The 71,020-nt window shown below is 50.1% G+C and overlaps 2 protein-coding genes across 3 annotated transcripts in view; one reads left to right on the plus strand and one right to left on the minus strand.

Moving 5' to 3' along the window:
* The window catches only part of Slc45a4 (solute carrier family 45 member 4), a 69,718-nt gene extending 69,194 nt beyond the window's left edge, over positions 1-524 (plus strand). Inside the window, exon 8 of the mRNA XM_055626551.1 lies at positions 1-524. This exon is cut by the window's left edge and continues 4,066 nt beyond it. The gene's annotated coding sequence lies outside the window, so the exon portion shown is untranslated.
* Positions 525-5,790: 5,266 nt separating this feature from the next.
* On the minus strand, positions 5,791-59,030 carry Dennd3 (DENN domain containing 3). Of its 2 annotated transcripts, XM_055626712.1 has the most exons (23): positions 58,741-59,030; positions 51,916-52,192; positions 50,963-51,078; positions 50,214-50,347; positions 47,102-47,213; positions 40,779-40,898; positions 40,226-40,444; positions 36,946-37,067; positions 32,449-32,604; positions 30,832-30,928; positions 28,935-29,038; positions 28,517-28,716; positions 26,567-27,088; positions 20,929-21,188; positions 19,556-19,726; positions 18,379-18,508; positions 14,619-14,726; positions 12,743-12,882; positions 12,060-12,217; positions 10,157-10,290; positions 8,704-8,819; positions 8,460-8,597; positions 5,791-7,158 (listed from the first exon to the last, which is right to left on the minus strand). In XM_055626712.1, exons 1-23 carry the CDS (start codon positions 58,891-58,893, stop codon positions 6,958-6,960), a joined length of 3,888 nt encoding a protein of 1,295 aa, XP_055482687.1. In that variant the 5' UTR covers positions 58,894-59,030; the 3' UTR covers positions 5,791-6,957. The 2 variants fall into 2 exon arrangements, with proteins under 2 accessions (XP_055482687.1, XP_055482688.1); XM_055626713.1 differs by lacking the exons at positions 5,791-7,158; positions 8,460-8,597 and having other exon boundaries at positions 8,742-9,259.
* Positions 59,031-71,020: the final 11,990 nt, after the last annotated feature.

Genomic DNA, 71,020 nt, shown 5'->3' on the forward strand with positions numbered 1-71,020 from the left:
GCGAGCCGAGCAACCTCTGGGAGCCCCAGCTGCCTTCCCTGGGACCTGCTGAAGGTCCTGTGCCGGGATGTGTAGCAGGAAGACAATTGTTCGCTAGGCCTCGGCACAGTGGCACTCCCCAGGCACCTCGGAACAAGACTATTTAGTTCCTTTGTGAACTGGAAACAGGACAACTGTTATCAACTTATTAAGTTGGAGCACTGTAAAAGCTCTTGCTGATTTTAGCAATGGTTAAGTGTGTGTTAAACACATGTTACATTTTATGAGGAAACAGATTATAAAAAGAGTACTATCAACACATGGCTTTGTTTTCTGTTTTGTTTTGTTTTTTAATTAGGTGGATGTTCATGTCTGCTTCTGTCCAGAGCCCTTGGGCTTTGTCCTTTGTCACATGCTGGGCCGCTGGTCCCTGTGCATAGTTTGGTGTGTATGGCCTGACTTCTCCCTGCCAGGCTAGTGCCTCCCCTGCCTCTATTGCTCTGTTACGCTGTGGTTGACTCAATAAACGTTAGCATTGCAGGTGATTGCGGTGTGGACCTGTCATTTTCGAGCGGCTGCCCTCCTGGAGCCTGTTTAGTACAGGGGGAGGCAGAATGCTCTTCCTGGCTGCAGCCAATGCCTGCAGGCACAGCCAGTTCCCCAGAGCTCCCCCAGGGCCCACAAAATGGGCTCCTGCAGCTTCCGTGCAGCCCGGCCTCCCAGAGTCACTCCTGCCCAGAGGTGAGGAAGTCGAGTCTGTTTCTGTTGGTGGGATAGGGGCCTCTCTGCTGCAGGAAAACGTGTGTCTCCTAATGAGCAATGAGAGAGTGGAGTCTGGTGGGGGCTGGCCAACCCAGACAGTGAGTGACTTCTGACCCTTGTGTGTGCATACAGCTTGGGGTGCTAGAGGTGGGTGCCCCAGGCCTTCCTGGGACAGAACATGTTTTGAATCTCCTGGTGACCTGCTAATAAGGTTTGTAACAGACACAGCCCTTGACAGGGTTCTCAGCCTGCGTCACTCCCTGAACATGGGACTGGAGTCATCTACACACCCATGGACAGCTGCTAACTGCTGCTGCTATTAGCTGCCAACTCCTCCTGCTGAGCCCTAAAGGACCCTGAGGCAGTCACCTACTGCATCTGAGCTGAAGGACGGGGGTTTCTGACGTGTAGGAAGTGCTGGTAGTGACCCAGCACCCTGAGGTCCTACCCTCATTAAACGTTGAAGTTGGACCCCCACTCCCGGACTGGAAAGAGCCAGGTATGGCACCCCTACTCTCTAGCAGCTCCACGTGCCTGAGATCTCCAGTGTCTCAACGGCGGTGACTAGGAAGGAATTTCTGCAAAAGGGCACCCCATTGCCTGCTGCAGGACCAGAATCGGCATCTTCCAGGCCCCTTCAGCAGCTGTGGCACAGTGAAGGGCATGTGGCCCAAACACCCACACCACCTAAGTAACCTCAGCTAGGAGGCAACAGTCCTGAGCAGGGACCCTCTCCTAGCTCCTTAAAGGACAGTCTAAAGCCATACGTGTGCAGTGACTACTGAGAAACGAGCCCCAAGTCTCCTATCACTCCCATAGGCTTCACACCTGTGTGTCAGCCCGCCAGAATGACAGGTATGCACAAGGCCTTTCACTGCTGTGCTAATGATGGAACTGCTGAGTCACACACTCAGCCGTCAGATGATACTGCAGCGTGATTTAAGTTTTCAGTTTGCTGAAAACTATGTTAAGGCATGATTTTTTTCTTATTTATGAGTGTTTTGCCTGCATGTTTACATATTCACCATGTATGTGCAGGTACTTGCAAAGGCCAGAAGAGGGCACCAGATCCCATGGAGCTGGAGTTACAGACCCGGTGAGCCACCACATGTATGCTGGGAACCAAACTCAGGACCTCTGCAATGGAGGCAAGTGCCTTTGAACAAAGAGCCACCTCTGTAGCCTCATTAAGCAGCTTTTTTTAAGTGGCTATCTACATAGCTTCATTGGTAAGGTACCTTTTACTCAGTTTTCAGCTGGGCTTTTCCTCTTATTAATTTGTAGATGTTCTTTACATATTGAGGATTTAACTTAAAAAAAAAAAACTTTTGTCAAATCTAGTGTTTCCCCCAGTTATGGGTTTTTTTTTTCTCTTTTATTTATTCATTTATATTATGGATTTTGAAACACGGTTTTGCTCCATAGCTCAGGCTAGCCTCAGACCCACCGTGATCTTTCCTGCCTCAGCCTGAGAACAGCTAGAATCACAGACATACGCCACTGTGCCTGGCTTTTTTTTTTTTTAATTCTGTGTTTTGATGGAGTCTAATCAGTCGATCTTCTTTCATATGTAGCCTTTTTCACTAAGTCTTTTTCACGTGTTCTTGAAAGCAGCCTTGCAGTCCTTTCCCACACTCGTCTTCAGAGTATCCAGCTGCACATTAGGTCAGGGGAGTACCCTAACAGCCACCTCATGTAGCAACGGCTGCAAGCCCTCCCCACAGCCATGCTCAGCAGGTGCTTTCCTGTTTCTGCAGTCACCAGACCTGCGTTGTTGTCCTTCTGACCTGCTTACCTGTCATGACAATGGCACCACTGCTTTCTCAATCACTGCCAGGATGCTTGAAAATCACGTCCTGTGGGACTTGTCTCTCTGATCTCCTTTTAAAACATTTTTTCTCAACATTTCTTCATGTGGTGTAATCCTTAGCTCTACCGGAATCCGTGAGTCCCTCACATAGGAGAGAACATCATTACAATGCTAAACTTTGCGGTTTATGAACAATGTATCTTTTGAGACTTTTAAACTTTCCATCCAGGGTGTCTCAGCTTTCAGGATATTGGCCTTCTGGCCTTCCATTTCTTCCATTGGTTGTCATTCCACCTCAGGCTGCTCTGCACTGTCAGTACAGCTTAAATGTCCCCAGTTTTCTGCTGCAGTATTGTGTCCTGATGTCACATCCATTACCAAGTTGAGTTCTATATTCCTCGGCTCTGTACGCACAGTGATGTCTGCAGACAGCCATGCTCCTTGAAGACTAGCCCTTCTTAGCTATTTTACAACTTGTTATTTTATGTGGATGGGTATGTTTTCTCTGCTTGAATCTCTGTGCACCACATGCCTGCCCCATGCCCAAAGAGGCCAGAAGAGGTCATCAAAGTCCCTAAAACTGGAGTTACAGCCAGTTATGAGCTGCCACATGGGTGCTGGGCACTGAACCTGCGTCCTCTAGAAGAGCAGCCATTGCTTTTAACCACTCAGCCATCTCTTCAGCCCTGGTTTTTTTTTTTTTTTTTTTTTGCTTTTTTTTTTGTTGTTGTTGTTGAATGCTCATATTATAGATTCAAGCTGCCCTCCAGCTCCAGGCAACACTTTTGCCTCAGCCTTCCAAATGCCAGGATTATTAAGCATGAGCCACCATACCTAACCAGTCCGGTCTTCATATGTTTTCTGTTCTTGCCCAGTGCAATAGCTGAGCCTCTGTACAGTATTGCCTAGAGGTGAGAGCTGTCCCCATCTTGGGAAGAGCAGTGAGTGTCCACTATTCCAGGTCATGTGTGCATCCAGCAGGTGCCCTAGCTAAGAGGTTTCTTTGTAAGCTTGCAAACACTTTAAAACACCATGAGTAGGACTGAAGAGGTAGCCCAGTTGCTATAGGTCTTTACTGCCACGAACAAAACCCTGGGCTCGAACTCCAGTACCTCAGGGAGTTCAGAGAGCACGTTCTATAGGATCAGAACCTGGCTGACCTGGAACTCCCTCTGTAGACCAGGCTGGCCTCAAACTCAGCCATCTGCCTGCCTCTGCCTCCAGAGTGGGGTTACAACCTTTCTTACCTCTGTGTGATCAGACAGCATGTTCCTGTTCTACGGGATACGAACCATTCCTAACCCTTGTACAGCATGTGCTGCTGCTCTCTGAGCTTTCCCCCTGCACTGCTGCTGTTGGGTATTCTACAGCCTTAGAATTTGCACCAATCACTGAAAGAAAGATGCCATAGTCTCCATGTGTAGTCTGGGGGTTGTCCATTTTCTGTCCTCTTTGTTTCATGTCTCTATTAACATAACCTAATTTTGGTGGGGGTGCTGCTCTCAAACTTGCTACATGGCTATGGGTAACCTTGAACTCCTGACCCCTGCCTTCACTTCCTGAGTCCTGGGATGGACTCCACTTTCTAAGTTGGCAGTTAGTCACTGTTTCCTGAAGTTGGTTGTGTCTGACAGGAGCACGGCCACATGAGTGTTGTGTGTGTGGCATTTGTATATCATTCTTTGCCCTTTTATCTCAGCCACGGTTTTACAAACCGCATCTCTGGTAGACAACATAGGATGACATTCAGGAAGGAGGCCTCCTCCCACCGTGTAGGTCCCAGGAAGTGAACTCCAGCCTGGTAGCAAACTTTATCCACTGAGCCATCTCACCAGCCCAGTTGTGTCATTTTCATGTAGTCAGGCAGTCCCTCTCTTAGAGAATGTAATCCGTGCACACTTAAGATTCAAGTGGCACCACCCTCAAGGGTTAGGGGCCCAGCTCAGCACCAGCATCCACCTGTCTGTGTTCTCTGCCTGTGGATAAATGTGACCAGTGGTCACCCTCTCCTGCCACCACCTTCCCTACTAGAACAGACTGTACCCTCAAACTGTGGGCTAAACAAACCCTTAGGTTGTTTTTGGCAGGTGTCCTGTCACAGCAACAGGAAATGTGACTAATACAGACGGCTGAGCTGTAACTGCAGCCCCTTTCCACCTCTCTCCCAGCCGAGTTATCCAGGCTAGCTCTGAAGCCAGGCTACCATGGCACTTAATGATCCTCCAGCCTCGGGATCTTAGAGTGCTGGAATTACAGGCATGCCCTGCTGTGCCTGGTAGATTTAATTTTCCCCAAAGACAGGGTTTCTCTCTGTAGCCCTGGCTGTCCTGGAGCTGGCTCAGTAGACCAGACTGGCCTCGAACTCACAGAGATCCTTTTGCTTCCGCCTCCCGAGTGCTGAGATTAAAGGTGTGTGCTACCACTTCCTGGCCCGGTAGGTCACTTGGTAAGCACTTCGTTTTGTAACCATTCCCATGGAGATGCCAGGGATGCACAGCTGGCCACACCACCGCCTTGCCCGTGGCTGACCACTATCAAACCCTGCAGAGCCGACAGCAGGCACACAGTCACAGAACACAGCTTCTTACCCGCAAGAGGATAACTAGAGCCAAGGAGACATGCTCTTTGCCATCATCAAGATGAGTTTACACGCACACCCCTTACTGGTTGTGCCCCAGACTCAGAAGAAACCAAAAGCATCCAAGTACACTTTTTCATCTCAATAATCTCTCATAGGCTCTTATGGAGCCATGTGCTCACTCCAGCCCATTTGATGCCAGAGCCCACCACTGTTCACTCCTCCTCCAATTTAAATGACTGCTCCGCAAAGGCTGTGGCTCTTTGTTCCAGTTCCATATGAGATCTTAGAAATTATCACCACAAATGAGAGATGAAGTCTGCTTTGGAACAGCTTGATTGGCTCTTAAAATGAACAGAGAAATTAAGAAGTCTCCCATGTGCGCTAAGTGCATGCCTATCACCCCAGCACTTGCTCGACTGAGGCAGGAGCTGGAGGTTGAAGCCATCCTGGGCTACACAGTTAGACCTTGTCTCAAAAGTGAAAATAATTAACTTCAAGAGATCTCCAAGGTGGAGGAGAGTGTGGTTCAGTGCTAGACCCCTTGTTTATCAAGAAGAGACCCTAGTTCCTTCTCCAGCACTGTAAAGAAAAAAGACTTCCAGTCTTAAGATGTCTCTACCCATTCACAACAGCCTACTCAAGCATTTATTAACAAAAAGGGTTTATTATCCACAAGCTATATGTAAACACCTGGTCATACATGGCCTGGCATTAAATAACTTAGAATGTATTTATGATTGACTCTTACAAAGACAGTTTGAGCCAGTGCCCCTGGCTGCTGGCCGCATTGTCCTTCTGGACATCTGGAACACCCAGGCTCTAGGGAGGCGTAAGGCTCTGAGATCTTCTGCACTGCGTTCAAGGGAGCCACACCTCAAGGGAACCAGCAATCAGTGGCACAGACCCTTCAAGCCTGGACCCACATCTTCCCATGCATGTGTTCAAGTACCTCTGGGTCGCTGGCCTGGTCTGAGAGACAGGCCTGGACCATTGGCACCCCCTTAGTGACTGGCTCTACCATGGCGCACAAGTCTCCACTATCTTCCCTGTGCCTGGCATCCACACCGAAAAACACCTCACAGAACACTTCCAGAATGGAGTTGGAGATGTATGGTAAACACATGTGTAAGTCCCTGCGGCCGATAGCTCTCCCCAGCTCGATAGAGAGGTGTCGTGCATACACATGAGGGAAGCACCAAGTACAGACAAGTCATGATCCAGTGAGGCAGTTACTCATGTGTGTGCTTCTGGGATGAACTTCCTGTCAGCAATCGTTGGTTTCTTCATCATTAAAACCTGAATGCCAAGACAGAGCCACTCAGCTGCCCAGTTTCTGCACAGACAGACATGATCAGTACTGGCCCCTCTCTGAGGCAGGCCTTGGTCACCATCCCTGAAGTGGGATAGCCTGGCCAGGGCCAGCCAGTTCTGTCAGAGTTTATCCTCAAATGCTCAGAAGCCTCTCTGAAAGCAGGAAGTCCATGGAAACCTGAAAGGCTCTTTGGCTGATGGTTACATACCAGCCATTGCCTAAGTGTTTGCAGAGTAAACAAATGAAGAGTCAATGAAGAGGAGAGGCCAGTCACGAGGACTCCAGGTCGCATGCGATTCAGCTAAGTTGGCAGCTGGCTCCAAGTTGTGGATTCTGAAGGTTTCTAGGTAACGTGAGGTAACTTCACAGTGGAGGCTATCAGCATTAAGATGTAGCTGCACACCCAAGGTGAAGAAGACCTTTGGGAGCAGACAACAGGCCCCACCTGGCCACTGACAAAACTGTGTGATGGGGGCGTCCTCTTGCAGGGCACACCGGCTCAGCACATAGCTTTCACTCAACTTTCCAGATGGCGATCTTGCCCTCCTCCTGGCCTGCTCCGCTCAGTACGTAGCGGTCCTCGGCAGAGCACAGGGTCCTCACATTGTCCAAGTGTGCCACCAGCTCCTTTTCTACCGTCATCTTCTCCACGTCCATCACGTAGATTTTCCCTCTGGTTTTTCCCTGAGACAGCCCCCTGCCACCCACCCAGATCTGTAGGGAAGAAACAGGGATACCCCTTGAAGCTGAGTGCTCCGTGATAAATGCACCTCCCCAAACTCATGTCCTTTCCTGCTAGCCAAGAGGCTGTGCTACCTGGTGGGGCTAGGACATACGTCAGGCCATAGAGGGTTAGTCTTGGGCCTGGAAGCCCAAGAGACAATGTGGCCATAGCTAACACTGTCTCCTGGACTTGAGTTCAACCTCAGTTGTAATTGGGAGAGGATGGATGCAGAGGCCTGAGCAGTGAGCATGTGACTATCTCACATCAAGTTCACAGCTGACTCACCAGTTATGATTCCACAAAGTGGGGCCATGCCCCGGTGGAATTTCCTTGCCACATGTTAGGCAGGGCTGGGACCTCCTTTTTTTTTTTTTTTTTTTTTTTCCTTTCATTCTAACTTTTCGCTTTGGGGATGGGACTTGTCTGGCCTTAGCCTGTTCCACTACTGCATTTTACACAGGAGGGGCCCTCGGGATGGACCAAACTCAGAGCCTTATTGCTACAGTTGACATGAGTATTCTCTAATACCCCGGCTTGGCTCTCCTGGAGTATGTTGAACCCTGCAGGAGGTTCAGCTCTGTGGGAGGTTTGAGGTCAGTGAAGGTACCTCAGAGGGGACTGTGGGACCCTAGTCCCTTCCTGCTGCTTGCTTCCTGGCCAGGACCTGAGCAGTCTTCTACCTTGGACACTCATCCACACTGTGTCTCAGCCCAAGCAAGCTTCAGAGCTGTGGGTCTGCTGGCCATGGACCACAGACACCTTTCCCCTTCTCAGCTCTGTGCTGCAGTGGTGGGAGGCTGACCAGCCCCTGCGTCGAGCAGCTCTCCTCGGATAAGGTCAGTGAAGTGGCAAAGTGGGCAGGAACTCTGGGCTTGGGGTTGGGTGGTGTGGCTGTACTTTGTATGTGGGAGCACTGTAGACTGGGCAGGCTACCATGCTGAATAACATCTCCCAGAAAGTCATGACCTTTCGGAATGGAAAATGATTTGGAAAGACTCCTAGGTGAGATGTGGCTGGCTGCAGTGGCCTGGGCCCTTAAGAGACACAGAGAGGTGCCACGTGAGGACCAGAGATGGCAAAGGCATAGCCACAAGCCAAGATGGTCAAGCATGGCCTCAGCGGGCACCAGAAGCTATGTGGAAGGCAGGTCTCCACTGAGAAGCAGCCAACCTGCCCACACCTGGGCTTGGCACTGACTCGGCCTCCAGATGAGGGGAAGCGAGGCTGTCATTCCCCAGATGGAGCACTATGAAACCTGAGGGACGCTGGTGGCTAGACGCCTTCACCTCACCTGCCCCTTCACACGAATCATGCAGCTGACCTCTGTGCAGTCTTGCAAGTGGGTCTTCTGAGGAGGCTGGCCCAGGTCCTTCAGGCTCCAGATATACAGCTCACTGCCCCCCGTGCAGGCCACCCACAGCTGCTCCTTCTGGGATAAAAATCACCGTGAGACAATGAATGGCCTTGTGACCAAAATAGTCCAAGCCTGGACTTGAGCACACAAGCGTGGACTTGAGCACACAAGCCTGGAGTACCTCAGGCAGAAGCTGGAAAGCCAGGAAGGAGACAAGTGCCTCGTTAGAGTTATCAATCCTCAGCTCTCGACGAACGAAACCCTGCGGCGTCACCACCATGATGCTGCGGCCTGTACCTGTGGGAGGAAGAACCAAGAGGAAGGATGGGCAGAGCATGCTCAAGACAGGAGGGGAAAAGCTGGAAGGCCAGGAAGGAGGCAAGTGCCTCATTAGAGTTCTCAATCCACAGCTGAAAGGTACTGTCTGCCCAGCTGGGGTCTCTTTCTATGACCGCCATAAAGCTCTTTTCACAGTTCCCATGAGATGTTCTAACACACACAGGTACTCCCCATTCTCTGTCACTTCATGGTGATCAGGAGCCCAAGCCCAAGCTTGGGAGATGCTTAGCATCCCAGCGAAGCAAAGCAGGGGAAAACCTTGGTGGCAGGACTCACCCTGCATCCTGGCAAAATAAGGTCTCTTAATTTCCTTGAAGGACTGTTGACTGCCCAGTGAGGTGAGGCCACGCAGTACCACCCTTAAGAGCACCCACACAAAAGGGAAGCAGAAAGGGAAGCTGCAAAGAGAGCAGAGAGGAGGGAACTGGGTTAAAACAGCGAGGGCAGCAGCAGGCAGCTACGGAGGGACCAGAAGGCAGGCCAACAGTCTGAGTTTCGGCGGTGGGAGGCTAGCAAACACCTGAGAATCATTAGCTCTCCTCAGGTAAGGCCCAGTGACAGAGTGAGGACAGTGGAGGCAGGAAGATCACAAGTTTAAGATGAGCCATAGCTAGCCAGTGAATCTGAGGCCAATGTGGTCTACACAGGACCTTGGAAAACAGACAAAGGAGGAAGAGAGACAGTCAGAGCAAGGAAGCACATGCAGAAATGGCACACTTAGGCCTAAGCACTTTGCTGGACAGCATTCAAATGGCCTCATATTTGCTTCAGAGAGGCCTCACGGTACAGGCGACTCCTGTACTCCAGGATGTTCTGAAACATGCTGGAACATAAGCCACCAGCCTAGAGCCTGCCCCTGCCCTCAGCACTTGGCAAACTGTCTGACTCGGCTCTAGCCACTGGGGTCCTGGGGATGGGCCAGGAATGATACAAGTGACAATAGCTAGGCTGGCCAGGCTGGCCTTCAGAGGCAGGTGTGGCACCCTCTGAAGAGGTTGCAGGAGACAAGCCAGGTCACTGGGTCAGGCTCACCCCCAGAGCAGCATACAAAAAAAAAAAAAAAAAAAAGAGCTAGAGAGTGGCAAACAAGTAGCAGATGGCAGCCATCCACCAGCCTGTCAAGGAACGGAGAGGAAGCCTGAAGAGGAGCAAGCCAAGCTACTGGGGCAATGTGGTTGCCAGCAGAGGAGGAACCATTTAAATTCAAAGCTGAAAACATACAATGAAGGGAAAGGGGCTCCACCCAGAACAGCATCAGGGCACCCTGCTCACTAGCTGATGACCTGAAAACTTACAGCACCACAGGCGGTCACTGTGCAGGCTGATGGACATGAGGTCACCATACGGCAGCTGGAATCGGCTGGTCACTCGAAGTGTGCTAACGTTCCACGCCAGGACCGTCCCATCCAGACTACAGGAGTAGACCTCGCTGAGGGATCAAACACACGCGCATGCATTCAACAGGCCACGTGGCGCCCTGCAGCTAACCCTGGGGCAAGGAAGCCACCATTGACAGTACGGATGGTGATAAGTAGGTGTGTCACACCAGGGACAGAACAGGATCTTGGGTGTCCAGTTCCCCTCTCTAGCCCCTGTGAGATCGGTGGGGTATCAGAGCCCTGGTACCGCCATTCACTGCAGCAAGTCTTGAGCAGGGCTGTCCAGCTCAGAGGACCCAGGAAGGGCAGGCTCACCAGCACCTAGAAATGGGCCATGGGCAGTACTGTTTGTGATTCTTGTACCTTCCCAGTTCCGTCAGGCCTGACCGTGCTGCAGGGCACGGTGGGTGAAACAGCTCACTTGGAAGCTGGTATTCTTAAGGTAAGTGAAGACAGTGTGATGTGACACAGGCCGACATCACAGATTGCACTGTGTCCCTGAGAAATGGTACAGTGAAACCCTTGCATTCAGCATCTCAGAATATGGCCTGACTTAGAAAGAGGGTCTCTGCATATGGTCAGGTTGACATACCGTCTTTACAGTAGGCCCTGACCCATTAGCCCTGCTGTCTTTAGACATGGGAAGCCTGAGCCCAGAGACAGCCACACACTGTGGGAGTGTGTGGGAAGATGAAGTTGAAGTAATATAGCTACGAGCCAGGAGACGCCAAGGTAGTCATCCTACACAGTGTGGGAGTGTGTGGTAAGATGAAGTTGAAATAATATATCTACGAGCCAGGAGACACCAAGGCAGCCATCCTACCTGGGGAGGCCAGAGGGAGCCCTCCCACCCTGGTGACTTGTTTGTCTAAGCTACTGCTCTGGCTTTCCATCAAGGTAGCTTTGGGAGACCATTACACAGGGAGGCTGTCCATCAGCATATACATGAACAGGTGATCCCAGAAGCAGGTGGCCGTGAGGCGGGCAGCCTCCATGGCATCCCCAAACCCGCTTCCATGTGCTGGCCCCACTAGAGGATGAGTAGATGGGTGAAGCCTCCACCTGAGGGCTACCCCCCCCCAAGCACCCAGCTGTGCCCTGGGTAGCATCCTATATACCTCCCTCCTCTACCCTCACACTGGCCAGGATAATTTGAGAGTTTTATAAGTCAAAGCTCTCCCAAGAAGGCTTGGCCATAGACTTGGGGTTGTAGAGGCAGGAACACATGGGTGAAATGGGGTTCACGTGTAATGGGGTGACTCTTATCTATTTGCCAGCATCTAGAGCTGCCTGCCTTGCACACCTTTGGGAGGAAGGGTGGAGGCCCCTGAAGCAAGGTGGAAGGGTTTAAAAATGAAGGCAACCAGGGTGCCAGGCCCACCTCAGGACACTTACAACACTAGCTTACAGATTCAGGAGGGGAAGTGCCCTCATCCGCCTGCAGACAGCTGGCCTTTGGTGAATCTTGGGGGCTTGGGGAGGAATGTCCACAATGGCATTTTAGAGAGAGTCAACACCAAGAACTGAGATGCTCTCTCATACAAAGCCAGATTTTTGATGTCTGGAAAAATGAGAAATCCATCCACAACCAGCATTTCCTGGAGGGTGCGCCCTCTCCAGTTTGCCAAAAGCACTGGCTATAAGGCAGAGAGCCAATGCTGCTTTAGTCATCTCAAAAGACTCCTTTCTCTTTAGCCACACGTAGAACCAGGCCACACGTGTCTTCTACCTACTCTCCTTCCAGACGCTTTTTGCCTGGCCAGGAAGGCCAAAACTCCTTACCATCCAAGCCCTTTCCTACTCTACAGGGCCCTGGTACCTGGGCTTCTTTCCATTCTGCACGGCCAAGCCGGTGACCGCAGCGCGGTGATCCGTCAGCTGTTTGTTGCAGGACATGCTGTGGACGTTGATGATGTAGATGACGGAGTCCTCAGAGCCGACCCACACCTGGCTGTGCTCTGCCAACACCATACAGTTCTGACAGGAGCCGAGATGGAAGGGTAAGATGTACAAACCAGCTTCACCAGTTGCCGCCAGCCCCTGAATCAGCGAACGTGAGCTTGACCCTGTAGGGTCTCCTCTAAGTCACATTTAAAGATACCTCACTGATGAGGACACAGTATAAACCATGGCAGAAAACACACTGGGGAAAGGACTGTGGTCCACGGTGTGAGCTACGAGGCACACCATTGCTGCTCGGCCTCAGCAGGGACACACACTGGGGCACTGACACTCCCACTGTGCACACCATGTCTAGATCACCCCAGAGGTGCCGTGGGCATCGATTTGGGGGTAAGGGCAGGTTTTAGTAGGTAACCGAATTTGCAGTAATGAAGATAGATTATAGGAATGGCCAACCAAGCCATCAGGGCCTCTTCAGATGGCATGTTCTTAGGGACTCTGGCTTTTCAGACTCCGGCTTCAACACCCGGGGGATGCTAGACGACTGGCTGGCTGTTGACTCACCCTGAATATCCACCGGGTTAAAGGCACCGGACTCACCACTTTGGAGGCCCCCACTTTAAAGCAGTGCTGATGAATGGTCCAGGAGGAAGCATCAAACACGACCACTTTGCCTTCACTCAGTGCACACCACAACTTGGGGTGTGCATCTTCAACTTTCTCTGCAGGGTCAAGGCGCCCTGAAGGGGAAGGTAGCCCCAAAGCCTTTAAGTGACTGTCAGATCAATGGTGGGGGAGGGGATGCCTCCTACCCTCAGGATACCCACAGAACCCCAGTGCACTGCAAAGCGCAGGGGTGTGGAGATGACAGAACGCCACCCTCCCCCGGGAGCCTAGAGTCTTGTGAGCTCCTGAAAGGGACAGACACAACTACATGGAATATGGGTATGCACCAGGGCCCACAGGTCAGCAGGAGGTATGAAGATGGCTGGCGATCGCTGGGCATGAGGGGAAAGAGGGTGAGCTGGAGAAACCAAGATACAGTGTACCCACCAATTTTCACACCCACCCAGAGCTTAGGTAGCAGAGTTTGCTTCAGGTCGTCACCATCATTTAGTGGTTGGGGGTCAACTAATCTGTTTAGGGCTTTTGAGATGGAGTTTTACCTAGCTCATATTGGTCTTGAGCTTGTGATAATCCTCCTGCCTCAGCCTCCTGAATACTGAGATTATAGGTATGCACCATCACATCTAGCTTGGCATAAATTTTAAAAAGTTTGAGAACTCTAAGGGATATATATATACACACATATATACATATTATATATCTATACATATATCCATAGTATGTATATATGTATATATACATATATATACATATATATGTATATATACACATATATGTGTGTGTGTATGTATATAAATGTATACATATATGTCTGTGCATATATATAAATTGGGATGAGATCATGCTATGTTCCCCAGGCTGGTGCTGTCTTGTCTCACCTTCTTGTGCACTGAGGACTGTAGGCCAGTGTCACCATGTCCAGCTCGACTCTAGTTTAGAGCTTGGATCTACTGGCATTGCCCTGAAAGGTCATGAGGCCATTAGTGTCCCCACTGGGGTGGCCTCTTTTGTGAGGTATGTGTCTCAGGGAGTTATACTTCAAATGGCTGGGTGGGAGCCCCTCATGATGCCATCATGCCAGGGTCACACTTGCCAGCCAAGCCCCTGAGCTGCCACTCTCCTGATTGTACCTTCTTAAATCCATTATTATTCACATTTATTTGTGTGTGTGTGTGTGTGTGTGTGTGTGTGTGTGTGTGTGTGTGTGTACATAAGTGGAAGTTAGATGACAATTTTGGGGAATCAGTCCTCTCCTTCCACTACGTGGGTTCCAGGGATGAGACTCAGGTTGTCAGGGTTGGCATGCAAGCACCCTTATCTGCTGAGCCACCTCACCAGCCCAGGTACCATTAATGTAGTCAGATCCACGGAGTCCTTCAGTACTTAGGAACTTGGGGTTGACCTGGTCATGGCTGTGCTATTGGTGTGATGGTCTGGGAGTCACTGCACTTACTTGTAAGTGCTTTCTCATCTAGATTCCAGTCCACTTGGAACTGGCATGGTGACTAAGGTGAGTAGGGTTCCAGCTTCCCAGATAGAGACAGGCTATCCCACTACCCCATGGTAATACAACCATTTGCCAACAGCGACCTCCTCAACCAGGTGAGAGTTGACACACAACTCCTGAAATGTCACATGCTGCAGGGGGCAGGGAATAAGGATTCTGCATTCCCACTAAGCATAGAGAACCACACGGTCGAGTGGATAGGGTGGCCATGTTTTACCCTTGTGGCTCAGGGTTCCGTCCTATAGACAGAAAACACCCTCCCTGTTTCTAGCATGGGGCTTTCCGCTCACTGCTACCAGGCTGACCTCCAACCCAAATCTAAGTTCATCACACCCTAGATACCTGGAGTATACAGCAAGACATCAACAGCTTGGGGAGCAGTCTCTCCAGCCGAAGGGTTAATCTTGTGTTTTAGGGTCTCCGCGGTTGTCTTTGGGACTGCCATGGGCACTGAAACACAGATACATGAGTTAGATTACCAGACCCAAGGACAGCAGGACAGCAGTGGCATCCGACTCAGGAAACTCTCCCGTTAGGAGTTTGTGGTAAAACCATGTGTGGCCTGAAGAGGGCACTCTGGGAACCAGTGTTGGGACAGTACCATCCCAGATGCCCTCTGGCCTCATCTCCGATGGAGAGCAGGGGCAAGAAGGCAGCACTGCATATGTTTGCCAGGTTGAGCAGTACGTGTCACACTTCCTTTCACTGTTTTTTAGCAGATCAGAGGACTACTAACGGGAGCCAGTTCTCTCCTTTAACCATGTGAATGTCAGGGATTGAGCTCGGGTCATGAGGCCTGGCAGCAAGTGCCTTTACCTAGTGAGCCATCTTGCCCTCTGTCAGGTTTCTGTTACCCATCCATCTGTTAACAGGCACCTAGTCTGGTTACATGACGAAGACCCAGGAAACAGCCGGTGCATGGTTGGCACTTGAATCTCTTTCCGTGCAATTCAGCATGTTTCCAGGCAGTGCTAAACACCGCCTTCCCTGAGGGTTTCTGGGACCACCTGCCAAGCTGAGGAACTCCCCCAGCTCCCCTCTCCCACCAGGCTGTCCCCATCACCTTGGGATCATCTGCACTTGGTGGCTGTGCCTTAGAGACTCGCTGAAGGCCTCTCCTCCATCCCTCTTTCATTAAGCCTCACATGTGATGTGATTGCTGTTGCCCTCATTTCTCAAAAGAAACAGAGCTCCATAACTTTCTTGCAAAAGCGCAAGCAGTTTGAAGGTCACTGGGCTCCCCAGATGGGTCCTGGGCGCCAACAATGGAGGAAGTAATGGTGGGACCCTCTGCCACTGCCTCTCCTCCTGCTGCCTCAGTGGACTGGCTCGGGTTCCCCCTTTCATTCTGTGTATTTTTAGACCTTCTACCACAAATGGACTCCACGCATTCTGAATTAAGCTTGGGATCTCATGTCATGAGTCTCCGCTTAACAAAAGCCACGCACTAGAAGGTATTTCTGGATTTGCTAAACCAGGCTCAGGATCTGAGCGTGCTGTGACCTGAGCTCAGATGGCTCCTCCTATGCCACGAGAGCAAGGTGAAGATGGTAGAGTGTAGGCTGGGCGTCGCCACGGCAACTCTGTAAACTGTTTACACAGGAGCTGGAAAGCTGTTCCATAAACTGCTGGCAACAGTAAGGCGTGCATTCGGAGTTATATAAACAGCTGAAGAGCAGGGTTTATTTGATTTTATTCCCATCTGAGGAAAAGAGCAGTTCTGTTGAGACCAAGGACTGTCAGATAGAGGTCCTGTGAGGGCTCGGTGGGTCTCCAGGCAATGTGAGGCCCCTGAGCCTCCTGACTGCTGAGCTGAGGCAGGAGCAGGTTCTATGACCAGAAAGCATTAGGGTAACAGAGCCAGTGACAGACATTACAAAGGGCAAGATGAGTAAAAGCTATGCCAAGGTGAGTAAGCAGCCAGCCTGGTGTGCTTTCTAATTCTTGGACAGCTGTTTTTAAAACCTGACTACGCACCCAGGAGAGATTAAATGAACCTTTACAGACATTCACAGAAGGCTTCATGAGGCAGAAGGCATCCAACTTAGATGTCCACAGAGGAAGGGGTACAGAAAATGTACTATAGCCAAACAACACAGAATTATAGCCATAAAGGAAATGAAGGACCACGTGGTGGCTCAGTGAGCTGTATCCATGCTGTATGAGAATGAGGACCCATGGAAAGCCAGGAGCAAGTCTGTTCCTATAACCCCAGCAATCCCTGTTCCTATGGCCAGACAGAGGACGGAGACAGGAGACACCCCAGAAGCCTGTGGATATTCCCAGCAGCCAGCAACAAAAATGAGATGACCCCACCTGAAGGAAGGTGGAAGGTGAGGAGTGACACCGGAGGTTGTCCTCTGACCTGCATGCACACACACCATGGCACGCACACACCCACGCTCACACAGAAAGCGCACCACACACATCATACAAAATACTTTAAAGGCATCAAGTGCCAGCTCATGAGGGCACTGAGGAAACACTGTACTGAGTGAAAGGCTGGAGTCAGGAAGGCTCCCAGGTACAGGAGACAACCAGGACAGATGAGATCACAGCACCAGTGAACAAACGGGCCACCGGGAGCACGGAAGGTGACGCTAAGCAGGTGTGGGAATTCCTCTTACAGAGTGTGTATTGGAGCCACCACTCTTCAGAACACCCTTAACCTCGGAAGGCACAGACTAGAGGGGTCCAGCTCAGTATCAACAGGACCTGGGAAGTCTTGCAGGCATCCCTACCTCATCACCCTGTGCTCTGAAGTGAACTGGCTATTGTTTAACTTTACATACCCTCTGTGGCCTCTGTAGGTTTCCTATCTTTCGCATGCAGGTCTCAAAGCAGGAGGCCATTTAAAATGGAAACAAAGCAGAAGCCGAGAAGGCTCAAGACATCTTTCTTACCACACTGGTCCTAGACTTGAAATACTGACCTCTGGATAGCTTCAGAGTGTGAGAGCCAAACAGAAATGAGCAGGAAGGAGACCGGAGATTTCTGTCCCAGGAAACTAGCCAAGTTAAAGGTAAAAAGACACTGGGCATGGCCACTCACACCTGTAATGCCAGCACTTAGGAGGTAGAGGCAGAGGATTAGGAATTTCAGGCCATCTTCAGCCAAAGAGAAAATTTAGGACCAGCCTGGGCTACGCAAGAGTGTCTCAAAAAAAGAAAGGGAAGAAGAAAAAAAAACCAAGACATTAGTATTCAGAGCCACTTTTGACTGTCTACTGCATTAGGTCCATCAGTCAACAGGCTAACCAGGTGCAGAGAGGCCATGGTTCTGACCACATCCCCACCATTGACCAGGGTGGCTGTTAGTCACAGTCTTCCAGACATTCCTAGTATGCTGAGCCAGACAGGAAATTCTTCAGTAGGGGATCAGGACATGTAGTTTACAATGTCTAATGGAACAGCAGAAAAAAACAAGCCAAGATTCTAAAAAATCAACAAGATTCTAAAGATCAAGGAGTCGCAAGGTCCCAAGATTAAATGAAGAAAGGGAAGACAAAAGCCAACATGATATTTTTTAAAAAATTCCTAAAAATGCTTATAATCCTAACACTCACTGGGGCAGGAAGATTGAGAGTTCAAGGCCAGCCTGGGCTATATCCTGAGTTCCAGGGTCGCCTATGCTAGAACAATTCCCTGTCTCAAACAATCTATATATATTAAAATAAAAAAAAAATTCAAACAAAGAACAACAGTGATAATTGTTCTTGATAATCTGAGTTCAATCCTGAGGCCACACTGTGGAAGGAGAGAATTGACTCCAGCAAGGCATCCTCTGACCTCCACAGACGTGACATGGTATATGTGCCTCACACCACACACACACACACACACACACACACACACACAAATAGTGACCAAAGATTAGCTGGGTGTGTAATCCCAGCATTCGGGAGACTGAGGCTTGAGGAGCATGAGTTTGAGTCCAGGTGGGCTACACAGCAAGACCCTACTCTACCCGCCCCTAAAAAAAAAAAAAAAAAGTTAGAAGAGAAAGCAAGAAAGTCCGGGTGTGTTCTAACTGATAACTGCCAACCGGGAGAAATGCTAGAGACAGCTGCTTGCGACAGAAGCATGGCCAGCACAGAACTTACTTTCATTCTTCATCTTGTCGAAGTAGGCCAGCTTGGAGGCAGCGTAAATGGCACCAGGTGACTGCAGCGTGCCAACCACGGCATCCATAAGCAAGACATTGGTCAGTGCTTGCTGGACATACTGTGGGTCCTAGGACAGAAGCAGGTGTGCATCAGCCCAGTCTGAATCCTGAAAGCCTCTTGGTTTTGCCTCACTGAAGAAAGCGGCATTCCTCAAAGTGCGTTTGTCAAGGCAACAGAGAGAGTCTGAATGGATGAGGAGCTTGGGGTCTGTGTCACGTAATCTTTTCCTCTGAGTTCCTGAAAGCTCTGGTGGTTGACTCCTGGAGCCAGGGCATTTTCTTCTCTAAATTGCCCCAACCACACTAAGACAGCCAGGGGCGTTTCCTAAAGCAAGAGCTGTGACTACACCCAGTGACAGGTGAGGGAATAGGCCCACCACGGCCTTTTGCCATTGTATAGCTAATCTGCATATCACAGTGGGTTCGGAACTGAACAGGGCTCACCAACACAGAACCTTAGGTCTGAATCCACTCCTGAACCATGACGGAATAACCTGTCTCAAGGGGCTGACCACCTCTGCGGACAACAGACAGCCTGTTCATTCTATGATGTGCCACAAGGTAAGCACCATCGTCACCCACATTTCTCCGGTGCCTGGTGAGGCTACAAATCCCTACGTACCCTTAGGAGCAGTTCCTCTGTGTGAGCTCTCTGATCGTGGCCTTGGTCTGTTTGGTTTGGTTTGGTTATGCGACATGGTCATGCTCTATAGCCCGGGCCATCTTCAAACTCCAGACCCTCCCAGCTTAGCCTCCTGAGTCCTGGGATAACAGGTACATGCCACCACAGCTGGCTGGCTTGACACATGGTTTCCCTGCCATTCAGGCAATATGAACACCTCCCCCGGCCCTACCCCCAACTCCCTGGGCTATCACCAGAACTGAGTGTACACAGAGGGAAACTGACTAAGCCTCGGCTGCAGCCTTCATGTCCTCCTCACACCCCAAAGGCTACGTGGTCTCGGGTGGGGTCACAGAGCCACAGCAGCCTCTGTGTCCCTGCAGACGGCATAGCTCTCCTGCCCAGGGGTGCTAGGCCTGTGCTGCAAGCTTTGGATGCCCCCTTCAGGACCGGATGCCACCCGTGCCCACAGGACCACCCCCCCACCTCAGACCTTGTGGTCGTCTGCCAGCTTCTTCCCAGCCCACATCTCCTTCACCATCAGGTGCCAGAGGTCACACTCAGACTTGAGGTTGGCCTCGAAGGTTTCCTTCTTGGCTACCGTCTTGATCTTTAAGGTGGGTATCCTCAGGAGGAGAAATGCTGCTGTGGTGTTTTTGACTTCCTGCAGGACAAGGACAACATGAGGCCGCAGGGAGGACACATGGGTTGATGGCAGGAGGGAAGAAGTGGCTTGAAGGTGCCACAAAGGAGGGCAAGTCTGGCCAAAGCATTGGGCACATGTGCCCCTTACAGCCTTTTACTGTTCTCTGAGGACTTCTGGAGCCAGCCAGCAAAGCAGGCAGGATCTACAGCTGCAGGCCTTGTGGACATCCCAGTGGCCACTGGTCTTGGTCCTTTTCCTGCTGTGACCTCTCAGAAGTTGAGAACACTTGACACCCCTAACTTGCCTCCCCTAGGCCTCGAGCTTGGAACAGTAATTGCAACCATAAGGCACAAAATAAAAACATCAGGGTCCCAATTCACTGCCTTTTTTTGTTTGTTTTGTTTTGTTTTTGTTTTTGTTTTTTTTAGACAGGCTCCATGTTACCCACACCAGCTTCAAATCTGTGGAACAATCCTCCTGCCTCTGACTCATGAGTGCTAGGATTACAGACACACATTGACACACCTAACCCAGACCTTTTCCTTTGGAGTGATGTAATGTGGCCGAGAATCCCAGGAATCCCTGAGGCAGAAGCAGGCAGAGCTCTTCTCAGCTCTACACAGTTCCAGGACAGCCAGGGTAACATAGACAGACCTTGTCTCCAAAAACCAAAAACGAAATAAAATAAGATGTGGCCAAGATACTTGGCAGCAAATGCCTGTAACCACAACATTTAAGAGGCAGGAAAAGACTGCAAGCTCAAAGCCAGCCTGGGCTACATAGAAATTCTTGATCTATATATATATATATATATATATATATATATATATATATATATAGTCTATAATATATTAATATATTGTCTACTATATAGTATATATTTTATATATAACATATGGCTAATATATTGTATGGATATATCATATATGCATTATATGATATACAATAATATATTACATATGAATATATATTGTATATATGCTGTACCCATCTCTCAGAGATGAAGTCATTCCTAGCCATCCATCTCTGGTTAGAAAGTGAGAACCAGCCTTACCGTGTACCTCCAGACATGGTCACTACAGTGGCGTCGGGTGAAGAATGCTGTCCTCCTGCTCCCCCCCCCCAATCCTGCGCCAGGGGTGGGTGCCACAGCACCCTTACTTGAGAGCTGAGCAAGCTGGGGCACAGGAAGGCACACAGTACTGAAGGTGCAGCCTCACCTCTATATTCCTGAAGGTGGCGATCTCCACATAGCCCGGCCGCCCCTCGGGGAGCAGGAACAGGCGTTTCTGGGTCATGGCAATCTTGCCAACGCCACGGTTGGTCTTCACGGAGCTCGACAGCTTGTACACGCACTCGTTCTTATCCAGATGTTCCATCAGCAGTGCAGGCAGGCTGACCTCCTGTGCCTCTGCTTCTGTCTCCTTCCAGCACGTGTAGAAATCTCTGAAGGTTTCAGGGTCAATCTGTTTCTCGTGTCCTGGGTTTAAGGGGAGAGATTTCGTTGGGACTGGAGCACGAGGGCTCACTACCCAACCCAGGCAGCAGGTGGCACCAGTGCCTGGGACTCTCTGGATGGACAGTTTCGCTGAAGGCCTTTGCCGGCCCCATTTGTGGGACAGAAGATTTAGGCAGAGGCCATCTGTCCCTTCTAGCCCACAGGGGGATGGCCATCTGACCCACCACACAGAGACATGGTAACTGCAACAAAGACACTTTTTTTTTTTTTTTTTTTTTGAGACAAAGTTGTACTGTCTGGCCTGAAACCCACCGAGCACAAATTCTCTGATCCTGCCATCTGAGATTACAGGCATGTTCCACCGTGCCTGGCATACAGCCTCCCTCTCTCCTTAAGCTGCTTTCCTTTGGGATAGAGCCTTCACCTGCACTCAAGACCTGCCAACGCCTCACTTTCCACGTGTACCTTAGCCTGGTCCTACCTGGCTCATGTGACCTGAGCCTGTCTGTTGCTCTGTGTCTTCTCCCAGGCCCTCCATCCTACACAGGCCACCCCCTGCTCGGCTGCTTTTTCTCAGCCTCCACAATTGATCCTCTAAAGCACGAGTGAGCCTTCCTGCTCCTCATTCAAACCTTTCTGGACTGTCCAACCACACCAGACCTCAAGTTCCCCCAGACTGTCCCCCCTCCCCTTTCACACTTCATACTCCAGCCATACCAAGCACTACCCCCAAACAGGCCATGTTGTTCTGTGCCACTGTACAGGCTCATCCTAGCCATCATGCCAAGAAAACCCTCCTCCTCCCTCAACAACCACGAGAACAGCACCGTACACAGCCTTCCCTGACAACGCAGGTCATTCTGGCAGCGCACCCACCAACTGCACACGTACTTCCCTCGGGACGCCCACGGATTCAACAACACCCACCCTCCGTGGAGCACAGAGAATGCCAACTCATCCTCATAGCCATCACCTATGGCAGCCACACTCATCAGGCTTGTGTATAAACTAGGAAACAAAAGCCAGAAGAACAAACCTGCCCTCTGACGCCTGGTCCCTGTTTATTCAGAACCTGTGTCTCACTGTGGCCCGGCTCACTGTGCCCAGCCTTCAGGGGCCCAGGCCTGGGCTAGACATGGACATATGCAAGGGGACAGCCATGTGCATTCAGGCTGTGGAGGATGTGAAAGGTTCCAGGGGAAATTTCCAAACACAAGGGCAGCTGAAGCCACAGGAGGCAGGCCCAACAGGAAGGAAGGGCTGCCCTCAAGCCTAAGGTAGCACCAGACTGTGCGCATGGGAACCTCCACCAGGTGGCGCCATCTCTAATTCTTTCGCTTTCAGCGTTATCATCCAAGGTAGTTGAATAATGTGTATTTTAAGTTACTTTTCTGTTCTTTTGCAGAGATTGGGGTTGAACCCAGGGCCTTGCCCATGCTAGGCAAGTGTTCTTCCACTGGGCTACCCTCCAAGCACCATGTAAGCTTTGAAGTCACTGGATCCAGTGAGAAGCTAATGTCACCTGGGGTGGGGGTGTGGCACCCATCTGTAGGATGTTTAACACACAGTAAGTGAAGAAGACAGTAAGTGAAGAGAGAATGGGATCATCCCATGCATGGTACAAGCCGCTGCATTCTCCTTCACCGGATAAGGAGCTCAGTGAGGTGGCTCACAGCTTCACAGACACCTCCTGCTGGATGTCTCTCCGCCGCTTGACAAACACTGCGTTCTGCAGCCTGGGTGCAGACTGACTGAACTTGAATCATAAGCACATGTTTCTCCCATTAGGAATCACAGAAGACAGGCTTTGAAGTTCCATGGGGTGCAGGAAGAGGCCAGGAAACAGAACGGGGGCGGCGGGTAAGGGCGATCCACACCATCGCTTGAAGGAGTGAAAAGGCCAGGGATCCTTCATGCACATCCCCCAGGACCGGCCCTCTGGGCACCCACGCCACAGCCGTCAACAGAGCTGCACGCAGTAAGGCCTTTGCAACCAGCACCCAGAATGTCCTCTTACAGACGAGTGGGGTGCCCTTGGAGCTAAGGGGCTCACGTGCTCTGAACATGCAGAGCAGAACAGCAAGACTGTATCCACTGTATTCTTTTTGGGGGGAATGGGACACTGGATGCTGAACCCAGGGTCTTGCCCCCACGAGGCAAGCGTGTACGCTTGCGTCTCACAAGTTTGCTCTAAGATGGGAACGTTCACCTTTGCCAAGTTTTACTTTCAGCACAGCCACTTGACTAAAACCCATGTGCACTCGCAGCAGTGACAAGGGCCACTCACAGGTCAGCAGCAGAGAGAGAGCTATCCCCAGCACAGAACACAGGCAGAGCCTGGCATTATGGCTCACAGAAGGAAGCCAGCATGGGAGCGGAGGGCTGAGGACAGCAGCTGGCCAGTGCCAGCTCATGTAAGACAGGAAGACTACTGTGGCAGTGAGGCAGTGGGCAGCAGAAGCCTCACAGGTGGGGCAGCACACGGTCAGGTGTTGACACTCGGCTCAACCGAGCTTCTGGCCCTAAGCTGAGGGACAGCTGTCAGGACCCCCCTGTCAGTGTCTGGAAAGACAAAAATCACAGGACACCTTCCGGTCACAGGTGATAGGTAAGCTGTTTCCTTCACATGGCCAGCAGACAGCGAAGGTGCAGGGAACATGGGTCAGTGAGAAACAGAGTAGGACTAAAAACTTCCACAGATGGCAGGACGCGGTCCGTGAGTGTAAAACGTTGCCTGCCTGCTGCTGGGAGATACCTCGTCATTGGAGATTTTTAAGCGGAACAGAAAGCAAAGCCGAGTTGGGAACAGTGCTTCACTGGGGACACAGAGCAAAGCCAAACCCAAGAAGCCAGGGCCTTGGGGTAATGGGAGTACCAAGGCCCTCTTCCTCAGGCATCAGGCGCTTCTGTGTGTGCGTGAACACTTCGGCTGGACCACAGCTGTGTGGCCGATGCACAGTCCCTGGGTCAGATGCACCTACAGAGACAGCCAGCCTCACCCAGAACTCAGCCTACTGCACCGTGCAACTTCACCTGCAGACTGGGCCGGAACGTGTGTGCACTTTGAGCTGTGCGTAACATCCTGCCACATAATGCCAGCAAAAGCTGCCTAAAACACTGACTGGGACTGGAAGCAACTGGGCCTCGTGAGTGATCATGTCTTCAACATACGAAGTTTTCTGCTCGTACAGACACGTGCTGGTTTAATTATAGAAGAGGCAGCCCTCTAATATCTTCTTACTGTCATTACTCAACATGTAAACAGCAAATCAGTATATCTTTGCATTGCGTTGTCTTAGAATATTTTACCTTAAAATGGCTTTTTTTAAGCTTGAGCTCCTGGCTTAAACCTGAGAGGCTGATTTAAAGAAAATCATTAAGTGAATCCTGGCTTGGAATTAGAATGGAATTTCAAATAATTCCTGAAAGTAACCTAAACATACCTCTACCATTTTTACTAAGTATTTATGCCCAGTGGGATTCTAGACATTGATGATTGCAAAATCAAAATATCAACTTTGAAAAACACGAAAGGCTATGCCCTGAAGAATAGAATATTCAACTAAGATTTTACAACATTTTTTTTTCTTTTAAGACAGGGTCTCATTCTGTAGCCCATGCTGACTCAGAACTCACTATGTTGTCTAGGCTGGCCTTGAACTCACAGTTCCTCCAACCTCAGTTGTCCCAGTGCCAAGACTGCAGACAGGAGCCTCTGTTGTGGTTGGTTCTGAAGCCACTATTTATTCAAATGTTGATCGCTTGTCCCAGAGATCTTTACTGTTCTACAAGCAAATGCTCACATATGCTAAGTGATGCTTTGCAACCTTGCCTCCCAAATTATCCTTGATTGCCAATAAAATTGCCCATACCTAGGCTGGGCAGAACAGAGGTAGGTGGAGCTAAGGTTCAGGGGCTGGGAGGGCAGAAGGAGGGAGAAGAGGACAGAAGGAGAAAGGAAAAGGTCATCATGGGTCAGCACATGGCCAGGAGGAACTTGCTCTGAGAACGGACATGATAGTTAGAAGCAGCCCAAATTGAGCCTGTGCAGGTATTTCTAGCAATACTGGACAGGATGTGTGGCTGGGCAGTAACAAGGTGGCTGAGGGGTTAAGATCTGCCCAGCTTATTATTATTTAAGGCTTATTAAACATCTAACAGGTTTCTATGTCATTTATTTCTGTGATATCAGGTTAAATAATAACGGCTGCATTTAATAATCATATGAATCAATATCAAATAATCATAAGTTTTCAACAAGCCACAATGCCCATCTTCAGGATGTAATTCTTGGCCAGGCAAAATGGATCACACCTTTAATCCCAGGACTTAGGAGGCAGGAGCAGGATGATCTTTGTGAGTTTGAGGCCAGCCTGGGCTACATAGTGAGTTCCAGGACAGCCAGAGGTATGCCGAGCTAGAGAGATATGGCTCAGTGGTTAAGAGCACTGACTGTTCTTCCAGAGGACCTAGGTTCATTTCCCAGCACCCACATGGCAGCTCACAACTGTCTGTAACTCCAGTTCCAGGGGGTCTGACACCCTCACACAAACATACATGTATGCAAAACACCAGTGCACACAAGATAAGACTATATAAATTAAATTTAAAGATTTAACTTTTTATGTAAAAATAAGCAAGCACATTCATTCTCAGTACTTGGGAGATTTACTTTCATCATTTTTTTAAATATAGATTTTTAAGATAGTTTCCCGGGGGGGGGGGATTCTCAACCTTGTTATGTAACCGAGAATAACTCTGACCGTCTGATCCTCCCACCTCTTCCTCTTAGAACTGGATTACAGTTGTGGGCCACCATGCCTGGTTTACTATAGATGCTGGGGTTGGACCCAGGGCTTCAAGCATGAGAGGCAGGCACTCTGCCAACTGAGCTCCATCCAAGCCCTGCTTTTCTCTCTAATCAATGTCAATATTATACTGTACACAACATAATTAAAAAACATCCTTCTTTAGGACTTATTATCAGCACATGTTTTGCACTTATTTGCACTTATTCTTATTTACCTAAAAGAGTCTTGAGTGAAAGTGGTCATGAGTGCAAGTTTAAGAAGCCCTGGCTTGGGACTAGAGAGATGGCTCAGCAGTTAGGAGCACCGAGTTCAATTCCCAGCAACCAGAATGAGATCTGAAGCCCTCTTCTGGTGAGCATCAAAACAGAGCACTCATATACATAAAATAAATAAACAAATCCTAAAAAAAAAAAATCCCTGGCTTGGGGAAGAGTGACAAGAAAACAAAACAAAACAAAAAACCCTCCCCATGTTAGGTGAGGACACAGCTCTTTTTAACACTTAGAATCTTTAGGGGGCTGAACTGTAGCTGTAGACCTGCAGACCCAGAGGACATCAGTTCCCAGGGGTGCTGTAGGGCCCTCTTACCCACAGTCAGTGCGTCAAACAGGCGGTGGATGATGACGGCGTCCTTCACGATCCCTGACTCCTGGACCCGCTTCACGAAGTCATTCAGTTGCATGTGCTTTTTGGGCAGTTCAAAGTTCTTCACGGCATCATCCGCCTTGGGGGCCTCGCCGGGCTTATCCAGGACCTCTGTGATGAGCCGCCTAAGCTCAGGTGTCCGCTCGGCCTGGGCGCGCTCGGAGGCTGACATGGACGCCACCACGCTCTTAACAAGGTCAGCTGGGAAGATGCCTATGTCAGTCTTATACAGGTTCTGGAAATCCAAGAGGGCGCTCAGCAGTTGACCCTGCATCAGATGGATAAGGCCACGCAGGTAGAAGTACCTCGCTAGGAGCAGAGAGTCACCAGGGCCCAGCAAGCTCATGGCCTTGCTCAGGAGAGTGACGAGGTCCGTGTAGTACGCCTGAACACACTGGGTCACCAGCGGGAAGTGGATCTCGGGGATCTTGAATGTATATGTCAACTTAGGGGTCACTTTGAGAACTGAAAACAATCAAGGATGCATGCAATTAGCGTGGTCCTGGAGAAGGCAGAGGGGCACCCATCGTGTCACTGTTGAGGGCAGCATTGTGTGCCTTGGACAAGAAGCCACGTGCCCCTTCCAGGGCATTCCCCATACCCCAGGGGTAAAAGAAGAGACCGTTTTGTTCCCAGAGTAACAATAACTACTCTCCATATTTTTTAAACTATGAATACTAAGTGAAAACGCTGGGCCTGGGTCTCTGAAGATTAAGCTAATAACCTAAGCCAAGATATAGCTGCCAAGTAGGGCTCAGTCTTCGGAAGCATTTGTCAACTTAACGGTGGCTCTGGTCAGTGGCAGCATGGCACTCACACTGCATGGATTCAAAAGGCAAGGACTGAAGAGACCAGGGCTCCTAGGTACCACGGGCCTTCCAAAGCACGATCTGAAGCCTCCTAGGGACTAAACACTGACCAGGAGTTGAAGTCCCTCTCCTCCCAGGAGTGTCCTTGGGACAGGGGACCAGAGGCAGCAGCCAGGCCATCCACCCCAATGCCAGAGGTGGCATCTTGGCTATGGAGGCCAGAGGACGGTGGTGCCTGCAATGGTGGAGGAGCTCCAGAAGACGACAGAAAAGGCAGGCTGTGTCCCCCAGAGCGGGTGTGCACGCATCTGCCAAGGCCACAAAGGAACCAGTCTGCTAGGGGTCGCACAGCTGAGAAGTGGCTGCAGAGGGGCTCAGGCTTCCTAATGCTCTGAGCTCTGAAACTTCCTCATTTGCATACTGTCTCTCCAGACAGAAAGCTCTCTGGGGGCTCAGAGCTTCCTGGAGACGCCTACAGCCTGAGCCAGAGGCCGCAGCCATCAAGGGTCCTTGGTCCCACCAAGGACTCAGCAGGGCTCACGGTACAAGTCAATGATGTAACACAGAGCAGAGCGAGCCTTGGGAAGTTTATGCAGAAGTACAACATGGCTCGTAAGTATCTAACTGCACCCTTTAGGAAGAAACTGCTATCCAACGAGGAGCAGACCATTGGATACCTGCAAATACAGACATGGACTAAATGCATAATGCACACACACACACATGCAAGCAAGCAAGCACATACGTCTGCATGCCAGTGAGGAGGGGGAGGACATGGATACAAAATAATTTAAAAAAAAAATAGTTTTGGTTTTGCTTTGTTTTGCTTTGTTGTTGCTGTTCATTTTTTTAATGGCGGAAGGCCTCCCAATCTCACAATGACCACACTTCCCTGCAACCCAGGCTGGTCCTTCACAAGCACTGATCCTGCCCTAGCCTCCCGAGTTGAGAGAATTGCAGGCGTTCGCCACCATGCCTGGCCAAAGTAGTTTACATTTTGAATTACATTTGCTCCCTCTGAACCAGGCTATGTTCTGTGAACTGCGATGTTCAGAGGGTGGATGCAGGGCGGGAGCCTCCTCACCTGGACTGCTGCTTTTGCAGCTTGAGGTGTCCATTATCCTAAGCGACGAGTTCCTGGGTGGCAGCTCGGGTAGGGAGATGTCCTGCAGATTGGGCATGCTGACGACCATGCGCCTGTGCGTGAGGTGCAGGGGCGAGGCCTTCCTGGAGGCCATCTTCTCCACAGTGGGTCTCCTTGGACTTAAAAGCATCCCGTCTATCCTAGGAAAAAGCAGAAGTTCGCTCGGTGGGCACAAAGATGAAAGCCTCCATGACCCACCCCCGAATCCAGAGGAATGAGCAGGGTGAGGTTAGAGGACGCATATGTGAAGGCTCACAGTGAATTGCTCAATATCCTGCTGAACCGATCGCTTGTGTGTCCCAATAAAACTGAGCCCTCTGTTCCCAAACAGCTGTGTACTTAGAACAGAGTGAGGTACCTGTCCTCCTCAGACTGGGTGTCGAGGTCCATCCGAGCAAAGGCGTCCATCCTACCGTTGAGCCGGGCCTTCAGGAAGGAGTGAAACATGTAGGTATCCAAGGCCTGCATGTGAGAAAAGCTGTCAGACTGTGCTCGTGGTCCTGGGGCCTCCATCCAACGCCTACAGCAGCCCCACTGAGGTGTGACCTCTCTCTTCCTCACAGCCCCCTCTGGGCAGAGGTCTGAAAACAGGGAGCTTCATGACTGGCTCTCTTTAAATTCTATTTTTGTTTTTTGGTTTTTTTAGATTTATTTATTTTTCGTATATAAGTGCTCCAGCTGCAGGTATGCCTAAAAGCAGGAAGAGGGCATCAGATCCCAGTATAAATGGGTTGTGAGCCACCAGGAATTGAACTCAGGACCTCTCGAAGAGCAGGTAGTGCTCTTAACCTATTTTCGTTATTTTTAGCAATGTGTCTATGGGTACGTGCAGGTGCCTGCAGAGGCCAGAGGGGTCAGATCCCCTGAGATTAAGGTGTGAGTCACTCAAGGTAGGTGCTGGGAGCAGAGCCCACCGGAAGAGCAGTATAGAATCCTAACCATTGAGCCATCTCTCTAGGCTTGCAATCAGTTCTTATGTGCTCACCTGCACCTGGAAAAACACAAAAGTTAAAAAAAATCCTAGGCCACCTGGCCGCTAGGACAGCTGGGCCTGTACTATATGTGCCCCTCGCCCCCAGGACCTCTGGACACTCCACAGCGCTCAGTCCGGCTCTGCCGGCCTTCACAGGCTACCTCAGCCAGGCTCAGGAACGAGGCAGCCCCAGGGTCCTGATCCCATAAGGACGCCCCAGCACTGCGGCTGTTTCCACCTGGATATGTAGCTAAGCCATCTGTCAGGGAAGCTCTTGGATTACAGACTGACCCCCACCCCACCCCCAACAAAGGCAGGAAAAAGAGGTACAAGGTGCCCAGATCCCCATGGGAAGGTAGGGGTACAGAGAGATCCAAGCCAGGGACCCAAAGGCAAACACTGTAGGAAGGCGCAGAAGAGACACAGGCACAGGCTGCACGAAAGTTGAAGGGAGCACCCTGAATAGCCAGAGAACCCAGCGCTATGGATAGCCCTCTCCCAGATGGCAGGACCACAAACTGACCTAGGACACCAGGAGGGTCACAGGGCAGAGAAGAGGAGGAGGGGCACACAAGAGCCAGCGGGAATCACACATTACATGTTACCCAGTGGATGGCTTAACCTGTACCCTGGAGACAGGTGACTCTGCCCACCTCAAAGATGTCAAAACAAACCTGCAGGGGTCCACAGGGCTGCCCTGCTCGCTTTGTAGGATGGACAAACAAGTCATTAAAGGTTGGGCAGAAACAGTGGGCTCCACCCCAAACTCAGGCTAATGTCAAGGAAAATGCCAAGACACGACTAAGGTCCTTCCCTGAGAGAAAGAAAAAACCAGCAGTGCTCAGACTGGCATGGAGCAAAGGCTGGCCTAGGCTGGAAGATGGTGACAGGGAGAGGGGACTGAGGCCCTGACTAAGGCTATGGTCACTCAGTTATTCACATGGGCCACAATCCATCAAACCACACGCGTAATACCGCGTCTTTTATTCGATGTAATTTAAAAATGAAGCAGCCAGCTGGGCAGTGGTGGTGCACACCTTTAATCCCAGCACTCAGGAGGCAGAGGCAGGCAGATCTTCATGAGTTCCACAGAGAAACCCTGTCTCAAAAAATAAAAAAATAAATAAAAGAGGCAGCCAGGGAACAGCCATCAGACAAAAGAAAAAGCAAACAGCGAATACAATTGGTAAGACATGACTAGATCACGAAAAATCCTTCTTTGTGAAACATTTCAACACAGAGGATTAGGTGGGTGGAGCCGCCCCGGCCCCATCCCTCCTACCTGCTTATAAAACCGCTGGTCCCCTGCCGCTCTAGTCTTGAGAAACTCTTCGCTGTTGAAGACTCGGTGCTCATAGTTCAAGTGATTCTTCACTTCCCTAGCAGAGAGAACGTGGATCATGTGCTGAGCCGCCTCGGCGCTCTAAAGGCACTGTGCTCTTCCCAGCTTACTGGATCCCAGAATGATGGGATGGACTGTGTGGTCATCATCACTTCTCCGACCAGAAGAGGCCAGGAGCCAGCGCTGCCTCCACCTCCTTGAACCTCAGCTCTTTATGCTGATTAAGACTAAACAATCGGCTATTGTGCTATAAAAGCCATTGTGTTCAGGGGTCAGTTTGGAGGAAGAGGGCAAGTAAATGCTGCGGGCCCTTCAGCCACCAGCCTGTCCAGACAAGCCTCTCCTCCTCCCCATAACCATCTCATCTTTTCATGGGAGTTCAGTTTACGATCATCTCCCCCACGCTAAAGTGAATGCTATAAATAACTACTGGATGGTCTGGAGGATATGGCCAGGCGGATGTGCCTGGTGTCTTCCTTGCACTGTGAAAATGCATTGGTCTAGGGATAGAGTTTTACAGCCTGAAATCTTCTCTTCTTCCTGTTGTTTTGTTGGGGCAGTGGGGAGAGTCTCACGTAGCTCAAGCTAGCCTCAAACTCTGAGGGTAGCAGCCTTGTACTACAGATCTTCCTAGCTCCGCCACCTTCCCAGACTCTGGGATCACAGGTTTGTACCACCACGCTTGATTGTAAAGTATTTTGTAGGGGTTTTTTGTTTTTGTTTTTTAAATAAAACACTCAATTATAAAATACTTGTCTCCCAAAAGTAAAAAAGAAACATACCCAGGACCATGCATTGAGCAAAGAAACAATACAATCTGTCTCTGACACACCACCTCATTTTCTTTCTCCCTGATAGATTTGCTTTATGTTAGTGAAGACATAAAAAAGACAAGGCTGTTTGTTTAAGCTTTACTTTGGAAATAATCAGAGTACTGAGAAAGCCATGGCTCTGTGCAAACCCCTCCTGAGCAGTCGCCCCTCCAGAACACACCAGAGCCCCCTTTGCTGTGGATGCAGGGAGCAAGCAGCAAGAAGGGAAAAGGATGCTTGCAAGAGAAGGAAAGAGCTGAAAGAAAGAAAAGGCTCTAAGCTGTAATCTAATTCCTTAAGTGACGGGTGTTAAGGCCAGAAGTAACCGCTTCTGAACTGTGCCACATTCAACACACAAACTTCACTTGACTAACTTAGCCAATGCTAGTCCAGGACTTAGGCAGCGCAGGCACACCCTGGCGGTGGGCAATGTCAAAGAGCTTCCCAGCAGGAAAGCCCACACGCTCCTCTGTCCTGAGCCCTTTGGATGCTTCACCCTCTGGTTTCTGTCCAGCTATGACCCAGCTGTCTCTTCACAGCTTCAGGAACAGACTCTCCCTGGACTAACCCCAAGCCCTCAGCCAGAGCACACAGGCACCATCTCCCAGGAAGCCAGCTTGGAAACAGTGCCCAGTGATAGGAGAGACAGGCGATCAAGGCTGGAGGGTGCCGGGCGGGGTTATGAGGAGAGGTTTGGGAATGAGCTCAGAGGACACTCCTTGATCTGCCATGATCCTTAAAATACCTGAAGATGCCAACGAGCAGCTGGAGGGCAATGTGCTGAATCTTGCAGTTGAGCGTCTGCTGCCAGGCTCGGCGGCGGGCGCGGCCCTCATTCAGGTCGGTGCTGGAGCTCAGGTGGGCAAGGTGCAGATCCGGGTGCAGCTGGAGGCTCTGGACTCTGGTAAAAAAGCAGACTGAGCTGAGCGCCCGGTGTGACGTAAGCAGAAGCCAGGTGGATGAGCCTAAGAAGCTCTGATGCCAGCCAACAGTGTGAGAGAACATTAAACACTGGGGGCTACAAAAGTACATTCACCTCCAAACATCAGCACAGGAAGGCCTTGCTTCAGACCCAAGCAGGCAGGCCTCCTTCTAAGACACATGGCATTTCCTGTGTCAGGGCTGCTAGGAGCGCCAACCACAGCTACCCAGCAGCATCTCCTGCCCAGGTAAGATCAGAAGCCACTCTGTGCCCTGCTTTTTATGTCCATTCCTGGCCTAGCACAGAGTGACCCCTGGCTCGTCTGCAGGTCCTCAAGCACAGAAAGGAACTCACCCGGAGCCACCACCAGGCCTGGGGCCTGGCCTTGCCATCACCACCATTTTGTTGTTGTTGTTGTTCTGAGAAGGTTTTAGAGATGTAGCTCTGGGCTCAATCCTCAGCATTTCAAGGATCTAAAATTTGCCCGCAGGAGGCCCTGGGCATCAGCAATCAAGTCCGCTGTTTTAAACAGGCAGAAACAATGCACACATTTGTTCCACAGATGTTCCATGGGCACCCCCTGTAGGTCAGGCACAGTCCCAAGTGTGAGCCGGGCAGAGGCCCTACTGAGTGGATCTGATGCCACAGTAGAGGGAAACAGAAAACAGAGAAGACAGCCAGGAACAGGAGATGATAGAGGGACAGCAGAGACCCCGTGAGGTGAGGCTATGAATATGAGAGGGTCAGACTATGGGAGGAGAGGGGCCCTTAAAAGGTGGACCCTGTTCTGTGAGAAGCAAGACACACGGTAGTGAGAGCCCCTAGGGGTGAGGTGGAGGAGAGGCTCTTGGGTGCCCTCAGCGCTGCCATGAGCACAGTGAGCCTGCAGGGTCCAGTGTGGCTCATGACCATAAGGAGCAGGTGCAGGCTGGACTGGTAACCTTGGATTGGTTCCTAACATACTAACTAAGAAGCCGTCCTGGGTGGGTGTCCCAGCCCTGCTGACCTGACTAGTGTGACCCCCCCAACCCCCCCGGTCCTTCCCTGCCTAACAGGATTATGACAACTGCACTTTAACACCAAACTGACTTTCACCAGGCAGAACACAGGGCCGGGAACAGGAGGGACAGAGCGTCAGTGACTCCCCTGCATGAACCACACAGCCATGCTGCCTGCAGCGTGGGGTCTTCCGAGCCTTCTGCTTGGGCACAGTTGGGTGCAAGAAGCTGCTCCCTGAAGGACCTTGTCCTTCCCTCCCGCACACACTGAGCCAGCACAACCCAGACGGGGGCCTTTATCCCTGACCCACGGTGAGGAACATTTCCCATCAGCAGAGCGGGAAGAACACTGTGGCCCAGGACCTCTAGGGGAATCTGGGAGTCTTTCTTTCTAAACATTTAAAATTTTTTTATTCGGTTTTTAATTTTATGAGCATTGGTGTTTTGTCTGCGTGTATGTCTGTGTGAGGGTGTCAAATTCCCCTGAAACAGGAGTTACAGACAGTTGTGAGCTGCCACATGGATTGAAGCTAGGTCCTCTGGAAGAGCAGCCAGTGCTCTTAACCACTGAGCCATCTCTCCAGCCTGACTTTGGAGTCTTTCAGACTTCTAATGATGAGGGCTGGAGAGATGGCTGAGTGGTTAAAGGGCTTGCTGCTCTTTCAGCTTCAATCTCCAGCATCCGCACGGAGGCTTACAGCACTCTGTACCTGCAGACTCAGGGATACAGTGCCACCCAGGAGGAAAAACACCCATATACATCAATTAAATTTTCTTTTGAAAAGTGGAAAAAAGCCGTTTTAATGATAGAAGGAAAAAAAAAACAAAGCAAGGGTTGGACTTCTACATACAGGTTGAGTGTCCCTTACCCAAAATGCTTTATGTAGTAGCGTGTGGCTCTGTGCTGGCATACTCCCCTAGCAGGCGCTGAGGCCCGGGGTTCTAACCCACCGCACCCCGAAGCAGCCTACTTTGAGAGCAGAGCATTTCCAGCGTGAGAGCCTGCATGCCGGCACGCACCGGTACATCTTTGTACGTGCACTCTGCACATCACTCAGCGCTGGGCCCAAACCTGAACACCAGCTTCATCTATGCCAAGACCCAGCGATGAAGGCGCCTTCCCACAGGGTGCTGGTAAACCTGTGGTTTGGTGTTCAGCTTTTGGTTTTTGGTTTGTCTAGACAGGGTTTCTCCGTGCAGCCCTGGCTGTCCTGGAACTCACTCTGTAGACCAGAGCTGGCCTCAAACTCAGAGATCCGCCTGTCTCTGCCCCTTAGCATGGGGATTAAAGGTGTACGCCATCACCACTTGGCTCCTAAACCTGTGTTTTTAATGTGACCTATCACATGAGATCAGCCGAAGCATCCTTCTGGCACAGAGTCCCCACTCAAAATGTCCAGATTTTGAAGTATTTTAAATCCTGGAGTTTTAGACTAGGGACACATCACCAATAATTAGCAGACACCATCCAGGGAAACTGAATATCCGCAAGGCTAGAGTGAGAGGTCTGGAAGGCCCAGCACACATGCTCAAACACAACGCCCTGACCTCCCAGCCCAGGGCCAAAGGGGCCCAGAGAACATATCTGTGCCTCAGCGCTTAGGGGTAGAGATAGGAAGGTTGGGAGCTTAAGGCCAGCTGTGGCTACATAGTGAAACCCTGCCTGAAAAACAAGCAAGGGCTGCAGTGTAGCTCAGCAGTAGAGCATTCACCTCATAGACCCAAGGTCCTGGTGTGACCCCTAGTACTGAGAAAACAAACAAACAAAAATAAAACAAGAACCACCAAGGAGCCAGGTGACGGTGGTGGACGCCTTTAATGCCAGCACTCAGGAGACAGATGCAGGCGAATCTCTGAGTTCAAAGCCAGCCTGATTTACAGAGTGAGCTCCAGGACAGCCAGGGTTACACAGAGAAACACTGTCTGGTGGCAGGAGGAGAGGGGACCACTAAGGAACTGGTCGTGGTGGCTCATGCCTATGGTCCCAGCACTCAGGAGACTGAAGCAGGACTGCAAGGATAAAGGCCATCCCGGGCTATAAAGCCGGTTCCAGACCAGGTCTACAGAGCAAGACCCTAGATTCAGCCATAGACCTGCAGAGCCACACCCCTGGCCTCGGCAGACGCAGCTCGGCCCAGTTCTTTACCACAAAGTCTAAGACCACCTGCCACATCTGTTCACTGTCCCCCAACCTCAGCGTTGCTTCTAAGATCCACATACCAGGTGAAGTAGCAGCCATGAGACCTGAATAGCAGGATCTCTCCTGCTATTATTTCCTAAAACTTCCAAGAAAAACAGTGCTGGGCGGGAGGCAGCGGAAGCCAAGGGAACAGGATACTGCTGTGTGTGCCACCTGTCCAGCCTAGGACTAGGGCCAGCAAAGGTAGATGTCACAGTGCAACCACCTCCTGGTTTACCAGGAGGGGACCCCACCCTCCCGAGGACGGACGCCTCTGCACTGTGGAGGAGACCTCAGGGCACTCAAAGCATTGGATATCTGAGAAGGTTCACTGAGCTAGCTCCAGGCCGAGGAAGTTTAGTAACTGGAAGAAAAGAACCAGTCCTCAGTCAAGAAACGGGGCAGGGAGGTAAAAGGCCAGTCGTGCTGGCAGAGGAGGTAACCCTCAAGCCGACTGCCCTGAGCATCACAGCATGGGGAGCGTTGCTGAATTGTCACCGACCCACATTTAGCTGAATCCAAACACTTCACGATGTTCTACACCTATCCAGTGAATACATGAATGGGTGATTGAATGATTGAATGAAGGAGTGAGTGAATGAGTGAATGGATGAGTGAGTGAACAGATGAATGAGTGAATGAAGAATGAATGAATGAATGAATGAATGAATGAATGAGTTCAGAGACCATGGCACAGGACCCAGCAGCAATGGATTTAGCATCAGGAAGCTTCCTAAGGAGCGGAGGGCCAATGTCCCCTGACTCTATTAGGCCATGATTCATATTTTGACAAGATCAGAATAAAAGACAAATCATCTTTTTAAAAAAATATTCACAGTGGGTATAGTAGTCCATGCCTTTAGTCGAAGCTACTCTACTCGGGAGGCAGAGACAGGCAGATCTCTATGAGTTTGAGGCCAGCCTGGTCTACATACTGAGTTCCAGGACAGGCAGAACCACATAATAGTGAGACCTTGTCTAAAAATTAAAAATAAAAATAAATTAATTAAAATTTTAAGAGTCAAAAATAATGCCCAAATCCTAACTATGTAAAATACACATCACGATCAGAAATTAGAGAAGTGGCAAATGCAGAACTGGAACACAGTCACAGTCATGCTCCAGAGCACCATTTCACATTACCTCTGAATGAAGGTCTGTGCCAGCAGAAGGGGGACATCGGGGATGTCTATGTCACTGTCAGAGGACTTGGAGCAGGTGACCGTCCCATGGTCAATGTCTATCAGGACCAAACCATCAGCTTCCTGGAAGGCAGAGGTCGATGTCAAAGTCTGCGACTGCACACGCCTTTAAAAAAACCCTCCTCCCTTTGGCCCGGGGCACCCTCCATTCTGCTTTTTGACCACGCTAAGGACCCCGTGTGAGTGGGCCCATGCAGTGTGCCTTGTCACTCTGTCACTCGGCGGTGTCTTAGAGGATCGCTGGACTGCACCAGGGGTCAGAATCCCTTTCATCGTGAAAACTGAGCCGTTCATACGCGGATGGACTGCACACCTTCCCTGAGCTGAGATGCCAAGCAGGTTGTCAAGTTTCCATCACCCCTGGGACAAATGCTACCCGTAATACTTCATGGCGCCTTGAAGGAATATTTCAGAACTCCACGAGTACACCACCCACGCTCAACGGCCAGCATATCACTCGGCCGTCCAGCCAGATCCGCCACCCAGGACCCAGAACACAAGGCCAGGCGGCCTCAGGACAGGGGTGGAATTTCTGAAATTCCACATCGGGGGACTTATGAGGTCTTGTCTGTGACAGCAGGTGCTAGGCATGAGTGAGTGCATAGCTCTAGACTCCAAGGCTCTCAAGTCTGCAGAAAGAGACAAGGGCACTCAGGAGATACTACTCCTACTTTAGCCCTGACCCACCCTTGGGTGGCAAGTGGAACAAAGGCAAACCCGGCCTGTTCTGGACCAAAGTCTGACTGGGCAAACCCGGGTCTATGGTTAGGCACACAGTGCCGTCCTCCAGGCCAACACCAGGAGTGCCTAAGAGGTGCCCTGATCACAAGACTCCAGGGGCCCTCCCAGCTCTTTTCTGCTGATCCCATCCATGAGAAGCAAAACCCCAAGCCAATCCAAAATGCCACTCTTGGAATCTCCCAAACAAATAAGTCACCAAGCTAGTTTCCTGAAAGATTCCTGACTGGAATTGCTACGTATATACGTATGAAAAAAAAAAAATCTTCCTGCCTGAAGAGCCCGAACAAGAGGGCTTTTCATGAGTGACATAAAAAAGAAACACAAGTTTAAACATCAGAGTACTACCCCCCCCCCTTTTTCTTCCTGTCTGGTCCACAAGGCAGGACAGGGTGAGGTTCTCTGCTTCTAACCCTCCCGAGGAGTTCTGCACTTTTCCTAAGTTATTTTCCACAGTGAGTCACTGACTTTGGCAAGAATACACAAGCCTGCCCACCCGTCCACCCCCACAGAAGAAATGGGACAGCCTGGGAGGAGGGATGTCCTTTAAACCTCTAGGAAATATTGGAGAGGACAGGAATCTGAAACAGGCTGACAGCAGACTGCCGGGGGGGGGGGGGAAGGGGCCCTCGGTGCCCAGTGTATCCCCTTCTCTACGTTGCCATACATAAGTGTTCGTAACACAAACCTAAATGCAGGACATGGTGGTGGACAATCCCACAATTCCAGAGGCTGAGACAGGGGGATCATAAGTTCAAGGCCAAGCAGGGCTTCAACAGTGAGTTCTGAACCAGCCTGAGCTACACAGCAAGCCCCCCCCCATTCTCTCTCTCTCTCTCACACACACACACACACACACAATTTAAAATAATAAATCTTTCTACTAAGTTAAATGTAGCTCAGCACACCTATAATCCCAGCACTTCCACAGTGAGATGGGCGGTGGAGACAGGAGAATTACACAGAAGCTCGTGGTCTGGCTACCCTTAAGTTCACAGCACAAAGGCAGAGACAAGAAAGACCCTGCCCCAAACAAGGTGGAGAGTGAGAACTGACTTCCAAACATTGTCCTCTGACCTCTACATGCCATGATATGTATGCCACCGCCCCTCACACACACACATACACACACACAAGCACACACAAATTAAAAAAAAAAAAAAAGCCCAATTCAGTGCTTTTCTCCCTGCCCTATGAAGCTGACAATGTGCATATGAAGAGATGCCAGATACCAGTAGTAACTGAAAATAAGTGACCATTGGACAGCACCGGGCTGCCAGGTTCCCACCCACAGGAGTGCCAGGTCAGAAACAGTGACAGCGCCGGCATGAGATGGCACTGCCCGCTGTCCAGCAGCCGCCTTGGGAGAGGCTGGCAGTACCTAGATGGTCCCAGCAGCACTGGCATCGCAGCCCAAGGGGAATGACCCTTGTCAAGCTGACCGCTGTCCATCCACCCAGGCTCCATGACAGATCACAGTTTGCCCACATCCCAGGGCCAGCACTGGGGAGGCTGAGGCAGGGAGAGTGCAGAGAGGGCTGGACTGCCCTGGGTGGCGACAGTGTGAGACTCTGTCACAAACACACCAACATAACTCCAATTAGCAGCACAGTGACCCTCTATTAAACACCTACAGTGTGCCAGGTGCTACTCTATGCCTCCCTTGATCCTTGTTGTAGCCACAAGGTTAGCAAGCTTGCTGTCCTTTGGTGGCTAAGAGAGGAGGGAGTTTGCTATGTCAATGAGTTCAAGCCACACAAAGAGTGAACTCCCAGACCCAAGGATGTCCCGAACACTGTGACAAGCCCATTGTATGTTCATGCCAAGTGTTAATAAAGCGCAGTGGATGCGCTCAAAACAGCAAAGCAGGGCTGGAGAGCCAGCTCAGCAGGTAAGAGCTCTGGCTGCTCTTCCAGAGGTCCTGAGTTCAAATCCTAGAACCCACATGGTGGCTCACAACTAGCTACAATGGGATCTCGTGCCCTCTTCTGGCGTGCAGGCATACATGCAGAATGCAGAGCATTCATAGACATAAAATAGATAAATAAATCTAAAAACAAAACAAAAACAGCAAAGCAGCGATCTGAGGTGACAACAGAGCGGCCATCTACGAGCCAGCTATGTGCCAAGTTTGGAGCCCTGGCTGGTGACACAGAACTCTGGCCCTTGACTTGCAGGGGTCTCGGTTCCAAACCCATCTTGAGAACGCGAGAGAAAGGAGAAAGAACAAATGAGACTGCACAGGGTGCACTCGTAATGGCACCCGGGGCAGAAGCCACGGTGCACTGTGTGTTGTCTGTGTGCTGTGTGGTGCCCAGAGTGCACGAGCCTACAGACCGATCAGCGGGGCACCCCCGCACAGCAAGCACTCTCTTCTTTGCCTCATGGGGCATGAGGAGGAGACACAGGGCACATCCACCTGCCTCACAAAGGAGTCATGGGGGTTTACCCTCCCCCACCCAACTCAGAGTTCTCCCTCTCACCTTTCTGACTTCTTCAAAGTGGTCGAGATGGCAGCCCATGAGGAAAGAGGTGGGAGCCATGACGAAGTCCAGCATTTGGCCGGACAGGATGGGCACAAAGGTGTGCTGCCACTGCAGGGGGTGCAGATAGGCCACGAAGCACTCGGCAATGAGCGTCAGCAGGGCCCAGTCTGAGGAGAAGAACACGATGCGCTGTTCCGTCAAGATGCAGGTCAGTATCTAGGACAGCAAGAGCACTGTTTGCTTCCGGCTGCTTCGGGCTGGGCATGGGAAGCCCCTCCCCCCAACCAGAGGCTGCTTTTAGCCTCATCCCACATTCTATTTATGAAAACCAAGGCCCTGTGTGAAGCGGTAAGTGTCGGCTCTAAGCACAGGGCACGAGTAATTTGAGTACGTGGGTTCCCAGTTCTGCACTTCCTTTCCGGTAGTTCTGGGGTTCACACCCAGAGGTTGAGGCAAGTGCCCCACCCCTGAGCTGCACCACGGCCGTAGCCCACGCTGTAAGACGAAGTTTAATCCTGTCTAACAAGCAATGCTCCTGGCGCCCACAGACCTGCAACACCTTCTCAGGCCGGAAGCACAGCAGCGGCAGGTGAAGGTCCAAGTCGATGACGGGGCTCTCGGGGTCCGCTCGAGAGGGGAACACAACCTGCAGCGGCTTCATGTTAAATATCTGTGAGGGCCAAGAGCCACTGTTAATTCAGAGAGCTGTCTACAACTGAGGCCAAAACACTCCCCACTGGCCATCTGGACATTCATGAGAAACTGTCCTGGGGGCTAGAGGATGGCTCAGTTGGCAGAACGCTAGCCATGCAAACATGAAGACCTGAGTTAGCTCCCTAGCGCTCACACCAAACCCAACTGTGACGCTACGTGGTTTTACCATCCCAGTGGAAGGCTGGGCATGGTGGTGCATGCCTTTGATCCCAGCCCTCAGAAGGAAGAGGCAGGTAGATTTCTGTGAGTTTCAAGCCACCCTGAGCTATACAGTGAAACACTATCTGGAAAAGGAAAGAAGGAAGGTAGAGAGAGAGAGATCATGGCTAGAAAGATACCTCAGTGGCTAAGAACACTTGCTGCCCTTACAGAGGACCTGGGTTTTGTTCTCAGAGCCCACCTGGTGGCTCAAAACCATCTGCGACTCCAGTTCCAGGAGACCCAATGCCCTCTTCTAAACTCCATGAACGCCAGGCACACACATGGTGCACCTATATACATGTAGGCAAAGCACTCTACACATTAAAAAAACAACAACAACAAAAATAACTAAATATTTTAAAGAAATTTTTTTTTCGAGACAAGGTTTCTCTATGTATCCTTAGCTGTCCTAAATTCACCTTGTAAACCAGGCTGGCCTCGAACTCACAGATATCTGCCTGCCTCTGCCTTCTATAGTGCTGGGATTACAGGCATGTGCCACCAAGCCCAGCTTAAAAAAGAAAATTACCATCACCACCACCATCACCATCATCATCATCCTCATCCTCATCCCAATGCTGGGGAGGCAGAGACAGGAGGATCGCTGGAGATTGTTTACAAACCAGTCTGGCTTACCCAGAAACCCCAGGTCTCAGTGATAGACCCTATCTCATTAAAAAAAGAAAAAGCCCTGAGAACCCCTGAGAAATGGCACCTGAGGCTGCTCTCTGACCTTCACAGGCATGAGCACACACGTGCACCTGAGCACACACAGACATAACATACGTACTCACTGCATAAAACAGAAAGCGCTGAGGAAGGGTAGCCTAAGGCAAGGCCTGCCCTAGAGGACAGTCACGCAGTGACTTCTGCTGGGAACTGCACCCAGGCCTGGCACATGCTAGGCAACTGCTCTCTACAAACCCCAGCCCCAGCCCAAATGACCTTTTGTCCTTTAAATAGGGCTTCACATTCTCCGGGCTAGCCTTGAACTCACAATCTAGCAAAGAATGACCTTGAACTCCTTATCTTCCTACATCTAACTTTCTTAGCCTACTAACTAGTCAGCATGCTGTTCACTGAAGGACAAAGCTTCTTCTTGGCCCTGGCATTTGCACAAGTTCTAAAGTGAGCACGTTGGAGAATTCCTGGGCATCGCGTGTTTGTGTTAGTTACTGAAAGTGCATATCCTCAGTATTTCTCACTGAATACTCACAGTCTTTCTCAAACTTGTGACTCAGAACAACTTAAGTACGACCTATTACTCCACTATTTTGAAATAACACTTCCGTTTCAACCCCGCATTCACAGCGTGCCTAAGCGTGCTAAGAACCCCAAATGGTCATGGAGGAAATCAAGAAGATTTGGTCCCTGCAGCAAGACAAGGATGTCTACACGTCCCCCTGGGGTAGTGTGTGCCTTCCCCTCCCCAGAGAGAATAGAATGATCTGGATGCAGGCAAAGAGGAGATCAGGACCAGGAGGGGCATCTGATCAGATGGAGGGCGGCATCGCTGACAAGAACACAGAGAAGCAGGCTGCACATGCTGCTCAGACTTCCCATCAGTCATGCAAGTCCCTGTGTCAGATGTATTTTCCTATGAAAACGTGGCAAACAAGAAAACACCAAGGGCATCCTAGCAACACATGGCGGCTACGGGCTGGCTAGGGCCGCTGTGTCTCTAGAAGCGAGACCCAATCCAAATGAGGCAGGTGGGTGGGGTGGGGCTCGTGTTTGAACACGGGCCTAGTGCATCTGTGTCTCTGAGTACTCAGCAAAGAATTAAAATACAGTAGCTGGGCCTTGTAGCTCAGGCCTGCAATCCCAGCTATTTGGGAAACTGAGGCAGTGGGTAATAGTCCAAGGCCAGCCTGGGCTACATAGCGAGTTCGTGGCCAGACTGGGCAACTTAGTAACACCCTGTCTCAGATAGCTCAATGGCAGAACACTCGCCAAGCACGGTAAGGCAGTGCACAAACCTAGCAGAACAGCTACACGGTGGAAGAGAGATGGAGGGATATGCCCAGGAGAACCAAGTCTCAGACCCTTTTGAGAGGTGCACAGGAGATGGCCACAGAACACAGAGGAAGATCCCTTCGGCAGCACCCGTGGGCCTTCGCGAGGCTGGAGACCAGTGGAATGAGAGGCATAGACAGGAGGTGGTGAGCTGAAGCAGGGATACAGGGCAGAGTTAAAGATGGGAACGCTGGAGAGGTGGCTCAGTGGTGACGTGCACTTGTTGCCCTTTCAAAGGACCCAGGTTTGATTCCCAGCACCCACACCATAGCTCACAACCATCTATAACTCCTGTTCTAGGAGATCCTATTCCTTCTTCTGGCCTCTGTGGGCACTGGGCATACACCTGGTGCAGATGAGTATATTCAGGCAAAATACTCGCACACACAAAATTAAAATTTAAACATGTACAGTGGGAACCCACCAAGGGTTTCAGGCAGGAAAGCGGGACTTAGGAGCTTTACTCCTGTCTGTAGCCACTGAACAGGGGACATGTGAAGAGCGAAGCAGCAGGCTGTGGCCCCCTAACCCCGTGGGGGGAAGGGCTGGCGTCCTGCAGTGGCTGAGGGCAGTGACTCAGTCAACGGGAAATAAACATGAAAGGTGAACAGTCAGACAGGAGTGACAAGTGAGCAAGAGAGTGCATGCGCACAGGGGGAGTGTGCGAGGTGTCAAGCCACACCCTGAGGAAACTGGTCTTTAAGGAGCGATGCGGAGAAGGCAGACCCAGGGGTCATTCACACGGCTCTCCTCACCCCTGATTTAACTCTGCCCACTGTGTCCTGGTGGGCACGCACGGGTTCGGAGGACACAGTGTACACTCTCCCCGCACCCACCAAGAAAATACCAGCCACGCCACCGAGCATCCTTGTTAGGCCCAGCATGAGCCTAAATATAAGAAGGTGTGAAGAGAACCCAGGAAACTAACCATCCATCGCTGCAAAATCGCAAGAGGTTCATTCTGACCATTGCGCAATGGGGTCACCCCTGCTGGTCAGCAAGGAGTGGCACCGGGAGAGAAAGGCCTTAGGTTTTTAAAAGACAAGGCGCGGGAATTCTAGGGGTTGCCTTCTTGGCAATTCATGATTGGATGAGGTATTTAACTTTTTAAATAATTGGTTGGTTCTGTGCACCCTTAGGTCTGGTCAGCCCTGTCGTAAATATCTGATCTTCAACTCAGTTTGGAATTTCCTGCCATATGAGATATAGCCACAGTTAAAGGTGGGAAAATGATTAATTCATCCTGTGTCTGTTCTGAGGAGTGGGGGTTACAGGCTTTAGATCAAAGATCAGGAGAAGGATTGGGGCCATTTGGCCCAGTTTCCAAACAAAGCTCATCTCACAGGCACCAGCCGGTGATTTTCTCTCCATTTAGTAGAGATCTCTGCTTGTTCTCTTCCTTATCTCTGCCCTCACAGATGGCTAATGTCAGGAACTTTTACATTCCTTGGCTCTCTGGAGAAGCACTAAGAGGCTTTAATTAACATGGGCCTAAAACTTGAAAATATAAGTTATAAGGCAATTAAAGAAACATAGGTTACAAAGGTAGTCTGATTCTTTCATACTAAATCCAAAAAAGAACAAATCCCTAATGCTCCAAAGTCCCAGATGTTCCGAGCACCACCATGAAGCCGCAGGCAGAACACTCGCTGTATGGCATGGGGTAAGCCCAAGTCCAAAGCAGCCACCTGAGCCTGAATGGGAGCTGTGGGGATGCCTCAGCAGCTACCACTGGTCCTCTCAGGACTCACAACCATCTGTAACTCTAGTTCCAGAGGATCCAGCTCCCTCTTCTGGTCTCCATCGTTACTGGGCACACCTGTGATACGCATGCATACATTCAGACAAAACACCCACACACATAAAATAAACCTTTAAATATGTTAATTAAAAGGCTAAGTAAGATTCCTTTCAGGGGCTGGAGAGATAGCTCAGAGGTTAAGAGCACTGCTTGCTCTTCCAGAGGTCCTGAGTTCAATTCCCAGCAACCACATGGTGGCTCACAACCATCTATAATGAAATCTGGTGCCCTCTTCTGGTGTGCAGGTGTACATGCAAGCAGAACATTGTATACATAAAAAATAAATAACTCTTTATAAAAAAAAAAAAAAAAAAAAGATTCCTTTCAGGTTGTGAGGGTAAAGTAAGTATGAGACAGAAGGGTATTTTGTATTTTGACTTCAGTTCCTTCCTTAATATATGTAAATGCACATTCTATCTATCTGTCTGTCTGTCTGTCTATCTATCTATCTATCTGTCTGTCTGTCTGTCTGTCTATCTATCTATCTGTCTATCTGTCTCTAAGGTTTTTCAAGATAGGGTTTCTCTGTGTAACCCTGGCTGTCCTAGAACTTGCTTTATAGACCAGGGTGGCTGACCTTGAACTCAGAGATCCACCTGTCTCTGGAGTGCCGGGATTCAGACTTGTAAAGACACATATTCTAAAGTGTGAAAAAACCTGAAATTCAAAAGGCTTCTGGGGCCAAACACTTTGGATTCAGGATCCATAGCCTTCACCTGCACAACAGCCGCATTCCTTGGGGAGCCCCTGGTGGGGAGCGGTGGCTGGGCTCTCCCCCTCTCAGATTGCTGGGTTTGGAGTCAAATTTAAACACTCACATGGTGGCAGCTCTGTGACATAGAGAAACCCTGTCTCATACAAACAAAAAACACAACACACCTCGGGCCAGGCATGACGACACACTTGGAAGGCGGAGGCAGTGGATCTCTGAGTTGGAGGCTAACCTGGTCTATGTGGTGAATTTCAGCCAGCCAAGGTTACGTACTGAAACCCTGTCTCAAACAAACAAACAAACAAACAAATAAAAAAAAGTCTTAAACAAAAGGAGGAGTCACATAGTCTGTGTGTCTAAATCAGACAGGAAATGCGAAGCAGCGCCCGTTCACACAGCTCAGCAGTCTCCCCCACCTGCTCGATCAAGAGGAATACGAAAAGGCAGGTGCAGGCTGCCTCTTCTCCAACTTGACTTCGGTCGCTGTCTGGATGTGATATGCACCTCACAGACTCATGTTTTTTATACCTCATCCCCAGCTGGTGGTTCTGAAAACAAGGGCTGAGCAGGGCATGGTAGCACCAGCCTTTAATCCCAGGACTCTGGAGGCAGAAGCTGACAGATGGCTGAGTTTCAAGGCCAGCCTGGTCTACACAGACTGAGTTCCTGGATAGCCAGGGCTGCAGAAAAACCCCACCTCAGAAAAAAAAAAAAAAAAAAAAAATGAGGGCTGGATGACTGAAGTGAACTCTGGGTGGGCGTCTGGCCACTAAAGCCCAGACCTGGTTCCTGTCTAGCCTCTGCCTCCTGACCCTCCAAGATGAGAGAAGCCACTACCACACATTCCTACAGCCAGGAACAGCACTGTGTCTTCCCAGCTCCCAGCAGGACGGGACAGTCCATGGAGCCCCCCTCCCCCTTATGGTGCTTCTACCAGCATTCCATTCCAGCCATGAGAAGAGCTTCACTGTGAGACCCTGGGGCCCTGAAAGAGCTAGTGAAGTTTCTTGAGCTGGAGCCCAGCTCGGGAAATACCTAAGTAAGCCTGGTACCCAACATCCAAGACAAACAGAAGAAAGGAGAGCTTCAAACTTAAGTAAATTAAAAGGACTTCCTTAGACTCAAAGTAGGCCTATGTAGTTTCTGAAGAGCAAGAAAGCAGGATCTCACGAGTTAATAGTAAACGGACCAGTCATACATGGCCGGCTCTGCCAGTCACAAACCACTCAGCCAAACCCTAGTTCAAATATCTAACTTTGCCCTGCAGAGGTTGAGTATGTATGTAAAAGCATTCAATGAGAGCTCCAAGAGACCAGCGTCTGGAGAGCAGGTTAAACATGGCTGAAACTTGAAACAGTTAAAAACATTTGGACTCCACAGTCTTCAACACACTACAGAAACACCCAGCACAGTCCCAGGTCTCATTTACCAAGTGGAGCGGGCCAGGTGGTGGACTAGGAATTAACGACAGTCTTGCAGCAAAATCTTTTATGTGATTGTCAACTTCAAAGTCTCTACAGAGCTTCAGATGAGTCAATAAACTGAAAATTGAAAGGGGGAAAGAAAGAAAAAAAAAAACCAATAAAGTCACAAAGTAGAACAAGAGTCCGATTGCCACCCTCAGCTATTTTGTTTTTCTGGGTGCTAATCACACAGGGGCTTGTGAGAAAAATGGCTAGAAGGTGTGTGGATGACTGCATACATGCTACACTTCAGGGAAAGTTAGCAACGTGACGCTTTGAAGTGCCTGACGGAGGTTCCAAAGTGCATCCAGACTTTTAACGTAAAACTTGCAAATGTAAGGGGTGGCCAGGTGTGGTGTGCATGGCTACAGTCCCAGCACCTAGGCCACATAGAGCGACCCTGCCTCAAAAAAAAAAAAAAAACAAAAACCAGAGTCAATCAAGAAATAACAAATAAGACAGGCAAGCGATAGTGTGGGAGGTAGGGGCCTGTCCCATGAGAACTGACTGCTAGTCTTTCCCAATATTCCGTTGCACCTCAATAAGTTGATCTTCATAACCGCAGGCAAAAGTGCGGACGGCACTGAGGGGGATTGGGTCAGTGACAAGCTGACCCTAAGGAGGGAAACCTGACCAGGAGAGAAAGTGACCGTACCTAAGGAACTATCAGGAGCCTGGAGGGCATGGCTGAGTGACATGTGGTGGGCATAGAGCTAAGACAGCACCCACCGGCCCCAGCTTGTCAGGCAGCCCCCCAGGAAAGACAGCCCACTATCACAACCACAGTCAGGCACTTCCTCTTTCACATAAATACCAAATATAACTCCTCACAGGTCTCATGTTAGGACGTAGAAAGCCAATATCCCATATTTGCATTTATTGTAAAAACATAATAACGTCAAGGTAAATTTTTAAAATAAAACTGCCTATAATCGACTGTCCCCAACACGACACATTCTTTCTGAGGTGCATCCAAAGCCTGTTTGGACATGCCACTCTGGTTGGTTGGTTGAGGCAGGGTCGCCTAGAGCCCATACTGGCCCCCAACTTGCCAGTTAGTTAACTCCGGACCCTCCCTCTGAGAGGGCTGGGATGGCAGGTGCAGGCCACCACCCCCCACACAGGCTATGTTCTGCATCTCGGTCATTTGCCCCCCCTCTAGCTGTTTTCCACTTCTGAGAGTGCAGCGGTGACCACAGGAGCAGGGTAACTCAGAACGCCTGACAGCGAACCTCCCGGTGTCACGTGTTTGCCCTGGTTCCCGTCGGGAGGGACTGCTACCACGTTGAGCAGTCAGCTGCTGAATTGGCACTGAGAGCTGGCCCTGGAAGCCATCTTCCAAGGGAGCACCTGTCCCCGGCCGTGAACTCCTAACAGCTGAGGTAAAAACCACCACCTGCTCTACAGAGAAAGCATGGGAGGCGGCAGAGCTCTACTTCCAAGGAATGAAGACCATCAACAGTGAAGAGGTCTCTGGGACCGGCCCTAAGGCTCCACCACCACTCCCAGAGCTGGCAGACCTTCCCATAAACATGCATCTCCTCATCTCACCCCCTCACTAAGACCAGCCTGTTCTACAAACACACTGTCTAGGGCAGACTCGAGACTGAATCAGCTATGCCCAAGAGGCAGCTCTGTTTGAAGAGTGAACCGCTAAAGTGCTGGAATTTAAATATGAATGCTGGGAATTCGCACTGAGACTCCCACTCCGCCAGCAGGTACTTGTCTCACAGGGTGACCTAAGTGTCCCTTAAAAGACACCAAGCGCCACTCAGCAGTTCAGTGACCCTGAGGACTGCTTTTCTGTCTCAGGAAGGGGGACTCTTGCTGCGTGCCATCTTCTGCCTTTAGTTAAAGTAGAGGTGCCAATCCCAGGACCATGACTTTTTAAAAATGTGGCCCAGTCTAGTCTCAAACTCCCTACGTAGCTAAGAATTGCATTTGACGTCCCTGCCTCTGCCTCTCCAGTGGTGGGACTGCAGTCATGCTCAATAGGTCAGGTTTACACAGATGCAACCAGGGCTTTGAGCACCCTAGGCAAACAACCTACCGGCTCAACTACATCCCTAACTCTTTTTTTTTTATTTTATTTTATGTGCATTGGTGGTTTTGCCTGCATGTCTGCATGAGAGTATCAGATCTTGGAGTTATAGACAGTTGTGAGCTGCCATGTTGGTGATGGGTATTGAACCCTGGTCCTCTGGAAGAACAGTCGGTACTCTTAACCACTGACCCATTTCTCCAGCCCCATCCCTAACTCTTGAACTATGGTTTCTGAAACACCAAAGCATAGGACTTTAACCCTGGCTAATGACCACGTCACAATCACAGCCTCTGATTATGGGAGCCCACTGAGTCCCAGCGACGCCTTCCTGGTCTTTCAGACATACCGTATCTCCTTAGAATTTCAATTCAGCAGCAGCAGAAAGGGTTGTCGATGCTGCCTGGATTTGACACATTTGTGGATGTCACTGAGTCATCCAGCAAATGGCCAACTCTCTCGGGTCATGAAGCCTAGAGTTTTCTTCATATACATCTCTTTTTTTATTTTTATTTTATGTATTTATTATTTTGTTGTTGTTGTTTTTCAGACAGAGTCCCACTCTGTAGCACAGGCTGGCCTGGAACTTACTATGTAGAGCAGGTTAACCTCAAACTCAAGGCAACCCTCCTGCCTCAGCCTCCCAAGTGCTGTGTGTGATTAAACGCATGTACTGCATACCTAGCTAGCTATGCTCTTTTTTTTTTTATTCTTTTGGCTTTCCAAGACAAGATTTCTCTGTGTAGCCCTGTCTGTAGCCTAGGCTGGCCTCGAACTCACAGAGATCCACCTGCCTCTGCCTCTCTAGTGTTGGGATTAAAGGCATGTGACACCATGGCCTGGCCCCAGCTATGCTCTTTAAAAAAAAAATTAATAATAATAATAATAATAAACTGAAGCCCTTAGTGCTGCCTTCCTCCTGCCATCCTGACTGCACATTGTACGCTGGAAACTCAGGCTTCCCACAGTGCTCCCAGGCCCACCTGACCATGGCCCACCTAACCTAGCTCTTAATAACAACACTGGCCCCAACTTACCAGGAGAGGCAGTCCTTGAGGGAGTTGTAGTATGGGAACCGGGACACCACACACACTGCAAAGGGCACAAAGCGTCCAGCCGAGCTCACACTGGGCTCCCAGTGGGTCTTGCCGTTGTAGAAACAATATTCATCCTGGACAAAGAGCAACGGGGACGCGTCACCTCCTGTGCTGACGGTACAGGCCCAGACCAACAACGGTTGGCACCTCTTACGAGAAACATGTAAGGGTCTCCACCAGCTCTGCCCTTCCAATCCATGTAGATGGGTCCTGCAAAAGGGTCGTGCCATGAGGCACTGGGCTTTTTAGGAACAAGGACCAGGCAGTCTCAGCCTGAGGCCTCCAGCCTCGGGATGAACAGGGACATACTACTAGAACACAAAGGCACACACAACACAGCTCTCAGCGACAGACTCCATTCTGGTTGACTTCCAGGTGCCATGAGCATGTCCAAAAGGACCAGCGCCAGGCAGATCTACAACCTGGAATGTGCTGAGGACACATCCAGAGACGGGACAGAAACAACCCGGTAGTCGCTGGGGCTAGGGGGCAGAACTGGGGGCAAGAGCTGGGCAGGTATGAGATGGGAGATGAAAATGTTCTGGAGGTGGCACGCACTGGGAACGCAATGCCTCGGGCTCACACACAACACAATGGCTGAAAAAGCATCAGGTGTGTTGTTACACCACAACAGACAACAAGAAAAAAGGCCCACCCCCAACTCAGAGGACAGCAACAGATCCACCTACATGCAGGGGTCGGTAGTACTGGGCGACCACACCATAGGTTCTGTTCCCGCAGACGTCCGTGAGCACCAGGAAATGGACGTAATCCTCTTTTGGTTCAGAAGCCACACACACACCTCCTACAGGAAGAGCAGAAAGGAAAGGGTGGAGAGCCAGTTCAGGGGGCTGTTGCATGCATCGAAGGCCTAGGGAACCCATGAGCTGATGTCCTAGCAACCACCAGGAGCTCAGATGCTCTTGGGACTGTTCTGGCCAGCTCCCAAACGTCCCCAACCTGCCGTTCTTCGCCATCCCCACCACCACCACCACCACGACACACATGGTATAGCAGTATGAACAGCATGCTTCTGGGCACGGCAGACCAATCCGCACCTGTTTCTCAGTTATGATTCCTGCGGCCAGGGAAGCACCACAGGCTTGAGGGGGAACCAGAGACAGAACCTGAGCCAGCCCTTGGGCTGAGGGTGCCACACCAGCCACTTAATGTGTCTTAAGGCCAGCAGAGGCATGAAGCCCAGACGCACAAGGGCTCTCATCCGGCACTGGTAAGCGAGCTCAGAGATGAATGGCAACCTGTTCCTCTCATTTTAATAAACAGGAAGCAGGGGACGGAGAGGGAGTTGTGGGCGCCCTCTGGGCCTCTCTAGCTTTAACTTCCCCAGATAAGAAGACTGACTTCCAGATAGCCATGAGTGTGTCTGTGATCCCAAAATAGGGAGGCTGAAGCTAGAGGAGTGAGAGTTTTAGCCAGTCTGGACTTTGGAGCAAGATCCTGCCTTAGGACATACTAACTAGGAGAAAAACAAACAAACAAAAAAACAAACTTCAGTCCCATCACCCAACCCTAGAGAAAGTCAAGATCCTGTTGTTGTCCACAGTGTGGATGCCTCTGGAGCAGAGGACTCAGTGAGGAGGCGGTACCTGGCCACCACAGGTTGCTACCGGAGACAGCGTACCTGGGAAGCACAGCTGGGGCAGGGCGAGGAGGTCCACGCCGCCTGGGATAGTAACATCCTCAGAATCAGGCCCCTTTGAGTCTCCAGGGTGGCTCTTCCAGGCTTCCATCCTGGGCTTCTCTCGCTTCTTCCGGAAGGAACGCCTCCTGGCTTTGCTGAGGGTACAGCTGGCCCCAGTCACCTGGCCGTCCTCTTTTGTGGTGAAAGGAGGTACGAAAACGGACAGAACTTCGGGGACAAGGGAAGAGGTGCTATTCACTCCTCGTTTCTGGACAATCTAAGAAAGGGAACAAGAGTCGCTGCGTGTGTAGCTGGGGAGACGGCGTAGAGGGTAAAGCACCTGTGGTGCCAGTATGGGAACTAGAGCTCAGATTCCCAGCACCTGCCTAAAAGATGTCCCACATGTAAGCCCTCAAGAGGCATGGACAGGGAGGGCATCCCTAGGGCAAGCTGGCTAGCCAGAATAAGCGACTTATGACACACACACACACACACACACACACACACACACACACACACACACACGTTAACACAGCTAAAATGCAAAAAGAAAAGTTACTGCGTGTGCCCACCCTCATTTGTGAAACCCCCCTTTCCAGGTGGGCATCTTGTGCACATCTCTGCTTCCCCTCCATGCCCTCGGGCTCCAGAAAAGGAACTCTGTCCCTTGAGGCTCAGGTCAGCAGATGATTCTTTCCGGAATTTTCCAGGCCCTACATGGATGTGCCCCAGAGGCTGAGAATTCAGAGGCAGCTTGTCCTGTTGGCACAACCCACCACAGTGTAGAGCCTGGTTCTGTGATATACAGATAAGAGTTCAAAGGCTGGCTCTGCCCTGAGCCGCTGGAAACAAAACACATTTGCATTTTCCTCTCCCAGATAAGCGCAGCAGACTCCAGGCTCCTGAGGCCATCCTCATGTGAAGTCACAGCTCTGGCAAAGGCAGACAGCTCCCAGCCTCTCGCTCTAGCTCAGATGTCCCAGCCACCTTCCTGCACATCCCCTTAGGATCAGGGATCCCCTTCAAGTGCAAGGCCACACTGCTAGTTTCTAAAATCCCCCATCTTCCACCTACAATTTTTCTTTTCTTTTCTCTGAGCTGTTAAAGAAAGGCTTTTATTTGGGGTGGAAGACAACACACAGCAAAAACACACAGAGAGGAGCAGAGGAGGGCCTCGGGACCTGAAAGCCCCCACCTGCGATTTCTTCAGTGAGGATGAAATAGTCTGGGTTGTTGGAATGTAAGACTCCAAGCCCGTGGACCTTGTGTCCTCCCCTCACCCTACACAAACTCCATCCCTGGTCACCGGCAACTGACTTTGCTGCTCTTCAATGGCCTCACAACTCTCCAACTCTCTGCCCACTGCACCTCCTCACCGGAAAGAACTTCAGCCCTCACACTCATTTACAGGGCAGGAACCAGACGCTGGGCTGTTGCAGAGCCCTACCACCAGAGTGCCCACAGGGTCTGCCCCTAGACCTCCGCTCCAGGCTCACCACCTCCCACCTTCTCGCGAACCTCGACTTCCCAGTGCTTTGGGTTTCTCTGCCCCACCAGTGCCACGCCATCATCTAGGTTTGGAAGGCAAGTCAGGGCATACCTTGCACTTCCCTCTGCCCTCGTGTAGCACAAATGGCTGTCTGGAGATGCTGTCCCTGGGTTTGCACTTCTGGGAATCCCTTGTGCCCTAAGTCAGTCTGGATCGCACAACGCGGCGTCACACCAAAAGCCCATGCCTGGTGTCATTCTCTCTTTAGTCACTTAAAACGGTGGATTCAAAGGCCTGCAGAGATGGCTCAGCTGTTAAGCACACTGGCTGCTGTTTGATTCCCAGAAGTCACGAGTTTGATTCCCAGCACCCACATGGCAACTAACAACCATCTGTAACTCTAGTCCCAGGGGTCTGACACCCTCTTCAGGCCACCTTGAGCACTGTTTACACAACTGGTATACAGACATGCATGCAGGCAAAACACCCATACACATTAAAAAAAATAAACACATCAGAAAAAGATTGAATAATGCGCTTAGTCAGGCACAGTGGCTGTCTTAAATAGGGGTACTGTTGTGATAAAATGCCAAAGGGAGGAATGGGTTTATTTGGATTACACTTCCACATCACAGTTCATCACTGAAGGAAGTCAGGACAGGAATTCAAGCAGGGCAGGAACCTGGAGGCAGGAGCTGATGTAGAAGCCATGGAGGGGTGCTGTTTACTGGCTTGCCCTCACGGCTTAGAACGCAGGACCACCAGCCCAAGGAAGGCACTACCCACAATGGGCTGGGCCCTCCCCCATCAATTGCTAACTTTAAAAAATGCCCTGCAGGCTTGCCTACAGCCTGATCTTATAGAGGCATTTTTTAAATTGAGGTTCCCATCTCTCCAATGACTCTAGATCAGCAGTTCTTGACAAGTTGTTGGGGAGTTGAACAACCCTTCCACAAAGGGTCACATAACACAAATATTTACATTACGATTCATAACAGCAAAATTACAATTATGAAGTAGCAATGAAAATAATTTTATGGTTGGGGTTATCACAACAGGAGGAACTGTGTTAAAGGGTCAAAGCACTAGGAAGGTTGAGAACCGCTGCTCTAGATCATGTCTAGTTGATATTAAGCTAGCCAGAACAGCTAGCTGTTCTGGGGATGAGCTGTGGCTCATCCCTTTAATTCCAGGATCTAGGAGGCAGGTGGATCTCTGTGAGTTCAATGCCAGGCTGTTCTACACAACGAGTACCAGGCCAACCTGAGTTACATAGAGAGATAGTGAGACCCTGTCTCAAAAGAAGAAAAGGAGGAAGAGGAGGAGGAGGAGGAGCTCAAAATCTAGCTTACTGTCTCAGCAGACATCTCACTCACATGGCAAACACTTCTGTCTTTCTGACTAGATTAACAAGACAGTCAAAAAAAAAAAAAAGCAATGAACACAGTGAAGGAAGCACTAGACTAAGAAAGCCTTCTGCATACTACTTCCCTGCATTTTTGACACATACATAAGCTTGGGGCATGCTTTCATCATGTAGCTATCTGATTTGAACTGATGACTTGATGTTTAACTCAGCAGTGGGGCTAGTCGGCTTTCTTCATAGCCATACAGTATTCACCAAGTGAATGTCCAATGATGCATCCACTCAGTCCCTCTGACAGACATCTAGGTCACTGAAAATAGCTCATTATTTGTGGGAGAGACAGCAATGAACAGAGTCCCTGAAACAGTTGCATACATTTGGCTCACCACTCAGAATAAATGCCTGCAAATGGATGGGAGACCTATCCATGAAGAATATACAGGTGGTGATCCCAGCACTCAGGAAGGTAGAGGCAGGAGGATCTCTGAGTTCAAGCACAGACTGGTCTACAAAGCAAGTCCAGGACAGCCAAAGACTACACGGAGAAACCCTATTTCGAGAATGGAAAAAGAAAAAATAGGCAATGTAGGCCATATTGTGACAAGTGTTGAAGCTGTTCTCACTGCAAGGCTGAGAAGACAGGTCAGTGCCACAGGCTATGCCAACCCTGAGCCTGACCTCTGCCAGCCCACACTGAGCCAGACAGAGGGTTATTTCCTGCATTCCTGTTTATTAAACTTCTACCCAATGATCATCAATTTTTTTTAAAAAGCCAATTAAAAAGCGAAACCACCCACAGCCTAACTCACTAATTTCTTTCTAAGTCCTGTTACTCAGCAGCATTGCTCCTCCCTGGAGGACTGCCTATCACGAGAGAAATCAAATACATTCACAAATGTTTTTAATGTTCTGGAGCTGTGCTACCCAACAGTCACAGCAGGAAGCCACTGAAACCTAAATGAATTAAAACTGAGCCTTCAAGATGGCTTAACAATTAAGGGCGCTGGCTGCTCTTCCAGAACACCCAGGTTCAAATCCCATGACCCACATGGTAGCTCACAACCAGCTGGAACTCCAGTCCCAGGGGAATCCAATGTTCTCTTCTGCCCTCGGCAGGCACTGTATGCCTACGATGCATGTACATACACACACACACACACACACACACACACACACATGCATGCATATATAGAGACAAAAATACACATATACATAAAATAAAAGAAAAACTTAAGTATGAGGTTTTTAATTTTTTTTTTTGGTTTGGTTTGGTTTTTTGAGACAGGGTTTCTCTGTGTAGCCCTTGCTGTCCTGGAACTCACTCTATAAACCAGGCTGGCCTCAAACACACAGATCCACCTGCCCCTGCCCACAATTGCTGGGATTAAAGGCATGCAGTAGAGAAATTTTAATCCAGCAAAACATGTCTGAGCCCAAGCCATGCATTCTCACAGCTTGGGTACGGCTCTCCTCTCTCTCAATTCATCAGAGGAAAGAAAAGTTACTTTTACAGCATGCGCCACCACCACCTCGCCAAAAAAAAAAAAAAAAAAAAAAAAAAAAAAAAAAAGTTCCTTAAAAATTAAAATGAAGAATTAAATGTAAACTCCAGTGTCCCCCAGCACAGTAGCGATGCCGCCAGGGTTCCGAGGCCACGTATGGCTAGTGAGCACCGTATTGGACTCTGCAGGTGGAGGGCACGCTCATCATCCAAGAAGTTTTGTTGGTGCTGCTGCCCACAGAGCAGAAGGCCACTTCCCCGGCATGGTGCAGAAACACATCACCCGCCACTGGACGACTTCGCAGTGGATCCCCTCCTAGCCCAGCAACCAAAAAGAGGGATCCATCCTCAGCCAAGGGGTGAGGGGCAACCAGAACCAGCCACGCTGATTCACAGTGGTCTGCTCAGCTCCGTGACACCTGACAAAAACTCCAACAAAGGACTAATCCCCAACCCCATCTCAGAAATAAACAGGGCACTGCGCCTCTTGACCTTAAACTGGAGCTGTCTCACGCTTCCAGACTTCTGCGTTTATGTGTCAGCAGATAGGAATATTCGGACCACGGATAAATGGTAACTGTTTTTTGAAGCAGGCTCTCACGTGGCCCACGCTGGCTTCTGAACTCACTGTGCCACCAAGGCTAGCCTGAGCTCTGTCCTGATCTTCCTGCTTCAGCTTTTCAAGCACTAGGCTCATATGCCCCAAAGGGCTTTTTGTTTGTTTGGTTTTGCTTCTGAAGACAGGCCTCACTCTGTAGGCCAGGCTAGCCTGTCTAGGACTCACTCTGTCACCCAGGCAGCATTCAGACTCACAGCAATCCTCCTACCTCACTCTTCCAAAGGTTGGGGTTCTAGGAACAAGCCACCACACCCAGTTAAATGCCAGTTTTTAAAAAGTTAAATTAAAAAAAATATTTTAAAACCTTGGACATTCAAAAGAGACTTGCTACAAAATTTAGATTAAATAAATCTATGTCTGTATGTCTATGCTAACTGTAACACTGGTGTTGACATAAAGTGAAATTATCCCAAAGTTTAGTCCACCTCTTAACTCTCCTTCTCCCCGCCCCTCCCCCCCAATCCTGGACTTTTATGTTTTTTTCTTCCTCTCTTTGAAATTCCTAGCAGAAGTAAGAGTACAGAATGAGGTAAACTAAAATGAAACTTCCCCCTCCCTCATAACCTGGGGGATGCCAGCGCCTGCCTAATTCAGGAAAGTACCACCACGAATATCCCAGTTGACTCGGCCAGTTCTCAGAGGCATGCCCCACATGGAACAGGCAAGAAGCACACTACAAGACCCAGGAAGCAAAGGCATGGATGCCCAGAAGACGGCAAGTGAAACGAGGTCATTTCCGATTCTAAGAAAAGGAAGGCAGTGCTGTTTGGTAAATCAGAGGTACAAAGACAATGGCGCTCTACAGAGGACACTGGCATTAAAGTTTGGCGGAGTGAGAACTATGGAACACACCAAATCATTTGCTTGGGGACTAATGCCAATTACTGGTCACGCTGGTCCACGGGGAAAAAGAAAAAGAAAAAAAAAAAACTATCTAGGCTTTAACACTCACTTTGGTTACTTTTACTAACGGTTAACTTCTCTGTCACCGTTTGGCCTCCGTTATTAATTGTCCCTGGATAATCATCAACCAATAGGCATGCCTTCATGCTTTTCCGTGTCGTCATGTGTAAACACTCAGATGATCTATCCAGACACTTAACGGGACGCTGGGGAAATCTCTGGAGAAAAAAGACAGTTCCCAGTCATGCTGGGTCAAAAGAGAAAGAGAGGCACCGACGGACAGGGAGGAAACAACCTGGGTTCCAGAACTGAGAAAGAGAAAATACAGCACAGAAATAAGGAGAGTGAGATGTTCAGAAGGCGCTGTCTTTCCAGAGACAGGGAGACGAACCCATTTTGGGCTGCAGGGAGGAGGGGCTGCACAGGAAGCAAACGGCTACGCAGCAAGCCCGACTAAAAGTGGAATATTCAAAGCTGGTGGTTGATTCTAACACCTGAAACCTCCCTAGTCGGTGCGGAGTACCAGACCCATTGCTTGGTAGGCAGTGAAGCTCTGTGCAGCCAACGGAACTACTTAGCCGCTCCTCGGAGAGGATCTGGTCTAGCCGACCATGAACTCCACGGGTCCCCGCTGGGCCAGCACCTCGCCCCAGATGGTGGCATCCTGAGGAACGCTTCAACGCACCAAAGCACATCTTCACCACAACAAGCACTAGTTACAAGTCCAGCTGGTCCCGCCCGGAGAGAGGAGGGTGGGCGCGGAGGGAGGGAACGGCCAGACGCCTGTCTCCCCAGGCCTGAACTTGCGCACATCCCTCACAGCTGGGAGCTGACCCTGAGGCTTTGGCACCGCAGGGGTGCGTAGCCACAGAAGCCAGCTCCACTCACACCCCTCCGGCGCCGCTCCGTCCCCCACCCCGCCTCAGTTTCCCCCTCCGGCTCCTTACCTGCTCCAAGCCGCGTAGGCTGTCCTGAGAGGCGCCTAGGAGCGCGCACAACTCCAACACCCCGGAGGGCAGCGACAGGTGTCTCGCCGCGGGCTCCGCCATGACCTCCCCGCCACCCGCCTGGCACACAGCGCTCGGAGCCCTCGGCTGCATGGCCCCGAACCTGACTCTGATGGCGCCCGCGCCCACAACCCAGACCCCAATCGAGCGCCTCTGAAGCCGGGTCTCGCCGAAGCCCGCCCAAGCCTCCGCGCCTCCCCTGGGCTGGTTGCCAGCGAGCCGCGGAGCGGGCGGGGTCAGGAGGGACCGAAGCGTGTCCACGGGGAGGAGGGGCGTGGTCGGTGGGCTCCGGTGTGGGTGGGGCCTAGGGGGCGGGGCCCGTAGTGCATGAACGAGCCTTGTCTGTGATTTGGCAGGGGGCGGACTTCTCTGGAGGCCAAACCTGCATGGGTGGGACCTCCTCGGGGGGCGGGACCCACTCTGCCTCCCTACGAGCGCAGTCAGTTCCTAGCCGGACGGTGGGTCCGGCGCGTGCGCGTGCCCCTCTGTGGACTTGGTCCCTCCTTCTGTCCCCTGGAATACAGGAAGGAATGGGCGACAACCTCAGGTGCCCAGCCACGTCATCCAGCCCCGGAGGCCCTTCTCCAGCCGTCCAGACCCACCCTGCAAAGAGTAAGGGACAAAGGCCTGGCCTCCCGCCACCTCCAGGAAGTTCTTCTGTGCCAGGACACGGATAGGACCCTGTGGACACCTGGAAGAACCGTCGGGAAAGGAGTGTAAAGATCTGCTCCTGATCTTTAAAAGCTGCACGGTTAACCTCAGGCCGTCGCAGGAGCCTGGTTTAAATTGAGCAGGAAATGGGGCAAGGCGGAAGATGCTGGAGGGAGCAGGGTCAGGGGCCTGTAGGCTCTCTTAGGTCTAACCTAGGTCTGACCTCTGTTAACCCTGAGCCTCCTCCAGCCTTAAACTAGATTCAGAGCAAAGCCCAGCCTGTCTGCCTGGGCAGCGTGGTGCCTTGGCTTTGGAAAGGGTCATGGTCCAGTATGGGCCTTGCCCTGGGCATATTTAAATCTAAGGGGAAAGGAGACCGAGGGACTTTTCCAGAAATTTTCTGTATTATATAGTATTAATATTACATGTTTATAGTAGCATATAATATACATCTTAAAACACTGAAGAAATGATTACCAGTGATGTCAAATATCTGTCATCAGCCTAAAGTGAAGGACCAATAACTGAACAAGTCTTGGGAGCAAAGCCTGGTAGGCTGGCTGGAGGTGGGGGCAGGGAACAGGGTTCGGAAGTAGTTTAACCATCCTGTAGACTGCCTGACCTCTGTGGCCCTCATTCCTCATCCAGGAACCCAAACGACCTATTAATGTCACTGACATTAAGGTTTTGCTCCTGCTTAATCTGACTCTTTGCACCAGCTTCTCATGTCAGATGACCTCCACGAAGCATAAGCCTGAGAGAGTGCAGCCTCACTGAGATCCATTATCAGTCCTGGGCTGCTCAGCAAAGAATCAAAATCTTGAGTTTGCAGGGTCCTGTCTGGAGTCTGGACTCTGCTACTGTCTCTCTCTCTCTCTCTCTCTCTCTCTCTCTCTCTCTCTCTCTGTGTGTGTGTGTGTGTGTGTGTGTGTGTGTGTGTGTGTGTGAGTGATGTGTGAGTGGTGGACAGTCCCAGCATCTTTGAGCCTCTGCTTCCTGTTTGTGGAAACCCTGCAGGGTGGAGACCAGGATTCAGTTGGCAGAGACCCTGTAATGCTCAGGTCAGAAGCAGGTCTGATGTCTGTCCTGTTTCCTCCAAAGGGTGGAAGGATTTGAGGAGGGAAGCTCCACAACAGGGTGGAAAGCCCAGGGCCAGACCCCCTGTAGGCCTCCCTCATCTGAGAGTCCAGCCACAAAATCCCTGGGGCCCCAGCTCTGTGCTTTTTTTTAATTAAATCCCCATAGGACCAGTGGTCTGCTCCTGTAATGACAACAATCTGGAGGTGGGCAGAGGATCATAAATGAATTTCAGGCAGCACAGAAAGATCCTGCCTAACTAAAAATAAAAAATAAACAAAAGTCCCCATGGCCCAGGCTGCAGGTACTTTCCAAATACCCACAAGAAACCTGCTGTAGGGCTAAGGCTGTGGCAAAACAAAAATTGTGGCTCTGTGGTAAAGCCCTTGCTTAGCATGTACCAGCACCACAAAACAAGAGTCCCCTTCCATCCCCAGGTACTTCAGGACACACAAGTTATGGTGGCATACTAGATAGAAACAGGTCTGAAAATAGCCTAGAAATGACATTAAGAAACTTCATTCACAGCCAGGCTGTGATGACACACATCTTTAAAGCCAGCATTTGAGAGGCAGAAGCAGGTGAATCTCTTGAGTTTGAGGCTAGTCTGGTCTACAGATTGAGTTCCAGGACAGCCAAAGCTACACAGAAACCCTGTTTTGTTTTGTTTTGTTTTTTTTAAAAAAAAAAAAAAGCAAAACAAAACAACAAAAAAAACCCTCCAATCACAGCCAGATATGAATGTGCACACCTTTAATCCAGCACTCAGGGAGGCAGAGGCAGGCAGTTTTCTGAAGTTGAGGTCATTCTGGTCTAAGTAGTGAGTTCCAGGCCAGCCAAGGCTACATACTGAGAGCTTACCTCAAGAAGACAAAGAAAGAAACTTATTATCCAATTATCTAAATGAAAAGTTTTTATGCGTCAAAGATACTGAGGGGAGAGTGCAAAAGAGTTTCTCCTAGACTGAGAGAAAATGTTTTGCAGTCATTCTGAGGCAGGATAGAGACACAGAGGAAACTGTTAACATGAGAAAAGAAAGGAGCCAACAGAAAAGCAGGAATTCTAGTATAAGCAACTGCTAGAAACCTCGCTCCTTTCCCAGCTGCAAACCTGAAACTTTCTAAGAATCTCACCAGAAACTGAATGGATAGGCTTGGGAACTGTGAGTCTGCAACCCTAGTGCTTCCTGGTTTCACTTTATCAGACTATAACTCCATCCAGCACATCCACAGAGCCACCGCCTACTTCACCCAGCAAAGGGAAGAGAAAGGGGTTCTTAGCCATCTTTTGACATGTAACCTGAGAGCCACCAAAATGTACCACATAGCCAAAGCTAAGACAAACAATCGTGACTCACTTGCGCCTGTATCTCCATGAGGTGGGTCTTGATTTTCCTTCTTTCTCTGAGGCCAGACCCGTGCTCTTGGGCATGTCTCTTCTTTTGGAGCACCTCTCCTAACTCTCGTGCTTAAGCCTGTATTAAAGTGTCCTTGTTTATGACATACTTATTTTAGTCAGGAGGTGGATGGCATACACCTTTAATCCCTACACTGGGGAGGCACAGGCAAATGGATCTCTGTGAGTTCAAAGCCAGCCTGGCCTACATAGTGAGTTCCAGGACAGTCAGAACTACTTACTTACTTTGGGGCTCAGAAGTTAAGGACACACACTGTTCTTCCAGAGGATAAGAGTTCAGTCCCCAGCAGTTACAGCAAATAGCTCATAAGTGACTCTAGCTCTAGGGTATCCAATTCCCCTGGCCTCTGTGGGCAGCTGCACCCACAAGCACACACCTACACATAGACATACACATAAGTAAAAATAATAAAGATTACGTCTTAAATGTTTTCTTAAATATATTTATTTATTTTTATGTATATGAGTGCTCTATCTGCATGGATACCTGCAGGCCAGAAGAGGGATGATCACATTGTAGATGGTTGTGAGCCACCATGTGGTTGCTGGGAATCGAACTCAGGACCTCTAGAAGAACAGACAATGCTCTTATAACCACTGAGCCATCTTTCTAGCCCTAATATTAAAATATCACTGCTGGGCAGTTGTCGTGAAAATTTTGGTTTATGATATGTAAACATGTTTTTGTTTTAATCCCAAGGGTAGGATATGAGACTGATTCAGATTGTCCATAGCAGCAAACTATTTGCCTCATGAGGGCTCTGAGAGGGGTTCTTTGCCAGCTGCAGATAGCTTGAATCTGAGGACTCTCAGAGGGAATAAAGGCCAAAGACCAGAGTGAGAAAGGGGGCTCCGAGAGAGAAGGAAGCTGCTGCTGCTGCTTCCCCATTGCTGCTCCTGGTTGCTGTTGACGCAGCAGGATGAGCAGAAGTTGGAGATCTCCTGAAAAGAGATCGGACTTGCCCCAAGGAACCCACCAACCCTAAGCAGCAGGAAGTAACTAAGGAAAAGTACACACCCTCTTCCCGTTAACCTTCTTTCTCTACGACGTGGTGTTGTGGGATTGGAAAGGATTGGGGTGGAGAAGGGGGTAAGAGGCATAAGAAACATAAATGAAATAGTTCTAAAAGGTAATAGCAACAGGCAGCATGCCCTTAATCCCAGCACTAGAGACGCAGAGACAGGTGGATCTCTGTAAGTCTGAGCCCAGCTTGCTCTACAGAGTTCCAGGACAGAAAAAGCTACACAGAGAAACTCCCATTTTTAAAAACATAAATAAATTAATTAAAATAAAATAAATCACTAAGGGAGGAATCACTATGGAAGGAAAAATAAAATATATCTAATAAAATAAAATCCTTAGTAGTTTCATCATAAACTGACTAGGATACAAACTGCAATTTGGCCTGACTCAAAAGTCTGGGGCAGGTGGTCCTCAGGCTGTTGAGGGCAGCAGTGTGGTGCCATGCTTCTGTCCCTCACTGCTAAGCCTATATCTGGGAAGAAATCCATGTTTAGATTATATAAAGAATTCCAAGGACCTGAACAGACATTTCTGTGACACACACACATGCATTGGAGACCAGCAGTGATGGGCAGTCTGCTCTAGCCTTCCATTCCTTAGGGGACAAAATACTTCTCTCAAAGTTGGACTTTTTAGTTCGATTTGGGAAAAGGGGCGGAGGCTAGAATCCTGGAACTCAGTATATGCTAGGCCAGCACTCTAGCATTGAGCCACACTCTGCCGAAGCATTTTGGATAAGGAATACAACCTTTATTATAGTTTTTTCCCCCCCATGATTAGAAGTTTTATTTTTAAAAAATGTATTTATTTAGGCAGACATGGTGTGGCTCATGCTTTTAACCCTAGTACTTGGGAGGCAGTGAGAGGAAGATGGCTGTGAACGTTACCCAGCTTACATTTATTCCTGATGGCACCCGGCCCCAAATGGCATGCAGAAATGGGTGCACCATGCTAGGATACAAATAAGACAATACAGGTAAGCCAGGTGTGGTGACACACTCCTGTAATCCCAGCACTCAGGGAGGCAGAGACAGGTGGATTGCTGTGAGTTTGAGGCCAGCCTGGTCTACAAAGCAAGTCTAGGACAGCCAAGGCTACACAGAGAAACCCTGTCTCAAAAAACCAAAAATAGACCGACAGACAGACAGATAGAAACAGATGTAAAATTCTGTTGTCCATTGAGTGTGCTCCACCTGTGCCTCCAGTCCTGAATCCCAGAAGCAGGAATTCAGCAGCTTCATCCCCGGTAAGGGCAAAGTCACAGCAAAACACTACGGTACTATTTAGCCACATTCAGGAGTACAGAGAGCATGCTAAAGTAAGAAAGGAGGAAGCGGCCAATGAGTTCAGGGTGTCAGAGCCCTGGGGACTTTGCTGGAGGAAGTTGCTGTGGGCTATCCCACCAGTGGGTGGGGCAGGGTGTTCACGGCACCATGCTAGAAATGTTTTCTGTAAATATGAAATACTTTATCTGGAAAAAAAAAAAAAAAGCCAAGCCAGGAGCTGGGTTTATTTTTGGACTGCTATTATGTTTAAAACAATGCAGCTTCCCCACCAAGCAACTGTCCCACACCCTGATCTCAGAGAAAGGACCTGGAAAGGAACTGACCATATGAAGCCTGGCCATTAAGATGGGACAGGAAAGGTCCTTGTCAGCTCTAACAGCATGATGGCTCAGGTGGCCCCTGAATGCAGGGTTATCTCCCTCCCAGGAAATGGCCTGCTCTGAAATTCACTGTCCCTAGGCAGAGTTCCTGCTCAAAGAAACCTAGAAGCCAAGAGCTACAGCCAGCTGTGGCCAGCAGTGTCCAGGCACATTGCTTCAGGCTGGGGTCAGAGCCTGCACAGGCTGGTGGCCCCACTCTTTCTCATCCTCTGACTGAGAAAGACAGGAAGTTGTGGTCTGGCTAGGCTAGGGAAGAAGATGTGAGAACCATCTTAGCCTACCCAGACTGGTGCTATGATCAGACAGCTGACAGTGAATGGGAAAGGGCATGCTAGGCAGGAGGGAAGTTGTACAAGCTCACTTTGTATTCTTGCTGTCCCTCCTTCGCATGCCGCTTTGAGCAGCCTTTCATAGGATCAGACATAGCCTTGTTCAGGAAGACCTCTGTCACCTGACATCTTCTTTCCTCTACCCATGGGGTAATCCGTGGCCTCCCACGGTGCTCACTATGTTGCTGATGAAGTTACCTGGTGAGTTTGCTCAATAACTGACCCATCCCAGGCCACGGTCCCAGCACAGCCCCTCCAGCTGCAAAGTTGGGGAGACGGCCACACAAACTGAGGAGGGTTGTTGAGAAGGGGAAGGTGAGGAGTGAGCATCCTGGACAGCAACTGCTGCAGGGGGCATATGCCATGAACCCAGGCACCTTAGCATCAACTGACTGTTGACCCCTCTGTGTAGAGGGATCTTAATCCAGCTAAGTAGCTACTCTGGCAAGGGATCACATTTAAAGACCTAGGTCTGTGTGATCCAGCTAGAATATAGACATACCCTTAGTACACACCTTTAATCTACCTCTGGCTGGAATATAGACATGCCTTTAGGATGCACATTTTAAATTTTATTTATTTTTGTTTTATGGGCATTGGTGTTTTGCCTGCAGGTATGTCTGTGTGAGGGTGTCAGATCTTGGAGTTAACAGACAGTTGTGGGATGCCATGTGGTTGCTGGGAATTGAACCAGGGTCCTCTGAAACAGCAGTCAGTGCTCTTAACCACTGAGCCATCTCTCCAGCCCCTAGTATATACCTTTAATCCCAAATGTTGATATCTAATTGAGGGACAGACAAAGTGAGAACCAGAGAGAGATTTGGCAGAATGAGTCAGAGATAGGATACATCCAACTCCCATGAGGACTGACAAAAAAGAAGCTACTTAAAAGCAGTGCAGAGAGAGAGAGCAGGAGAGTTCATGGAGACAGTACAGCAGAGCAGAGTACAATACAAGAATATAGTAGAGTGCGGTCAGCCCAGGATGGCTTGGTGCAGTTCAGTTCATGGAGTTCAGAGATAGTTTTTCAAGCAGAGCGATCCAGTCAGAAGTAGAGAGATGCCACTCAGTCAGCATGGAGCGGACTGTTGAGCCAGAACAGCTGGGTTGAACCAGCTGGCCAGAGTTCAGAAAAAACTAGAAAGGGTAAGCTTATTTAGCTTTAAGTCTCAGAGGCTAAAAACATTCTAGGCCTTAGTTTAGCAGATGGAGGCTGGAAACTGAAGCCTTCAAGGTCCAGGCTTACAGATTGTACAGAGGCTAGAAGCTCCCAGCATAAGCCTAGGGATAGTTAGGTAGAAATGCTCCAGGCTCAGCCTAAGCCATGTAGTTGTAAGGCTTGGGAATGGCTCTCATCTCATCCCATCATCAGGGGAAATAAAAACAGCATTTACACCTCTGCACCCTGAGAAGTCAGAGGAGGGCACGCTGTGGTAAGAGGCTACCCACAGTAATGACGACAGTTATGAAAATAGTTGCCATTGCCCCTCTGAGTAATATTCTTGCTTTAGACAAACACGTATTCCCTTAGGAGCCTCTCAACCACCCTACTAAAAGCTGTCACCCCATTTCAAACCCAAGATTCAGCCAGGTCAGCTTTGCAGCCGAGGGCAGCAGCTGTATTCAAGGAACAGATGAGTAAACCAGAAAACCCAGGCCACATCTGACCTCCTCTCTGGCAAAGCCGGAACCATCCGCTGAGCTCCTGCTGTACCCCCATTATCTGATGGGCTCTGCCTCACTCAGCCCCATCAGCCCCATGTGCAGCCACCAGTTTTAAAATCCGCCCTGAAATAATCCATCCCTCAATGGAATATTATTGTTAAAAGAAACTGGAAGACCGTCTGGCCAAACTCAGGCAACTGTAATCCCACCAGGTTCAGTGAAAGTTCAAAGGCCTCCTCTGATTCTTTGTCTCTGCAGGTTGTAAAACCTCTCTGTGAGCCTGCTCTGCTGATCCCAGGTAAGGTGGCTATTGGCTGTGATGCCAGAATAACCTGAGCCTCCCTGTCTCCCCATGCCCTAGGGCAGGGGCTTAACTAGGTCCAGGATATAGTGCCCAGTTTGAAGGAGCAGAAATGAAGGAGCCAGGGAGCTCACTGCAGGTACTTCTGGGAGGCTGGGCTAGGAGCCGGCCTGGAGCAGTACCGACAGTTATTCTCTGAGAACGCTTACAACCCAATATCTGTAGCCTGGAGGCCAGTGCTGGGCAGGGCACACTATTTCCAAACACCCACAAGGCTGGAAAGTGCCACTACCCCACAGAGGAGGGTGTGGCCCCACAAAGCTTGAGGCTGGCCTGAACCTCCCAGTTGCTCAGCCTGCCTGAAGTCAAATCATGCATGAGCTCCTTCCCTCGTCTACCCCTTTTCACTTCTCACCGAGAGGCAGGCCAGGACCCAGGAGTGAAGGAGACCCTGGAGGTGCCCAAGTCCAGATTAGACCAAGGCCATAGGAGTTCCCAGTTCCCCACTCACCCCTGACCCACTAAAATGTCTTTTCACAGCTTCGGAGTTCTTGCAAGAGCTACACTGAGATCCTCACAGGGTCAGGGGAAGAAAAGGGCCACACCCACCTTCCCATACTTCTAGGAATTTTTCCAACTAAAGGAAAAGAGGTACTGACAGAAGCAGGGGTTGGAGCCAGGCATCCACCCTGCAGAAAGGGACAAGTGACACCTGCCTTAGGTAAATCCTATATAATGAAGCGGAAAAGCCTGGCAGGGAGTCATAAAAAGCGGGTGTCATAGTTAGCGTTTCTATTGCTGTGATAAAAAACGCTACCACCAAAAGCAAGCTGGGAGGAAAGAGTTTATTTGGCTTACATTTCCACATTGAAGGAAGCCAGGACAGAAACTCAAACAGGGCAGGATCCTAGAGGTAGGAGCTGACGAAGAAGCCAGGGGTAATGCTGCTTACTGGCTTGCTCATGGCTTGCTCAGCCTGCTTTCTAGGGATGACACAGCCAGCAATAGGCTGGACCCTCTCCCATTGATCACTAATTGAGAAAATGCCCTACAACCAGACCTTTGTTGGTGGTGGTGGTTTTGCTTTTGCTTTTGTTTTTGTTTTGAGACACGGTTTCTCTGTGTAGCCTTGGCTGTCCTGACCTTTCTTTGTAGACTATGCTGGCCTCGAATTCACAAGATCTGCCTGCCTCTACCTCCTGGAGTGCTGGGATTAAAGGCGTGAGCCACCACACCAGGTCCACAGCCAGACCTTGCGGAGGCATTTTCTTAAGTGCGGTTTCCTCCTTTCAGCTAATTCTAGTTTGTGTGTCAAGTTGACATAAGACTAGCCAGCATAACGGATTTCTATATTTAGGTTTTTTTTTTTAATTTTGTTTTATTATTTTTGTCATTCTCTGTTCAACGGGGCCCTGGGTTTTGGAAGGGGCCTGGAACTCGGCTTCTGTATGGAGAACAGGGATTCCATTTCTCTCAGGAGCGGCTAAAGCACTTCAGGGAGAGGCCCAGGTAGTAGGCTGGGGTGTGGAAAAGTTTCCCACAGAGTTTTACAATTTAGCTCTTTTAGAATGAGAGTGTGACATCGTTACAAGTGTTACAAGTCTTGGTTAAGCTGAGGTGTGAATGAAAGCCCATGCCAAGTCGGCTTGCAATTGAGACTCAGACAAGATCCAGGCCCAGTGGGTTTCAGCAGTTGCCTGAAGCTGACATACCCAGTGAACCGCTAAATGGTGGCCAGCAGCATGAAACAGACCGACCGGCAGTCAAGCCCCAGGTGGTTCCAGAGCTTTCAGCAGCAGATTGGCAGCCAAATTCTGGTGTCCAGCAGTGATCCTTCCCCCAAATAAATAAGTCTCAGACAGTCTTGAAGTGAGAGCATGTGTGCCTTTATTCGTGTGAAATCAAGGGCAATACAAACCCCGGGCAGAGGGAGGGGTTTTGAGGGTGAATGTTTTCGATTTGCTGGGGTCAGGGATACTTGATTTGCATATAGTGGCACACTGCCTCTTTTTCCATGCGGTAGCATGGTCCCATCACAAGAAGGAGAACACAGTACTTAATTATCCTACGAGAAGGGGAAAATCTCCAGGTGAAGTCAAAGGTCATTTGGAAAGTCAAAGCACCAAGGCATCTTAGCATATAAGGTTGGTAACTCCAGGAATACCTAGCTGATCTGGTTTCCTTATCAGGAAAAGGTTGGGCCTGTGATCTTTCTCTGAGGGGCTATATGACCCTCCTTACAAGACCTGGAGTATCCCAATCAGGGTTGGAGGGGGGACTTTTAGAATCTAAGAAAAGGGAGTCCACCATAATAGACTGAGCTCACTTTGGCTATCCGGAGACATCAGACTTCAACCTTATCCAGCAGAGTCCCACTTTTTTTTTGTTTTGTTTTGTTTTTTTTAATGTATGAATGTTTTAACTACCGGAATGGCTGTCTACCACCTGCAAGCAGTACCCAAAGAGGCCACAAGAGGGCGGCTGATTGACTGCGGAGGGAGTTTTGCAGTCAGGCCCGAGCTGCTGGAAATCCAACCCAGAACCTCCGGAAAAGCATCCTGTGCTGTTCGGGGCTGAGCCATCTCTCCCAGACTCAGAATTTCAGGGTTTCTTTAAAACTCACCAAGGCTTTGTTTGGCTCCAGACATTTTGACTACCTGAAACCCCGCCCTGCCCTGCCCCAGAGAGAGTTCAGATCAACTGTGCTGTTTCAGAAGCATGTCTACCTGCTCTGGGGAATGAGACCTGGAGGGCTGGTTCTTGTACCACGTTCTCTGTAGCTATACCCTAAGGCTGCTGGGCATAGGCTGGGTCCTTCCCCCCCCCACCCCGTACGGAGCATTGTGAGGGTCTCACTGACCCCTCACTGCCTTCTTCACTAGCTCACTCTCACCAGGAAGTCTTTAGGGTAATGGGTTTGTGTCCCAGTCCTGCTAGAGCCATCACCTCCAGCATTTCCCACAGCCCTCACTCTCCCCATCCTCTCTTCCTTGACCATCCATCTCAACATCATGCCTCCCAAAACCCAGCATAAAGTCAGGGAGACACATCTCTGCCCTGGGTGGCCTGAAGTGGGGATGTCATGTCAGCCACCAGACCAGCCTCCCAAAGTGATTCCCAAGGTACTGGCCAACTCCTCAAAGACCCTACCCATCATGGCTCCGATACTAAACCCAGCCCCGCCCCCTTCTTCCTCCCAGCACCACCAGGGACAACACTTCAGTTATAACAACTCTCCATCCTCAACTGAACAAACGAGAAAACTGGCTTGGCCTAGCCAAATTCAGCATCTGTCCCTGTCCTGGTTCATTACCCAGCATGCATCAGCCCTGCAGGCAATACTGCTGGTCCCTGACCATCCACCTGAGTGGCTAGGCCCAACTCCCTCAGGTCTGACAACTCCAGGTCTCTCTGCTGGCTGGCCTCAGGGAAACAGTCCCCAAGACAAGGCTAAGTGGGCAAGAGTTGAGTGGAGGAAGGGATACTGGTGAAATGACTTGGAGACAGAGCTGAAGTGCTGGGAGGTCCCCCGGAGCCTGAGGGAGTATGAGTGGTACCCACGTAGAATTTAAAGTGGTGGTTCTCAACCTCCTAATGGTGTAACCCTTTAATACAGTTCATCGTGTTCATTGCCACTTGTACCTGTAATTTGGTACTGTCATGAATCATGATGTAGATATCTGATACACGACCCCCGTGAAAGGGTCATTCAACCGGAGAGTACCCACAGGTCGAAAACAACTGATTTAGAGCATGAAGCCTCTGTGGATATGATTGGCTGAGATGAGTCCATCCTGTGTTGCAGCGGGGAAGCAGGCAGCTGGGTCCAGGGACTCATAAAAGGATGAGACACGTGCGGGTACAGAGGGAGAGAGCCCCATGGAGGCAGGAGGCAAGGTTGGGTTTACAGAGCTAGAGCTAAGCCAGAAGCTGAGCTGAGAGGAAAGTACATCCCACTAACAGCTTCCTTCACCAGGGCCCTCTAGGGGAGCTCAATCCTGTAGACGCTCTGGTTTTTAACTTCTCTCTCAGTGCTGGATTGGTCCAGGTTAGGGACCAATTGCCTGCAGGGTGCAGGGGAGGGGCAGGAG

This window comes from Psammomys obesus, unplaced genomic scaffold (genome assembly GCF_907164565.1).
Source record: "Psammomys obesus unplaced genomic scaffold, mPsaObe1.curated_primary_1811, whole genome shotgun sequence".
Classification (NCBI taxonomy): Eukaryota; Metazoa; Chordata; class Mammalia; order Rodentia; family Muridae; genus Psammomys; species Psammomys obesus.

Excerpts from the sequence above, each read along its gene's own strand:
- Dennd3 (XM_055626712.1), bottom strand. The coding sequence starts at position 58,893 with ATGCAGCCGAGGGCTCCGAGCGCTGTGTGCCAGGCGGGTGGCGGGGAG. Across the intron at positions 21,189-26,566 it reads GTTTGACGCACTGACTGTGG|GACACGAGAAACAGATTGAC; the intron begins GTAAGAGGGCCC and ends CCTTAAACCCAG. Across the intron at positions 14,727-18,378 it reads CGACAAGATGAAGAATGAAA|TGCCCATGGCAGTCCCAAAG; the intron begins GTAAGTTCTGTG and ends TCTGTGTTTCAG.